The sequence below is a fragment of the Canis lupus genome, chromosome 25 (assembly GCF_048164855.1).
Source record: "Canis lupus baileyi chromosome 25, mCanLup2.hap1, whole genome shotgun sequence".
Classification (NCBI taxonomy): domain Eukaryota; kingdom Metazoa; phylum Chordata; class Mammalia; order Carnivora; family Canidae; genus Canis; species Canis lupus.
The window spans coordinates 7862016-7934104 of NC_132862.1; the positions used below are offsets into that span (position 1 = coordinate 7862016).

The 72089-nt window shown below is 39.5% G+C and overlaps 1 long non-coding RNA gene across 2 annotated transcripts; it reads right to left on the reverse strand.

Annotated features, from left to right (window-relative positions):
• Positions 1–356: 356 nt before the first annotated feature.
• Positions 357–42501, reverse strand: LOC140616813 (uncharacterized). Of its 2 annotated transcripts, XR_012017147.1 has the most exons (6): positions 40856–42501; positions 15791–15886; positions 10437–10539; positions 7360–7440; positions 1544–1739; positions 357–736 (listed from the first exon to the last, which is right to left on the reverse strand). It is a non-coding gene; the product is annotated as an uncharacterized lncRNA (long non-coding RNA). The 2 variants fall into 2 exon arrangements; XR_012017148.1 differs by lacking the exon at positions 15791–15886.
• Between the last annotated feature and the right edge of the window lie 29588 nt (positions 42502–72089).

Consider the following 72089-nt stretch of genomic DNA (forward strand, 5'->3'; position numbering starts at 1 on the left):
GCAATTAAAACTACCATTCGATTAAGTTTATGATACTCCGCTGTCACTCTCCAACATCTAGGGCTTCATAGTCACACAGATGAGTTCAATAGCAGGAAATATGGGCTCATTTTTACTATTTGCTCTGGACAAAGAGCTCCAGGAGATTCTACTTAACCCTCCCTACCATAAAGCTAGGTCTGGAAATTACATGAGAGGTTAGGACTTTCTGTTGAAGTGACTAAATTAAGCCTCCGCTCTCAAGATTTAAAATTCTTTGTTATACAATGATGTATTTCCAATGGAGGACAGTTTTGGGAAGGGAAATGGGCACTGGAAATAAATGCATATATACACACTATCAATAGGTTGGCTTATATTGGTATACATGTACAAGAGTTCTATTCAAAAACTCTTTAAAAAGGAATTCTGCCTTAAGAATATACCTTGGTACATCAGAACAAAACTTGAAAGAAATTGCCTAAACATTAAAAATGAATACAAGCAGGTTGTTGAAAAGAAAACAAGCGAAGTGGAATTGAAAGCTTTAAGATTTCTTTTGAAAATGTTGCAGAACTATCTAAGAGGAGAGACTTGAAGACCAAGATATCATGGAGAAGACAACATCATTGACGTGAGCCCAGTAGGTCTACGCTTTTTCCTGTGGAGCATTTGTCTCACATAGCAGCATGAACTGAGAAGAAAGTATCAGATGATAGTCTGAGAAGAGAAGCAGAGCTTTCAGAAGTTCTATTCGCTGGAAAAAAAAAAAAAAAAAACAGAATTCAGAACCCATCGAAGTAAGAGGTACCTCTTACAAACTTCATGTTTCTAGGTAGGACTCCTACAGAGCTGAACACAGGAGCAAGGGTGAGCCAGAAATAAACAGGTTTCTACAATGCTGAAATCCACCTTCAAGGCATATCTATGCTTAACTGCAGAGAGGCAATCTACCCTATCCTCTCTGCCAGAAGAAAATTAAATGGTCTTGGGAGGAAAAAGACCTCATCCCAATCTTCATGGTTTTTCATATTGTCCAACATTCAATTTAAAAAATTAGCAAGCATGTTAGTAGAAAGGAACAAGAAAAAAAAAAAACCCAGAAACAAACGCACAGATATTATGGTTATCAAGTTCAATTTTAACAAGATGAAGAGTTTCTTCAAATAAGTGAAATCTATTATAAAAAAAAAAGGAAATAGAACTATGAATGACTTAAAAACTCAATAATTCCTTAACCACAGCCAGTCATAGCATTAGACGGGATTAGTAAACTGCAAGATAGATTAAGAGGAAAAATTACTAACTGTAGGGTAGTATTGCAGGTCAGATTCCTTAGGAAGCAGACTCTTAGAGAATAGAATTCAGGAATTTTGGGTGGGGGAGAGAAGAGCTCTTCAGTTAAATATCTGGAGGGAAGTAAAGAAAGTGAAGAGAATAGAATTGGGCAGGGGGAATAATCAGGTCTCAATACAGTCAGCCAACACCACAGGAAACACTCAAGCTGAAATAGCCCTTTATAATTTTACCAAGGGCGGGGAGCAACAGGGCTCATCTTTTATACCTCTGCATTGATCAGTCATTTGAGGCAGGCCATTCCCAGGAAGAGGTCTTGAACTTCAGGGAGGTGGCTAGCTTCAGCTGAATTAAATTTTTGGAAAGGACAAACACTTGAGAGTTGTCAGCACCAACATACCCAGCAGCTGGGAAACTAAGCCTCTCAATCCTAACTGGGGAATATGAGTGATGCAGTACAGCATCTAAAACATAAAGAGAGAGAAACATTTAAACAAACAGAAATACACATATAATTCTAATTATATGTATTCCACTATATATATATTCCAATTATATATATAATTACCTCCCAAAAAATTATATATATACCTCCCAAAATTATATATATATATATATATATATAATGATAGAAGGGCCTACCATACATATAATCGGAACCCAGAAAAAGAATGAGGCAGATGAAATATTTGAGAATTTTCTAAACTGTCCAAAGATATCAAATCACATATTTTAAAATTCTATGAATCCAGGATAAATACAAAGAAACCACACTTAGGCACAACATAATCAAATCACTGAAAAGAAACAAACAAAAAAATGTAAATTCAGCCAGGATAAAAGAGACATTACTTTCAAAAGAAAAACAATAATTCTGAGAGCTGACTTATCAATAGAAATAATAAAATCCAGAAGACAAAGATATAACATTTTCAAAGTGTTGATAATAAGTGACTGCCACACAACCTAAAGAAAATGAAAAGTGAAACAAAGACATTTTTAGTAGGGATGGGGAGACTCTGTTGCCAGTAGACCCTTTATGAAAAGAAAGATTAAGGCACTTTTATTTTATTTTATTTTATTTTTTTAGATTAAGGCACTTTTAAGCAGTAGAAAAATTATCCAAGATGGAAGCATAGAAATGAAGAATGAAGAGAATGAGGAGCAAATCTAAGTGAATGTTATTTCTACAAAACACTGATAGGAATGTATATAGTTAGCATATATGTAGAATTAGAATACAAGAATAACATAAAGGGTAGAAAGGGTGAATAAAGTGTTCTCTGGGTTTTGCATTATCCAAAAAGTAGTAACAGTGACAATTTATTTTTTTATTTATTTATTTATTTTTTATTTTTTTTTTATTGGTGTTCAATTTACTAACATACAGAATAACACCCAGTGCCCGTCACCCATTCACTCCCACCCCCCGCCCTCCTCCCCTTCTACCACCCCTAGTTCGTTTCCCAGAGTTAGCAGTCTTTACGTTCTGTCTCCCTTTCTGATATTTCCCACACATTTCTTCTCCCTTCCCTTATTTTCCCTTTCACTATTATTTATATTAGTCTGCAATAGTCAAGAATGCATGGTATAATCTACAAGGCAAGTGAAATAATAGTATTAGAGTATGTAAGGGGAAGAAGAAGGAGGAGGAGGAAAAATAGACCAAGAAGACTGAAAATGAAGTGGGAGAAGAAGAAATGCAAATGTTATTTAGGATGCCCTCAGCCACCACAACTGGTCCTGCAGACGGGCATGCACATCGACACGACTGCTTAGGCAAACTGTCTAGCAGCATCTTTTTAAGCTAAATCTACGTACACCATGTACATAATTCCAGTAATTCCACTCATAAGACTGTACCCAACAGAAAAGCATACATATATTTATCAAAATAATTATACAAGAATACACTTGTATCATTTACAGCACTATTCCCAAAAGCCCCTAACTGAAAATATCACGAATGTCCATCAACGGAGGAATAGATTTTTTTAAATTGTGAAAAAAAAAAAATTGTGGCATACTTGTAGAATGGAAAAATATAGCAATGAGAATAAACAACCTACCCCTATAGACAAAAACCACGGAGGAACCTCACAAATTGAATACTGAGCATAAGAAGCCAGACACAAAAGAAGGCATCAATAGAATTCAAGAAACAAAATTAATCCACGGTTATTTTAGAATCCAGGCTAGTGTTGCCTTGAGAGGGGTAGGCAGGCACTGGAGGAGGGCTTCTGGGGTCCTGGGTGTGCTCTGTTTCTTGATCTGATTGCTGATTCCAGTTTATGAAAATTCAGTAAACTCTATACGTATTATTCTGCTCTTTTACAAATCTATGTTTTTCATAAATAAAATGAAAAACTGTGTTTCCTTGTAAAAATATATATAATTAATTTTCTACATATTCACAAACTTTAATACGTTTCTTAACATTACCTATCTTCAACATTATGTCTATCTTTTGTAGGATTTACCTTCTTAAATATGTTTTTTTTAAAAAAGTTAATTCCCATAATTTTCTCAAATTTACATTTTATGATTACTAGGTCTTAAATTGGTGATGTTTTTAAATAATCCTGTCTTGTAGATTTTGTCTACCTGAGTAGATCTCTCTCTGTTGAAGTACCCGTTAAGCTCTGAGCAAATGTGCCTAAACTGGGGCCACTGTTAAATTCAATAGTTCTAGACTGAAGTGTGCAAATATGGAAGCCCAGCTATTTTCTCAGAAAATATCCTTTTGTCTGCCTTCAGGATATATTTCTTTGATAAATATGTTTATAGGACAGAACTTATCAATTAAGTTGATGATTCTTTTGAACGTTTTGCCAAATTTAGATACTGAAAACTAATTTTTAAAACATGATTAGTGAATCCCAGATCATTTTTGCTCTCCTGGGTTCTGTCACTGGGGATTGTCCCCTCCCCTCCTTCTCCCTGAGACAGCATCTAAGTGGGGTTCATGCACCATCATGGCACCAGGGGAGAAAGCGAGGACTTAGTCATCTGTCCACAGCCATCTGTCCAGTCATAACCATGGCCATTGTCCCACCTCCCCTTGCTGGCAGCTCCCAAGCAGTCACATTCTTAGTGACTCTTTAGACGTACCGTCCTTTGATGCCGTTTGATCTTACAACTGATACAACTGATATAACGACCTCAGATCTGTCAGTTTTGCTCACAGCTATTTTTTGTGCTTTCTTGGGGTATGGAAAAGTTCTGCTTTCCTTCCAATTCCTTTATCGTATAAAATGGGTTGCAGGAAACCTGCTGGGGCTGCCTCAGACCCCTCCAGCCCTGCTCCCCGTGTTTCTGTCTCTAAGTCTCTGGTCATGGGCTGCTGCTGCTGCTGCTGAATGAAAACTTCCCAGGGTTCTAGAGAGGAAGCAGAGAACCTGTCCCCTCTACTCAAGGCTTCTTACATTTTGAGAATTGTTCTAGGATCCATCCCCTCCCCCACATTGGAGCTAACCACAAGGCAGGGGAGCAGGGCACAGCTCACTTGTTTAAAGATCCTCTAGCGAAAGGGACTATAAGGGAAAGGAGGGAAACTGAGTGGGCTAAAAATCAGAATGGAAGACAAACCATGAGAGACTCCCAACTCTAGGGGAAAAACAAAGAGTTGCAGAAGGGGAGGAGAGTGGGGGGATGCAGTGACTGGGTGAAGGGCACTAAGGAGGGCATTTGATGGGATGAGCACTAGGTGTTATACTATATGTTGGCAAATTGAATTTACATTTTAAAAAGTTAAAAATAAATAAATCAAAATGAATAAAGATCCTCACCATCATCTTGCTCTCGGCTTCTGCTCGAAGTTTTCCCCTAACTCTGTCTAAGACTCCACCCCTGCTGAAGAGCTAATGAACAGACTTGGCCATTTCAATAGGATAGACTTTTTTTGGACACCTAAAAGCCAAGGATTTAAGGTATTTATCCTCTGGTTCTGCTGGGCTGGGACAACAGAAGCTTCTGGTCTAGCCCCAAGAGGGGCAGGTCACAAGATAAACAAATAACCTAAATAACAACAACCACATGCGAGAATACGATCCTGCCAGAGTAGGCAGCCATTCTCTTCACAGTACTTGTTAGGGGACAGCGAAGTCCTCTTAGCTCAACACTTGGTGTAAACTTTGCCTGTGCAGACGCAAAACCTGAAATCTTTCCTCCCAGCAGTAAGAGCCCTGTTACAAGGAAATGCTGGCTTTGGGACAAGAATAGCAGAGTGCACACAGGAAAGATGTTTTAAAATTTTTTTAAAAAAAGAAAGAAAAACAGAATTGGATGATGAACAGGCCATCGGAAGTAGCAGAATTTTTAAGACTTGATTCCTTGATATGGAATAGTGTTTCTCAGCTAGGGTCCCTAGACTCATGGGGGTCTGTAAGTACATTTCCAATGGCCTACATGTTCCCTACAGGAACACTTTAAGTCTATGTATTCTTTTTAATGATGATCTTTAAGAGTATCATCAACATATCAGGAATCATCTGGACAGCCACTTTACCATCCATAGTACCATCATGCAATTTTAACTGCATTTGTAGTAGCCCAGAGGAGTCACTTCAAGTGTCCACATTTAAGGCATCGGAAGCATGTTTGCCTGATGGTAGATCAGCAGCCAGACCTTAGGGGTCCTAATATCAAAACAGAAATGACTTTCCCTTATTCTCAATTACACTCCAGTTGAATTATATTACCAGCTATAAACGTGCAAGTTCTCTTTTGAATGATAGTTTTCAATTAAAAGATTTTCCCACAGCACACAATTTCGATTTCACATATTAGTTAATAAATGAGATTGATTTGACAACTTGAAACAACCTTCTGCCACCAAGTAATATAATGGACTATTCTAATGATTAAGACTAGTGTAAAAACCAGCGGTTGAGGATTTAATGCATAGATGAGGCATTTCAGCTACATGAAGGCCAAATGATGTCACTGTGCACCTTATGAGAAAAGTTTCTCATACTTCAGATGAAGAAAAGGGATGAGACGGTTGAGTCATCCCTTGGCACATTAGGTACAGCAAACTCAGAAGACCCAAACAACATTGCGTCTACATTTCAAAATGCAACTTAGCCAAAGAAAACAACTATCCATCACACTGAAATAATATGGTTACTATTGATTATAATGGTTTTTTACAGCTTTGTTGATTTTTAGCATACAAATTTTGTTCTTACATTTGTATAGGAATTATGGGCCATATGGAGTTTATAACTAGTTTTTTTCATGTGGGGAAACATGAAAATAAAAACAATCTGAGTTCCCATCAATAAGACTTCACATACACACACACACACAAACACACACACATACACAAACACAATCCAGATCCAATGCTCCCACCTGTAAACTCATCCAAGCATTAAAGAAGAAATAACAGTACTTTTACACAAACTCTTCCAGAGAAGAGAAAAAGAGCATGCGTCCCAACTCATTTTCTGAGGCCAGCAGAATCTTGACAACAAACACTGTCCCAAATATTATATTAAAAAAACTACAGATCAGTCTCCCTCATGAACAAAGGTGGAAAACTTTTCCACAAAATATTAGTAAATTGAATAGAAGGATACTTTTTACTGGAGTTTGTGAATCATTGATATGATTAGGCATTGATAATAGTAGGTAGCAATTATTATGAACATAAGTACTTTTAATGAAAAAATTTATTTCAAAAGCCAACAGCAGCACTTTCCCAGTGAACATATCTTTTTTTTTATTTATTTGACAAAACATCCGGAAAGGATGTGGTTCTGGAAGGTGGAGTGTGACCCAAAGGGAAAGTTAATTGCTGTGAACAATAAAGAAAAATAGATGGGCTTCCTCTGGCAGCACAGGAAAGAGAACATGAGGAGACCAGACTAAAAAGGAAGGGACATGAAGAAGGTGAAGCTGAAAGGGAGGAAGGGCCCAGGAACTGGACATGGGAGCAGGGACACGTTCCTGGCGATGGGAATGTCCAGTGGACTTTTGAAAGCAGAGGTGTGTGATGGCCCATATGGCAAGCTGCAGTGCTGTGCTACAAGCTGCCACTCTACTACCCTCAGAGCCTCAGAGAAAATTCTTCTAACTTACTTTGCGATGGAGATACACCAGGGGAATCCAGGACAAGAGGCCGTATTCTACCTTTGGACCAATAGGTAGAAAAAAAGGCACCTGGCGTAGGGGGTGAGGAGAAAGGTGAAAGTTTAGTGAGCAAGAGCTTCTGGAATCTATAGGAATGCACACAAATGGGGAAGCGGGGGCACTGGAGATAGGATCTTTGGCTATGCTCATTTTAACATCAAGAACAAGATGACTCTGGGATGATGGCATTTGGGTTAAGTGGATATGAGAATAATACCAACATTTATTGAGTTCTTAATGTGGACGGGGCAGTTTTTCTGAGCCCTTCACGTGTATTAACCTATTTAATTCTTACAATAACCATATAACTGAAGTGAGATCCATATTGCCACTTTGCAGATGACGATTAGGTAGCTTGTCAAAGACCACACAAGTCTTCCATGTAGAGTTGGGATTTGAACCCAGGGGCTTGATTTAACAGAGCCTGTGCTTTTACCTGCCAAATCATACTATCTCTCAAACATAACACCCCTGTATTTTCTTCCTCTTTTAATACAAACAATTGGGCAAACAAAGAGACTACTTGTGGGGTTTTGGGCTAGCTTTTGTTCAAAGAAAGAAATCCACCTTTCTGTTGGCTTTATAAGGCCCTCAACTAATAACGTCTTAAACCAGAACCTTCTTGTTTCCACAGACCGCTTCCTGGTTGGTCTCCTGTCCTCCTTCCTTAGCTCCTTCGAATCTTTCTCACACTGATGATTCAAAGTATATTTCTTCACACAGCGATTTGTTTAAAACAAAAATTCTGGAGATCAGTATCTGGCCTGAACAGATACCACCTAACTCATCCAAGACTTCGGCAATCCGAGGATGCAAGACCAGAGTATGTCTTTCAGAATGTCACCTTTTTGAAGCTCGTTTCTTGGTCCACTGGTGCCACATTTTGCTCTTTCTCTTCCAACAGCTGGGCAGTCGACACTGCTAGAGAAACTCATACTACTCTGTCCATCTGTGTCCTCCAGGCTCTGCTGAGTCCTTACTTTTGCCCTTTGCTCTTTTTCCCCCACTTTGGTCAACGTCTTCCCTATATTCAGTTACCGCTGTAAATCTTCACCATTCTCAAGGCCCCAACACACTCCTACTCCTTCCGGTATTAGCCGGTGGCAGTGCTACCTACTTCACCCACAACTCTGGAGCAAGCAGGCTTAAGCTGCTACAACCTCTACATCATCTTCTCTTCATACCCCCTGCTGCTCCTACATTCTGCATTTCAGGTGATCACAAACTATCCACCCAGCTGGTCTGCAGAAAGGGGATCATCTTTGCTCCCTCAACCAACCCTCAACCAATAAATTACCCATCCTTTCCCAATACATCCCCAATACTTCTCAGATTTGTTATTCCCTCATCATTCCTTCCAACACTTTCCCAGGGTGTCCTTATTATCTTTTAAAAAATGATTGCAATAGTTTTCTCTTGGTCTCACTGCACCCATTCCTCTTTCCCCCTTGAAACTGATCCCTCCCCCATACAGCCTTTTTAATCGATCTCAAATCCAACCTCTACACATCATACTGCCTTAACTTCCCTGTGTTCTTATGTATTGGATGAAATGGAAGTTAACCTCTTTCTTTTCTTCCTCCAATATTTAATTCGCAATTGTAGCATCAGGTTTATGCCTTTTAGAGTCACTCCAGGTTTCAGCCATCTGGCGTCAGGACAAGATAAAGAGGGCTGGCAGCTTGAAGCTCTTTTGCAGCCCCTGAATGGCAACATCATCATTATGGCTCTCAGCCCTCTGCTTCAGAATGAGAGAGGAAAAGGCCACAGGAATTGAAAAGTATTTTTTGGAGATCAGGATCCAGTTATGGTGGAATAGACATGGTGCCTTGGGCTCCTTATCTAATTACTTACACAGCTGGCACACAACAAACACAGGCTAATTAGACACACTTAAGTAAAAACATGGCATATGATAAAAGAAAATTAACAAATTATTTTCTTTTGCAGACACCATGGAATATCCAACTTAAAATTGCTTTTGTGGTGTTTTCATGTATTATGGCACCTCTGGGGTTAGGATGGCTCTTTGTTCCCGAGCTGGTTTGCACATGCCTGCGTAGTCTCAGGTTGTGCTAGATGCACGCTATTGGAGTTAACACCACATATTTTGGGAATTCGTCATGTCTGAAAGCAAGAGCTTCCTCTTTCTGGTGGACTGAGGCAGGTACTTGCTTGTTTCAGCTCACTTCTTCCTTCCCAAAAGGCTTAGCCACTCAAGGAAACTGACAGCTCGTTATTTCAGAACTTGGAAGAAGTGTTGGGGTTGGCAAGCACGAGCCTGTCATCCCCATGAAGACTGCCTCCCTGATCTTTAATCCAATGTCATTCAACGACACAAACATTCATTAATTGATTTCAGTACAAAGGACCAGGCTGGGCACCCCAAGGAGGAAAAGCAGCATGACACAATTTCTGCTATCAGAAGTCTTAGTGTAGGGATAGTACCCAAATACCTGTACGAGTAGGGATGGCAAAGTGTCCTGAGGGATGCACAAAGTGCTCTGTGGGAGGGACAGGAAAAGAGAGGGCACCCTTGTGCCCATGATGCTGCTCTGCCCTTTACAGGCTGAGCAGGGAACTCGACTCAAAGCTCTTCTCATTATCCTATGTCAGAAAAGTCAGAGTGAGGACTAAACATATTCTACGTGAATTTCCTTAGTACAGTACCCAAAAGATAGTAGGAACTTTAGTGAATGGTGGTTTCTTCTGCTTTGATGGTATCTCTGGGAGGGTCATTCTCCCCTAAATGGGCGTGAGATTGGGGCACGGGGACAGGCATTTTAGGCACAGAAAGGATCATGAAAAAAAAAAAAAGAAAGAAAAGATCATGAGAAGACACAGGGGGTTGGGGAATGACCATTGTAAAGAAAAGGGTGAATGCTCTCCAGTTTTTACTAGTGGGAAGGAAAGACGTGGAAAGGTAAGTTGAGGCCATACTGAAGGAGTGATAAGATCTGGAGGGCCAGGGTGGTGTGCTGGTCTGGCCTGGGCTGGGAAGCCAGATTGTTCTGGCTGTACCATACCTATTCACTCCACGTGCCCCGGAGTAGGCTACCAGCAATCTGTGCCTCCATTCCTTCATCTATAAAATAGAGTTAATTCGAGTGCCTTTGCCATATTTCTGTCCTGTGGATTAAAAGGGTTAAAATGTGTGAAATATTATGTACCTGGCACATAGTTAATACCAAATAAGCACTAACTAGCTCTTATTATTAGTAAGCTGAAATATGCATCATGAAGTGTCATAGCCAGAAGGCATGCTACAAGTGCTAACCATGCGGAGGAAATCTAATCTGTTTTTACAAGATAAATGGGCCTTTCTGATCTGCGAAATGGCTCTGCCTTTTTACCTGATTGAGATGATATGGAGGTTTCTTAACAGATGATAAAGAACGGGAATGAACTGTGCCCTGGACTTCCTATTCGTTAGCTGACACCTGTAGGTCCCTTAACCCCATGAGATTCCTGAATTCTGTCTCAGTAGGGAGATGGACAGCTGCCACCCTGCAACCTCCTGCCAGGAGAACACATTGCCTCTCCTTGTTTGCTGGTGATGGAGGGTCAATCATATTGTGTCCAATGGAAAGATGGACTAAGTGGCCACAGGCCAGCTTGAATAATAATCAGCCAGGTTTGAGGGAACTAGAAGCCTCACCTTCACAGAGAAACTATAGGGAACCCTGGGTTCAGAGATTAGAGACCAGCCTGGACAAACACCAGCTCCTAGTCCCTGTGTGGCTGTGTTCCAGACACTGAATGGAGGAGCCACCCAGAGAGGGATGTTCTGGAGGCCTGGGAGGCCCCTGAACCTCCTTCTCCCAGACCTTATCTTAAGCTGGCAGGCATATTGGTGGGGTAACATTGTGTGCTTTGGGCTAAGAACACGTATTGCCTCTTGAGTAAGAGACAGGTGGTTGGAATTAATACTTTTGCTTTCAGAAAACCCATTAAGTGAACAATTCAATCCACATGGCTTTGAGAAAAGAAATTATATCCAAAAACCAGGACCTAATCCCTCAGCAAAGGGAAGAAATTAGGGGAGTCACGCGTGCACGCCTATGTGTGTGTGTTTGTACACTATAACCCATGGGAAGTGGAGGAGAATGAATTCTAAAAGTTCATTAGAGACATAAAGTACAAGAGTCACTGAGAAATGGGTAATCCAAGGAAGTTTGGAGACCTCTGGTCTCTTTATAGCGCAAGCTTGAAAGTGGACCTATGAGTGAGGGGAGCAAACACTTTTGGGCCCTGGTGCTGAGCCAGCAAGTGCTTGCTGATCAGGGAAGCACTGAAAAATGCTAGCTGCCCAGGACCTGGAAATCTTGAGGGTCCATGGGAATTGGAAAAGAAGCTACTAGTCCAGAGGCCACCATGCCCTTCCCAAGTTGGGTTCAGGCACAACCCTGGCCTGAAATTTGGGTATAATCTCTCTTCTTACAGCCATGTGGATTGAATCTTTCACTTAATGGGTTTTCTGGAAACCAGGAGCCTTTAGTCCCAGCCAATCTAGCATTAACAATCCACAGAGAGTTCCTGGGCCATTGCACAAGCCCCATCCCTAGAGCCCACACACTGGGGAACCTCAAGTTTTTATCAGGAAGAGAGAATCTGAATCATGCTTTCAGCAATGGGAGGGGAGATTGAGGAGGAGAAGCCATGGGCTGTCACGGCAGCATTCAGACAGTCACAAAAGCTGCACTCACTTTGCTCTGGATATTCAAGATGGCGAAGAGTCCAAAAACCACTTCCTTATATCCTCAGAAAACAGTTAAATATACTTTAGAATGTTTGGCTGAGAGGGACTAAACTCAAGTTTAATGGTCACACAGAAGAAAAAGTGGATTTATTTAATGTAATCTTAGATAAGAGACCTGATAATAATGAGTAAATTTGACCTCACAGAGAAGCAAATGAAAACATAATGAGAGCTGCCTGGCAGTGGATGAAGCTGTAGCCTTCAGAAAAGGGAACTACCTAGCACTGGAGGTACTGAAGCTGAGGCTGGGGGCCATCTGTCAGCTATCATGTAGGTGGAAATCTCTGCACTGGGAGATGATTATTAAAGTAAGCAAAAGAGGCTCATGCTTGACCAATGCTCACTAAACCTGTTTTTATTCTTTCAATGACCCAAACTCTTACTTTCCTCTAATTTTGCTTCATAGAAACCCAGAGTAAAAGAGTTTTGCTTTGGTTATTCAAGTTCTACCAAGATATGAATCAACTCTCATTTTACTGTGGGAGAACTTGAAGTGCAATTGCTAGGTGGCATCTAAGGTTACACATTGGTAAGTGGTAGAGTGGGATCCGAACCTATGACCGGGAGTACGACAGTGGTTTCCTAACTGGTCTCCTTCCATCTATTCTCTCCCCTATACTACTTATCCTACACATATCCAGATTGATATTTCTTTTTTTTTTAAGATTTATTTATTTATTTATTTATTTATTTATTTATTTATGATAGACAGAGAGAGAGGCAGAGACACAGGCAGAAGGAAAAGCAGGCTCCATGCAGGGAGCCCGATGTGGGACTCGATCCTGGAACTCCAGGATCGTGCCCTGGGCCAAAGGCAGGTGCCAAACCGCTGAACCACCCAGGGATTCCCCCCAGATTGATATTGCTAAAACACAGCTCTGATTATGTCATTGCTATATTAAACCTCTTCAAAAGCTCCTGTGCTCTTTAAAAATATACTTAGAATTCTTTATCATGGCATTTTAAGATTCAGCCTTCTTGGTTTCATCTCCAATCCCAATCCTTCAACCTAGTTCTTTGTATATACTAAGATGTTAAATGTATATGGATGGCTACTCCATAGCGACCATTTCATCATACATAGAAATGTTGAATTACTATGCTGTTATGTCTGAAACTAGTATAACATTGCATGTCAACTACACTTCAGTTAAAAATAAAAATAAATAAAAATAAAATATTTAAAGACAGCAGCTAGGTTAACTAAACTTTTTAAAACACAACTTTCCTATCTTCAGTTAGCACAGCTTCTGAGACAACTGATTGGCAAAGCGAATAGACTAAACAACTTTTAGACGTATCATTTACCTCTGGGATTTTATAGCCATTTCTAAGTTAGAGGTAGTAGACAGTAACAGGGTTCGCTATCCCAAAATATGGCACTCTGGCACACTGAATATTTTTAAGGTGAAGGAGTTTGAGTAAAAGGTAGAAACTGGAAAGTGTCCCTGACCTTCCCCCTACCCCACTTCCTTGAAGCAGGTCATAAGATCTTCATGTGAGAGGTGCCCTCCCTAAAACCAAAGGAAAGGAACATCCTTATGTCCAAGGCAGGGAAGCTAAGAAGAATCCAAACAAATAGGCTTTGCTAAGCTTCCCCCAGTTTACTACCCTCAGCTCAACTCTTTGGCTTATCATATCTTTCCATTCTTCATCAAACCTAGATTTTTTTTTAAAACAGTGTGTACTGAATATAATTAGCTTTGGGAAAAACAGTTTTATTTCTCAGACTATTTCTTGCCATATGCCTCTTTTGTAGAGTTTACTCATCATCTGATAGTTGACCAGCATGTAATAAAACTCAGAATTTTTTTAAACATGCTGTTTTTCAGGACAATTAGCACAAGATACCATGGAGCTTGTTTTGGCCAATGTTGCACTAAGGGAGCTTCACATGAAAGCCTGTAAAATGTGGCAGGAAAAAAAAAAAAACCTAGTCACAGCCCATTTCCAAGAATTTCTTAATAATTCCTCTTTCACCATAAAAATAAATCAAGCTTTTAAAATGTGCCTTCCAGATACCAGTTTCTCAGAATTCATTCTGCAGTTATGTGAGAGTATGTGCCTTCACAAGATCAACACCAGCATCTTTAGTATTTTAAAAGAAAAGATCAAGCCCCCGGATGCATTTAAAAGCCAAGTAGAAAAAACTCCTCCAGAAATATTTAAGACATCTGTAATTCTGGACTTTAATAAGAATGACACAATAAAATGTATTGAATCACAAATTAATCTGAATTCGTGACCATGATAACTTTGACTCTCAAGCACTTTTACAAGGCAGTGTTTCCATTAATGACTGACAGTCTATAGTCTCTCCATCTTCCATGAGCCAGGGTCCTACTCCTTTGAGAATGAAAACCAGAATGATTTGTGATAGATCTGTTATTTACCAAAGCATGAAAGTTACCTTTTGCTGCTTAACGACTTACTTCCCAAACTTCATGACTTAAAAACATCTACTAGGTTGTCAAAGGATGATAAACCATCACTCAATCAATATCTCAAACAAATAAAAAGACAAAGCTGAATTTTCTGCTGGCTAATCAAGTACAGTCACTGTAAGCAGACTGCTGATCTTATACAGGGGACAGAGGATACATGGAGAAAAAAAGATGGGTGGATTTTCAGGGTCATAAGTGAGTTGACATCATTTGTTGAATCATGGTCACTTGAGCAAGACTTCTGTTGATTGGCTGACACACTCACATGTGTGCTTATTTGAGGGAATTCATTCCTGACTGATTGATCTACACAAGTAAGAGGCTCATACTGATTGGTTGGGCTTACAAAAGTATGTTCAGTGAGGCGAGTTGTAGTTGATCTAGTAAATGGATTTAAAAATTAGTATGGTGGCTATTTGTTTCCATGGTTAGAGAAAAACTGGTCTTTTTATGAGTATGTGAAGTAGGAAACCTCTAAGATGACTTCCAATGATCCCAGCCTCCTGCTATCATGCCTTGTGTAATTCCCTCTTCTGGAATGTGGGCTGACTTTAATAACTCACTTCAAACAAATAGAATGTGGTAGAAGTAATACAATGTCACTATGAAGATTAGGTTATAAAAAGTTGGTATCTTCTGCCTTAGGGGTCTTCTTTCACTTGCTTTCACTCAGATCTTTCACTCTGGGAGAAATAGGCTGCCATCTTGTGAGTGGCTCTGTTGAGAGGCCCATGTGACAAGAAACTGCTATCTCCTGTTAACAGCCCATGAGGACTTGAGGTTTGCCAAAATGCTTGTGAGTAAGCTTGGAAGTGGATTCTTCCCTCACAGAGCTTTGGGCTGACTGCAGTCTCACCAACACCTTAACCTCAGTCTCAACTCAGAGGCACCCAGATAAGCTGTGCCTGGACTCCTGACCAATGGAAACCCGTGAGATAATAGATGTTTATTGTTTTAAGCTGCTAAATTGGGGGATGGTTCATTACATAGCAATAGAAAAGTCATACAGTGTGGGAACTTTTTTTAATCTTCACTATTAAGTCTATACTCTGTGAGTCAGCTGGATAGTTCTTTTGAACTGAGCAAGTTCACCTGACCTTTACTGGGCTTTCTCATGTATCTGGGATAAGCTGGTACATTTAATGGTGACTGGATCATCTTGGAGGGCCTCACTCACATCTGATGGTCAGCAGGCCACTGTGTAGGACTCTTTGGTTCTCTTCCATCTTCTAGCAGGTTAGCTCTGATTTTTCAGAGGGTCTGTCTCAGGGTTCTAAACTGAGCAAGGAAAAAAATTTTTTTAAATAAATAAATAAACAAACAAACTGAGCAAAGAGGCAAGCCCTTCTATGCAAGTAGTTTTCAAGTCTATGTTTGCATTGGGTTTGCTAATATTCCATTGGCCAAAGCAAGTCACATGACTAACCTATAGTTAAAGGTGAGAATAGACACTAGCCCTTTAAAGGGAGGATCTGTAATGTCACATTACAAGGATGTGGCTGCAGAGAAGGGAAAAATGTGTGGCCATTTGAATTAAAAACATGACCAAAATAACAATAAATGGCATTCCTCCTTTTTCTTCTATTTCTCAAAGAAGAAAAGAGGTGGACAGCCCAAGCATTACTAAATACTTATAAATAAACTGGAAAGAGTTCACAGAAGAGAAAGGTAAAGAATTATAGGGCTGCTCTAAAAAGGAAGACTACATGAGCAAAAATATGTCATTTGGATAAGAAACAATAAATCGAGTTCCTGTAAGGGTCTAAACATACAGTGTTCACAAAAATAAGAAAGCATATACAAACATGATCCTGAAATCACAAAGGTAAATATCACTTGAACATCAAGAAACCCATCTTCCAAACAAATTTGTCCCAATTATTACAGAAGTAAAATGATAGAAAGGATTCCAGTATATCACCCTTTAGGATATTTAATCTTGATGATTGGATGTCAGGACAATTAGCACAAGATACCATGTTGATCACATAATTTTAGTGACACTGTAATCTCACAAAGAACTCTGCCCAGGGATCCAGATGCAGAGGCCCATTGTAAATCATAATCTGAGTCATATCCATTTTCTCATTTCTCACTGAGGCTGTCACATGTTTTAGAGGCTTATCTGTTTTTGTTTTCTAGGTTCTTGTCCAATACTGGTTCTTAACAAAACATGTCAACCATGTGCATTTGACCACACCAGCTTCTACTCTAACACAATGGCTTTTTAACATATATTGTATTCATCATTGCAGAGAAAATTGATTCCAACCCCTTCAAAGTCCAACAACTGATCATGAAATTTACTGTAAGAAAAAAGAACAAAATATACAACATTGGATCCACTGCTCCTATTTGATAAAGGCAGTTCTCTACCTTCATGTTTGTTGTACTGGAAAGTTCTTCAAAATTAAAAATGTCATATGGTTTACTATGAGGCTGAATTATTAAATGTAGTTTTATATAACTGATTATTGTAATGCCTCCTTCACAATATTTTCTAAAGAAATATCAATTGACCACTGCGTAGCGTAAAGAAATGTAGTTGATAAGCAAAAATGGAGTCTATGGTTTATTCTATAAAAAGCTGGATGACCAATTTCTTTTCAGAAAAATAACTAAGTCCAGTCCTAGTTCTGTGGGACAACAATCAGATTAAAATGCTTCTGTGAGGGATCCCTGGGTGGCGCAGCGGTTTGGCGCCTGCCTTTGGCCCAGGGCGCGATCCCGGAGACCCGGGATCGAGTCCCACGTCGGGCTCCCGGTGCACGGAGCCTGCTTCTCCCTCTGCCTATGTCTCTGCCTCTCTCTCTCTCTCCCTGTGTGACTATCATAAATAAATAAAAGTTTAAAAAAAAAAAATGCTTCTGTGAAAATCTTTTCTAGAATATAGCATATTGAGGTATGAATGATGACACTTTATAACTTTTAAGTCAGTGTTTATTTTGTCTGAGGATATAGAGAATGTCTTAAATATAGAGAAGGAAGAGGTACAGTGACTATTACTTGGGAATTTTACAGGTTTTTAAGTACTCCCTTTTATTATCTGTGTTACAGTGGAATCATTCCTAAAGGATACCCACTTTATAAGATCAGGAATATAAAAAAACAGATTTATATAAAGTCTACAGTGGACTTTATATAAATTATATATTATGGAGCTGAATTTCACATAATAGTTAAATTTTCTATACAGTATATTATATATTTTATGCACTTATGGTGTATTATATTTTCATGTGCTTTTTAATGCTAATAAGGGCCAAATAAGGTAGTACAGGCTTGTGTGATCAGAATTTTCTGGTGGTTTTTTGCTCATCAATTCAGCATACTTGAGGGGCTTTATCAAAGCCTTCAAATACCTTATCAAAGCCATAAAACTAATATTACTAGAGCAAGTTAGAATTACAAAGGATTATCTCATTTTTTTATTCATAATAGCTACACAATGTTTTATCAAAAAGCCCATTTTATTGAGGAAACATCTGATTTTCAGAGGGTTATTGCTTGCCCACAATCACCCAGCCAGTGACTGGAATCATTAGAACCACACTCCAGCCTTCGGGCTCCAAACATATTCTTTCCATTTTGTCACATATCTGTATCATATCTTTACCCTTCAATCTTCCACAAGCATTCTATTTCCCATGCACAAATTCTATAAAAACAGCAAAAACACAACCTCTATGAGTGCTTTCTGTCCCTCAGCAATTATAGAACCCAGTGGGCCTTCACAATTTAATTACTTGTTAATTAATTATACAAGTAGGCATTTTGAGTATGGGAAATCATAGATACTTACAAAATACGTCAAATTAATTAAACACAAGCTCAAACAATAATCAGGGAATCCCCTTGGTGTGAGAGAAAGAAATTTTGCACACTTTTCTGTCTTAAATTCAGTATAAACACGTGCATACATCTGTTGTTTATATCGTCTTGAATATTCTTAGTAAAATCTCATGTTTTAAAGAATCTTATAATGAAATGAAGGTACTTTTGCATTTGTGTCGTGTCTTATAGTTTGTAAAGCAGCGCATTATTTCATCTTTCCACCAAACTGTGAGGTAAGCAGATGGCAATTGTCCCCATTTTACAGACATAAAACCGAAATTCAGAGAGGATAAGATTTCCGTGAGTTAGAAAACTCTTAAGTGCAGGAGGCAGCTTACCTCAGAACATTAGAGCCTGAAGGGCCTTCCTTAGATACTATATAGGGCAGTATTTCCCAGTATGTGTTCTGTGCCATCTCACTGATCTTGTGAGATGTTCTATAAAAAGTAGCTCAATGCTCCAATAAATTTAAGAAACACTGCATATTATATTCCCTACTTGAGAATCACAATATATTTTGGCATACAAAGCCTCTAGGAAGGATTGCAGTGGTTTTTTTAAGGTTAATTTTGTTCAACTCAGAGTTTCCCAAATTGATTTAATCAAGGAACCTTGTTGGAAAATGTTGACTAGGGTTGATCCCGTTATATGGAGATAAGAGAGCTGATATTCAAAACATAAAATATGTATTTAAGATTACATGATTACTTATATGAGAGTTATGGAAGGAACTCCAAATCCCGATTCAATGTTCTTACTAATTTCCCACATAGAATAAAGGGAAAGGAGAGAAAATGAGTGAAAATATCAGTGAGGGTGACAAAACATGGGAGACACCTAACTCTGGGAAATGAACAAGGGGTAGGGGAAGGGGAGGTGGGCAGGGGGTTGGGGTGACTGGGTGATGGGCACTGAGGGGGGCACTTGGCGGTATGAGCACTGGGTGTTATGCTACATGTTGGCAAATTGAACTCCAATAAAAAAAATTAAAATAATAATAATAATAATTTCCCATATAACTTTTTTATACTTGAATGCTTACTTCTCTATTTTAAGAAAAATAATTTGAATGGTCTTTATAGTCAAAATTAGATACAGATTTTGAATAAAAATCTTGAAAAAAAAGAGACAGAGACCATTCTTGGTGCTTAATTCACCTTTGTGCTCTCAAAATAATCTTGCTAATGATATAGCTGTCATTCTTGGGTTCCAAGATTATGAATAATTTTTAAAACTTTTAATAGACTTGCAAGTTAAATATTTTTACAGATTAAGACACTGAGACTCATAGAAATAAAATAATTTGAGGGAGATTATCCATTTATTAAAAGTCTGAGCCATGATTTAAAGTCCAGTCTGTTGAACTTTAAACTTCTTGAAAAATAATATCCCAAGGGTCTCATTCTTTCAGAAGAGATCCTTGAAGCCTCACCACACTCCTTCTCATATAATATTACTACTACAAGGAATGCTAAAGGGGAGGCAAATTATACAGGCAGAAGAAAAACATTAAAACCTAGACATAGGGATCCCTGGGTGGCACAGCGGTTTAGCACCTGCCTTTGGCCCGGGGCGCGATCCTGGAGACCCGGGATTGAATCCCACGTCGGGCTCCCAGTGCATGGAGCCTGCTTCTCCCTCTGCCTGTGTCCCTGCCTCTCTTTCTCTCTCTCTGTGTGTGACTATCATAAATAAATAAAAATTTAAAAAAAAAAATAAAACCTAGACATAAAGGAACCAGGCTAGGAATAAGCAGTGTCTGAGAAAGAAAAAACTAAGTGGTTATAATTGTGGCAGACACCATGCATTCTCTTTTTAATGCCTCCAATTCTGCAATAAGTATTTTTAAATGTAAGACAAAAATCCAGAAGCAACGACTGGCACATTAGTGAGACTTGTCAGAGGATTAGAATTTCAGATCTAATAGGGCCTTAAACATCTTGGACATTTAATCAGGACTTCTACCCACAGGAATTCTATCTACAACATCCCAACAGCCTCTGCTTGAACACCTCAGTGATTGGAGGACATCTTTCCTCCTTTAGAGGGAGGCCATGTATTTGGCAACTCCAACTGTAGGAAGTTCTCTGACTGTGTATGCTAAGGGCAGGGTGCATTTCTTATCTAGTATCTAGCAAGAGGGAATTCATCATTAAGGTGTGTTTTGTTTCTGTCTTTTTGGAATGATTTAATAGTACTGACATGAACTATTCCTTCTTACAATGTTTACCTTGTTATTCTCTTTTCTCCAGGCAAAAGTGAAATGATTTTCCCAGAAGGTTTATGGGAAGGCAAGGCACTTAGGAAATAAAACAAAATCTAGGTACTTCTTTAAAAAATTGATATGTGATCCAAATGCCATAAATTTACCCTTTTAAAGTGTACAATTCACTAGTTTTGAGCATATTCACAAAGTTGTGAAACCACTACTATTATCTAACTTCAGCATATATTTATCACCTCCCCCCAAACCTCATACTCATTACCAGTTACTCCTCATTCCCTCTTCTTTCTCAAACCCTGGCAACCATTTTCTGTCCTAGGAGTTTGCCTATTTTGGAAATTCCATATAAAAGGAATCATATAATTTGTGGCCTTTTGTGTCTGACTTCTTAGCATATTTTTAAGGCGCATCCGCAAATTGGCATGTATCAATAATTCACTCCCATTTATGGTAAAAATTTCATCACATGGATATACCACATTTTGTTTATCCATTCATCAGTTAATGAGCATTAAGTTTGTTTCTGCTTTTTGGCTATTATGAGTAATGCTAATCTGAACATTCATGTACAAATTTTGTGTGGACATGTTTTCAATTTTCTTGAGAAGGTAATTAGTACTGGACTTGTATGGATATATGGTAACACAATGTTGAACATTTTGAGGGACTGTCCAACTATTTAACAAAGCAGCTGCATCATTTTATGATCCCACCAGCAATGTATAAGGATTCAAATTTCTCCAAATCCTCATCAACATTTGTTGCTTCCCATTCTGGTCTGTTTGGGTTTGTTTTTTGGTTTTTGTTTTGTTTTGTTTTTTGTTTTTGTTTTTGTTTTTTTTTTTTTCAAAAAATATTATAGCCACACCAGTGGGTATAAAGCAGTATCTTATAGGATTTAGATATGCATTTCTCTAGAGAGTGATGATGTTGAACATGTTTTCATGTACTTATTGATGAATTGTATATCTTCTTTGGGGAAATGTTCATTCAAACTCTTTACCTATTGTTAAAAATTGGCTTGTCTTTTTTTCAAGTTGTAAAAGTTCTTTACATATTCTAGACACAAGTCCCCTATGAGATATGTAATTTGCAATTCTATGACTAGTTTTTTTTTTTATTTTCTTGATTATATTCTTTGAAACATAAATGTTTTTAATTTTAATGACGTCCAGTTTATCAAATTTTCTCCCATCCCTCATGCTTTGGATATCATATGTAAGAAACCATTGCCTGATCAAAGCCATGAAAATTCACTCTTATGTGTTTTTTTTCATAATTTTATAATTTTATGCCTTAAATTTCGGTGTATGACCCATTTTGAGTTAAGTTTTATATATGGTATGAGGTAGGGGTTCAACTTCAATCCTTTGCATGTGTGTATTCAATTGTCCCAGCACCATTTGTTAAAATTACCACTTTCCCCACTGAATTTAAAATTCACAGCTTTCAAAACTTTGTTCTTTTTCAAGATTGTTTTGACTCTTCTCGGTCCCTTGCATTTCCATATTAGTTTTACAAGCAAATTGTCAATTTCTACAAAATAAAACAAAAACATGGCTGAGATTTGATGGAAATTGCATTGAATCTGTAGATCAGTTTGAGGAATATTGTTATCTTAAGTATTCTGATTCATGAAGATGGAATGTCTTTCCATTTATTTAGGTCTTCCTTAATCTTTTTCAACACTGTTTTGAGGTTTTCAGTTTGTAAGTCTTATACTTCTTTTGTTAAATTTTAAATATTTTATTCTTTTTGATACTATTGTAAATAGAATTGTTTTACTTCCAGATTGCTTATTGTCACTGTATAGAAAATACAACTGATTTTTTTACATTGATTTGTATTCTGTAAACTTACTGACATTGTTTATTAGCTTTAATAGTTTTCTTGTGGATATACTAGCACTTTATATATACAAGAAAATGTCATCTGTAAATAGAAATAGCTTTATTTCTTCCTTTCTACCTGGATGCCTTTATTTCTTTTTCTTGAATAATTTCCCTCACTAGAACATTTAGCACAATGCTGAATAGGAGTGAGACCAGACATCTTCTCTTGTTCCTGATCTTATGGGAAAGGCTTTTAGTCTTTCCTTAAGTATGTTAGCTGTGGGGATTTTGAACATACCCTTTATCATGTTAAGAAAGTTCTTTTCTCTCCTGGGTGACTCAGTGGTTGAGTGTCTGCCTTTGGCTCAGGGTGTGATCCAGGGTTCCAGGAATGTGGAGCCTGCTTCTCCCTCTTCCTATTTCTCTGCCTCTCTCTGTGTGTCTCTCATGAATAAATAAATAAAATCTTTTTAAAAAAGAAGAAAGGAAGAAGTTCCTTTCTGATGACATCCAGGTGGCCAACAGACCAATGAAAAGAGGCTCAACATTACTGATCATCAGGGAAGTGCAAATCAGAACTACAATGAGATATCACCTCACACCTCTCAGAATGGCTAAAATCAACAACACAAGAAGCAACAGGTGCTGGTGAAGATGTGGAAAAAATGGAACTCTTGCACTGTTGGTGGGAATGTAAACTGCAGCAGCCACTGTGGAAAACAATATGGAGTTTCATTAAAAAGTGAAAATAGAACTAACCTACGATCCAGCAATTGTACTATTAGGTATTTACTCAACAGTATATAGAATACAAAATACTAATTCAAAGGGACATATACATTCCAATGTTTATGGCAGCATTATCTACAATTGACAAGTTATGGAAATGGACCAAGTGTCCATGAACTGACAGAACATGTGGTATTATATATATATAATATATATACATATATATAATAGAATATTAATCAGCCATTAAAAAGAATGAAATCTTGCCATTTGCAACAACATGGATGGATCTAGAGGGTATTATGCTAAGTAAAATGAGTTAGCCAGAGAAAGACAAATACTGTATGATCTCACTCAAATGTGGAATTTAAGAAACAAACAAAAAAAAAGAGCAAAGGGGAAAAAAAAGAGAGGGAGGCAAACCAAGAAACAGACTCTTTAACTACAGAGAACAAACTGATGGTTACCAAAATGGAAATGGGTAGGGGGATGAGTTAAATAAGTTATAGAGATTAAGGAGTGCACTTACAATGATCACCGAGTGTTGCATGGAAGTGTTGAATAACTATATTACGTGACTGAAACTAATATTACACTGTGTGTTAACTAACTGGAATTTAAATGTAAACTTTAAAAAAAAGAAACAACAAAAAAGAAAGTTCCTTTCTATTTCTGGTTTGTTGACTGTTTTTATCATGACTCTTGTATTAGATTTTGTTGAATGCTTTTTCTGCACTTTTTAAGATGATCATGTGTTGTCTTTCCTGTTTTCTATAATATGGTGTATTACATTGATCAATTTTCATATGTTGCACCATTCCTCCTTGCTGGGATCAATTTCACTGGGCCGTAGTGTATAATCCATTTTATACATTTGATTTGCTAGTGTTTTGCTGAGAATTTTAGTGCTGACATTCAAAAGAAATATTGGTCTATTGTTTTCTTTTCTTGGGATATCTTTGTCAAGTTTTGGCATGAGAATAATACTGGCCTCATAGAATGAGTCGAGTTTTCCCTCCTTGTCTAGTTTTTGAAAAATTTGTGGAAGTTTGCTATTAATTTTCTATAGACATTTGGTAGAATTTACTGGGCTTAAGTGTTTCTTTGTGGGAAGGCTTTTACTTACTAATTCACTCTCTTTAATTAATAAAGATCTATTCAGATTTTCTATTTCACTTGAATCAGTTTATGTTTTAGAATTTGTCAGTTTCATCTGTTAACTAATGTATAGGCATATATTTACTCCCTTATAATCATTTTTATCTCCATAAGGTTTGTACGTTCCTGTTTTGATACTGGTTTAAAAGAGTCTTATCTCTTTTTATCTTGGTAAGTTTAGCCAAAGGTTTGTCCATTTGGTTCATCTTTTCAAAAAAGCAACTTTTGGGTTTGTTCAATTTGTTGCCTTTCTCTATTGTTTTTCTATTTCATTTATTTCTGCTCTAAACTTTATTTCTTTCCTTCTGTGGGTTGTGGGTTTAGTTTTCTCTTTTTAGTTTCTTACAGTCTCAGGTTAAGGTATTAGTTTTTTTTTTTTTCTTTTATAATATGGCATCTACAGTTAGACTTTTCCCTCTTCTCACTGTTTTAGCTATACCTCATAAGTTTTAGTACACTGTTTTAATTTTCACTCATCTCAAAGTATGTTCTAATTTTTCTTTTTTTAAAGATTTATTTATTTATTCATGAGAGACACAGAGAGAGAGGCAAAGACATAGGCAGAGGGAGATACAGGCTTCCTGCAGAGAGACTGATGCGGGACTAATTCCCGAGACCCAGGGATCATGCCCTGAGCAAAAGGCAGACCCTCGACAGCTGAGCTACCCAGGCATTCCATGTTCTAATTTTTCTTGTAATATCTTCTCTGACTCATTAGCTGTTTAGTGGTGTGTTATCTAACTTACACATTATTTGTGAATTTCCTAAATTTATTTTTGTTATTAATTTCTAATTTCATTACACTATGGTCAGAGAACATGCTTTGTATAATTTTATTTTATTTGAATTTATTCAGGCTTATTTCCCTTCAGTGAACACCATTCTATTGGATATTACAATATCTTTTTTTTTTTTTTAATATTACAGTAATGTCTTATGTTAAACTCCATATCGGGCAGCCCAGGTGGCTCAGCGGTTTAGCGCCACCTTCAGCCCAGGGTGTGATCCTGGAGACCTGGGATCGAGTCCCATATCGGGCTCCCTGCATGGAGCCTGCTTCTCCCTCTGCCTGTGTCTCTGCCTCTCTCTCTCTTATGAATAAATAAAATCTTTTTAAAAAAGAAAAAAAATAAACTTCCTAGCAGTATAAATGTTTGTTGAAGTCCATAGTTAATAAAATTGTCCCCAGATATCAGGTCTAACATAGTATCTTATATAAATATGGCAACCAAAAAATATCTTGAAAGGTATGAAGACCTATACTATATACTCATGTTATTCAAACTAAACTCATAATCAGAATCTTCTGGGGAATATTTTTGAACTTGTGATCATGCTGGTTAGACCACTAAATCCATTAAATATTAATGGATTCCCCTTTGTGTGACTCTACACACAGACTTGTAGAATTAGAGCTCACTTCTACATATGCCACCAACACAGCAAGCAACTGCCCATTTCCAATAAGAACACATTTTCCTTTTCATAAATATTGTCCTTAAAAGATCTGGAGTTATTTTTATTTCTAAATTGCACCAAATGATTTATTTGTTAAAGGCATAAAACCTATAGAATGTGATTCAAATGTGTCAGTGACACATGCTGGAGGTAGAATTTTCTGGGTTAAAACATATCATTGTAACATTTAAGAAATATTTATGTAGACTTTCAGAAAGTTTTAAACAAATACATAAAATTGTTTCTTCACAACTGAAAAGTAAATGTGTCACCACTGCCTTTTACCATGTTAGTAAACAGAGAAATAATGATGGGAATATGCTGAAGGAACATGAATTCTGTTTGGGACATATTTTTTAAATAAAGTAAACAGAGCACAAATTCGCTAGGCAAATCCTTATTTCAAATATTCTTCCCATTGTCTCCCCATACCTTTGAAATGCCCTCAAGTTCCCAACATTTTAAAGTTTGGCTACATCTCCTAGGCTGTGTGTTAATCAATGGGTTGTCAGGGAATCTCCCCTGCTCCTCTACTTAGAAAACAATGACCACTTTATTCAGACAACCTATTTTCCACCTTGAGAGAAAACATAGATTCTGCTTTCTTTCACTTTTACCCTATATTTCAGAAAAGCCTTAAAATATGTAAATACAATAAAGGAAATAACAGAATATAAAAGAAAACCGCTTAGAGTCACTAGAAACAATTTTGTTTCCTCCACTCCTAGCTCTAAGGTGATAGATATGAAATTATTCCAGAAAAAGAAATATGATGGAAGGCTTATCAATATTGTGAAAAAGCCATCCTCAAGATTTTTCTGTCCTCAACTCTTCATCTATGAGACACTTTCATGAGCATAGATACTGGTGTAATTGCTTCTGAGTCACGTCTGAACACTATGCATAATTCTTCATCACTTGCAGACATCACACTACTGTTAACGTATTTATGTGTCCTAATCCAGTTGAGAACTTCTGCAAAAGAAAGGAAAGGCTGCTAGGATTTACTACAAGCCTAATATGTGGTAGGCTCTTCCACATGTTACTCTAATTAAATTCGAACTTCTATAACCTACAATCACCATTAACCGTAAACGAGCTAAATTAATTTTCATGCTACATTACATCCAGGATAATGTAACATATTTATCCACAATAAGAATAGATGAATGAAGCATGAGTTTTACTTAACAGCTGAGTTCTAAGTTTCACCAAGGGATTCCCTCCTGGTACTATCCTTATAATTTTGTCATGTTTTTGTTGTTTTTACTTTTTAATTTTGAAATAACAGAACTTACAGAAAATCTCACAGAACTATGACAAAGAATTCTTTGATACCCATCACCAAATTTAAGTGTGACTATTTGTCTCACTTGTTTCATCACTCTCTCCTCTTTGCCCCTAAATACTTCAGAGTATATTTTCTAAAATCATGAGAATATTTAACACAATACAATGCTGTTTTCTAAGTTTTAGTCCTAACTCATATTTCTCCAATTGTCCTAATAATTTCCTCTATAGCATTTTTTCTTGGTCCAGGATCTACTTCAGGATCCACTCTGCACTTTTTTTTCATAACCCCTTAGCATCTTTTAATGTGCAATGAATCCTTAACCTACCTAAGGATTCACAACGTTCACAGTTTTCTTTTCTTTTTTTTTTTTTTTTTGAAGAGACAAGGAAGATGAAAATGTTTAGTTCTCCTCATTAACTTTTTAACATTGATTGATTCAACTTCTTTATTAAGTGCTTTATATTCCTAAGACCTCTTATCTACAGTAGAAGACAATACTAAGCAAAACAAACATTTAAAAACTGGTTATACTGATCAATTTTTTTAAAGTCCAGTAGTTTTAAGAATCCGATTTACAAAAAGTTCTGCCTAAGACTACATTGATTAATGTTTTCTTTGTTGCCTGGAGACTAAACATATTGATCCAGTTTTCATTGTTTTATAATTAATGCAGAACAGAGATGAAACTGAGTAGGAAACAAAATATTACAAGAACACAAAGTAACCAGATTTCAAGTTCATTTGTTACTACATACTGATTGGAAAGAAAAGTCGTAGGACTAAGAAGAACCAGAAAAAGAATCATCCTGCCTTATAAAAAAAACTTTAAAGAAGCCAAAAGAAGGTCAAAACATTGAGCTAACTTCTCAGTCTAATAGCACAAGCTCAATATAAATATTTATTGGATGGCTGAAAGAATAGTGAAAACTACTCAGAGAACAACAAGGCTAAGTGCTTTTAAATAAGACAAACAGAAATCTTGTACCTGTGGCAGACACTGTCAGTGTCCCACCCAGTATCCTTGTCCTGGAGGTCACAAGTATCTTTGGGGAACAATTTCTCTACACACTGGTGACTTCCTCCTGAAGACTCTGTGTCTCACTGGGTGAAAGTCTTCTCTGCTTGCATGCAGGGCAAGCCAGAAAAGCAGGGAAGTCAACACCCCTAGGAGCAAGCCCGCGCTAATGGGGGATGGAAGTTGGTGGATAAATATGCCAGCTCCCTTGCTTGCAGTGGGACAATTACAAGGTGCCTTCAACAGAGTCTCTCAGAGTCCTCAGTGGGATCAGCCTCAGTCACCCAGTGATAAGCTCCTCATTAATGCACCTTTTACTGATTTTCCTCCTGTCCCTCTCTCCCTTGTCAAGCTTGGAACCATTCTTCAAATAAACTCTAGCAACCAAATCCTTGTCTCAGGGTCAAAAGTGGTCTGTGGCAGCAGGGGCTAAGATCGGGTTTAAGAACTGCATCATGTGACTACCCACTGGTGAACAATATCCCATTCACATTATGTATTGAGTTCTACAGAGAAAGAGAACCAATAGGAAATATATAAGAGGAGATTTATTGCAGAAATTGGCTCACACAGTTATGGAGCCAAGAAGTCCCATGATCTGTCCTCTGCAAGCAGCAGAGCCAGAAAAGCCAGTACCATAATTTGTCCCAGTTAGAGGGCCTGAGGACCTGGAGAGCAGATGGTATAACTCTGTCCAATACTGAAAGCCTAGGAGGGCGGGTAGGGGACCCAGTATAAGTTCCAGAATCTGTAGGCCAGAAAACCAGGAGTTTTACATGTCCAAAGGCAAGAGAAGATAGATGTCTTAAGAAGAGAGAGAAAGAATTAATCCTTTCTCCACCTTTTTGTTCTATTCCAGCTCAGTAGATTGGATGATGTCCACCCACCTCCACATTAGTGATGGCAGATCTTTACTTAATCTACACATTCAAATACCAATCTCTTCCAGAAACCCTCACAGACATTCCCCAAAACAGTGTTTTACCAACTATCTAGGTATCCTTCAGCCCAGTCAGGTTGACTCACAGAATTAATAATCACAACACAGTTGTGAGTCTCGTGTAGACCCTGGCACAAGGTGATGGATCAGCTGCTAAAAGTTTCATTGAGGGTGACTTGGGGAGAAAGCTTTCACTAGTTCAATAATTATACATTTTCATCATTTGAAAAGTATGTAGAAAATAAAATGTATAAGACAATGAGATTGGCTGGTTACACCAGGATCCATTGATCCTCTATAGGAGCAAAAGGGTAATCATGTGTGTGTGTGTGTGTGTGTGTGTGTGTGTGTGTGTGTGTGGTAGGAAAGCAAACACAGCCTAGGCTCAAACTCTGGATCTACGAGTTAATGTTGCAGAGCTTCAAAGATTGTTCAGCCAAGACATGTCTGTTATACTAATGTTATGGCCCTGGTTGAGAAAACCTGGAACCCTAAACATATAATAAGATATTTGATTGAATATCCCTGCAGATAAAGAAAAGACCTACACTGGCTCTTTAAAGTCTCCTAAACCCTCAGAGTCTGCAGAGGTGTCCTGTCCTTCCTTGTTAAAAGCTGGAAGCATTTCCAAGCAAGAAGATACTGTAGGATTCTCTCCCATACAAGGGAACAGATCCCCCCCAACAGGAGCTACCTCTACTTCCTTTTCTGGCTTCTAGGCCAATAAACAGGGTTAAATTCCAACACAACCCACCTGGAGACATGATGGGCTTGATAAAGAAGAAAACAGTTTACCCACCCAAAAGCTAAGAATTAGCTAGTATGTATCAGCAGGAGCCAGGGGAGTACCCACCGGATTCATTTTTTATGGTACTGATCTAGGGGATCAGAACATAAACTGATTCAACTTAAAAGGACTGTCTTGGGATATAAGATTTACCTCCCTGTCAAAGACACTAGGAGAGACAGAAGACTCAATATTAGGATGATTCTCAGAATTCAGGAGAAAGCAGTAACGTAGATTCCTTGCAAGATAATACTTGTCTTTAAAATTCAAACCCCACCTTTCCTCAATTATTCTAGACCAATAGTTAGTGGCAAGCCTCATCATGATCTGAATGAGAATGTATAGTCCCTGCCATGGGAGGAAAGGGACCTGGCTGACATGGATGAAATGAGCCAGGATAACATACATGGGAATAGACCTTGAGGGTGTTGGACTGGGAGACTGGAGTACATGTGGGACAGAGGAGAACTGACTGATAAAGGGGCATTCTCCCATGACTCAGGATCTAAATCTTGGCAAGGACACCTAGTGTCAGGCCCAATTACACTGCTCACATTCCTTACCAGTAAAATGAGATACAGGTGCCAGAACTTTCTTGGCAGAGCTTGAGAAAGCTGCCAGAAGAATCCAAGAGTGGACATGTAAGAATGGACTTATGTTAGAAGACCAGAGAATTCACTAGCTTATAATACTTCCTAAGAGCACCCAAAACAAGATAGACTGTACCAGGGAAGACCATCACCATTGTTGAGAGGCCCAGAACTTCTGTAGGCCAAGGCTGTTATTATTGCCATCCCCAGTGGCAGCAGGATGAGAAGGTTCTGGAATATTGGAGATCTAGAGGAAGAATATAACCATCAGGGGCAAGGTGTACATAATCTTTATAATGGAAAGCAACATCGGAATGTCAGCTGAGGCCTTGATGTGCAGAGATCTATGGTAATGGCTTTAAAAAGCATGAAAGGAGACAGATGGGTAGCCACTGAGAGTATTGCTTGACTTATGTAACCAAAAGAGATCAAAAGCAGGTGATCAGAAAGCTTATGCAACCTGCAGTAATGGAAAATCATGAACTCTCACCTAGTTTGCAGACCTGAGTCAGTGCTCAGGTCCAGATCCCTTTGTCCCTCTAAGGAATGACTCTGCAATGCCACCATTTAAGTATATACAATAATTATACCCCAATATGCCCAAAGAGACATTTGGAAGGTAGTAGCACCCAGATCTTTCAAGGGCTATTATTTATAAAAACTGATCTGACATGAGAGGGCAAAATGCCATTATGTCTCCCTATTAGACTGAGGCATATGGAAGCCAGGTAACAAAGGCCTAAGTACCTGACAGTGGATCTGGTGAACCCACACGCTCCTCTTGTTCCTGGTCTCTGAATACCTGGTCCCTGAATACATAATCAAAACTGATATCATGCTGGTTCCCTATATTGATGACATTCTGTTAATAGACATGGTGGGCAGGAAATGGTAAATTCTCTTTGTTACTCCTGGCAAAGATAGGTTCATGTTAAAGGGTTGGAGAAGGTTAATAATCCCCAAACACTGAGGGGCCTTTCATATCAGTAAAAGGGGTTTCATAATCTGAGGGCATGTTTGGGAACATCTTCTAAGGTAAAAGATGAGTTATTGCACCTTGTACTTCCTACACTATAAAAGAGGCATGGCCCTTCATAGGCCTGTTTGGATTTTGGAGACAGCATCAGTCATATCTGGAAATACAGCTCCAACCCTTTTGAGAGGATGCCAGTTTTGAGTGGTGCCCAGAGCAATAAAGGGCCCCGCAAAACATTCAGGCTGGAATAGAAACTCTCTTGCCACTCAGGCCACATGACCCAGCAGATCTCATGAGACAGAAGTAAGATAAGGATGCTGTGTGGAGCCTCTGCCAAACCCCGGTGGGAACATCTCAGCACAGACCTTCTCAGAGTTCTGGAGCAAGTCCATACTGTCTGCAGCAGATAAATGCTCTCTATTTAAAAAGCAGCTTTAGGCATGCTATTGGGTAGAATGAGTATCTGGCCATAAGGCATCAAATGACTCTAAACCAGAGCTTTCCAATCAAGACCTCAATATTATCAGATTCATAAAGTCATACATTTAGATATGCACAGAAGAAATCAATTGTCAGATGAGAGAGATATATTTGGAATCAGGTCCACAGAGCACAAATGTGAAACATATACAGTTGTCAATGGCCTTGACTTACATGTTACCTACCCAGTCACATCAATGCTTCTCTCTCAGTTCATACCTATAGCATTGTTAGAGTTTCCTGATGACCAGATAAGAGGAAGAGGAAAATACTCCGGCATAGTTCATAGGCAGGTCAGCTCAATATGCATGATGCTATAAGCAGAAAAGAGATTGATGCTGCATTAAAGTCTCATGCCAGGGTAGCCTTGACAGAGAGGGGTGAAATGAAATCTTCCCAGCATGCAGAGCTTTTAATGGTACATTTGGTCATCAACCTTGGGTGAAAGGAGAAATGGCCTGAGGGAAGGAAAAATTCATGGGCAGTTACAAATGACTTGGTTGATTGGTCAGGGATCTGGAAAAAACAAGATTAGAAAACTGCAGACCAGAAAGTCTGGGGAAGAAGCATGTGGATAGACCATTAGGAGCAGTCACAAAGTGTGCAGATTTTTCTTTCTCATGTCAGTGTCTACTGCCCCATGTCTAGTGCCCATCTGCCTCAGAGAAGGTACAGAACAATCTGATGGACAGGATAACTCACTATCAGCCAGCGTCTTCCTTGGCCACCCCAGTGCTTGCACAATGAATAAGGTCATGAACAGAGCAGCTCTGGTGGCAGGGATAGTGACAATATATATGACCAAATGCATAGACTTCTTCTCACCAAAACTGATCATCTTGTCAGCACCAGAAACTGATGAGGGACCCCCATGAAGAGGACCAACAAGCCAAGGCAAGTTGATTACATCAAATCCTTCCAAACTGAAAGGGACAGAAATTCTTTGTTTTGGGGATTGATTATTTATTCTAGGAATAGGTTTGCCTTCCCAGGACACAGTACCTCTGCCAGTACCATTATCTAAGGGCCCAAAAGAAATGTCCGAGGTACCAACTAAGAAGCCAATATAACATCTCCTTGCATCAAAGAACCCATTTTATGGTGAAGAAGACACAATGGGCATGTACCCACTGATTCTATAATATAGCACTTTACCTGGAAACTGCTGGCCTGATGGATCATTGACATGGCCTCTGGCTTGAAGGTAACACCTTTCTGGATTGGCTGGTATTCATGTTTGATGAATGTAATATCTATGTTGAGCCAAAGGCCATTATGTTGTACTGTCCTGAGCAGCTAGAAGTTAGGTGTGGAAATGAAGGAAAAAAAATTGTTTCCTTAACCATCTACTCCAGGGACCTACTTGGGAAATAATGTGTTTCTGGTCCCTGAAACACAACAGCCTCATGAATTAGAGGTCCTGGTTCCTCAAGAAGGTGGGAATGAGAGGCCTCAATCAAAGCACATTGTAAAGTTTCCATCAAACCTAAAATTACATTTACCATTTGGTTAATTTGGGTTCCTCATACTGGTAGACCAGTAGTAGAAAATACGGAGTTAATATATTAAAAAGAGTAATTGACTCCAATCATCATGAAACACTAAGACTGCTACTACCAAAAAAAAAAAAAAAGAGAGAGTGTCCGGGGGCAGCTAGGAGTATTCACTGGAATGAATGAATTCCAATGCTTCCTTGCACGGTGATATCTATAGCAACGATAGCCTAACAAAGTACAGAAACCCCAAGGAATCATACCCCCCAGGGATGAATATCTGACTCACTCCATTGGGCAAGTTCCCTAGGCCAGCAAAACTGGCGAAAGGTGAATAACTGTAAAATGGTGGTAGAGGAGGGTGATAATGATTATCAGTACAGTCTTGGGGACAAACTGCAGCTTATAGAATCAAAATGAATTTAATGTGGAACACAAGCAGATCTAGAAGATGCAGTGGATGCTACACTCCTCCCACCTCAAAGTGAGATGAAGCTTCTGTGGAACAATCCCTGCACAGGCCAAAGACATCCTATATCCAACATCTGGATCTCTCTGGGGCAGGACCATCTTTCTGTGGCCCTGGGAGTAGACTCTGCCCATACACAGCACAGGCTGAAAGTGCCAGGGAGTTCATGTTCCCAGGAGCAGTCATCATCTGATCAGGAGTGGGTGTTTCTGGATAAATACCCCAGCTTCCTTGGCCTTTGATGAGACAACTGTAAGGTATGTTCTACACATTGAGCTTGAGTCCTGGCTGTCCATGGTGGGGACTCACTCATTAATATACCTTCTAGGTTTTTCTCTCTTCCCTCTCTCACTCCCTCACTATGCTTCCTGGTATCACCCCTCAAACTGTTGGTGCCCAAATGCTTGCCTCAGGGTCTACTTTTGGTGGAAACTAAACCAAGATAGTACTTGCATAAAATGAAGCAACAGATTTTGTAGAGTCGGTAATTAAGATCAGAAATAACTAGTATACTCTAGTTGAAAGTTTTACTGAAACTACTCCCAGGTTTTAAATGTACTCATTTATAAAACATAAAATTAGGAGAAAAAGAGCTATCCTGGAGTTTCTCTTTAGGAGACAATAAATTTGAAAAACAATGAAATCCTTGAAATAGTGGATAAAATATTAACACTATTCTTTTAAATACATACTTAAATTCACAAGAAAATTCGACAAAGACACAGAAACTGAACACAGAATGAAATCTGAAAACCTGAATGATAAGGAGTTAAAAGTGGCTCTGGGATGATCAAACGCAAGAGGCTGAGAGCAGAAACAAATGCAAAACTTCTCTGAAGGGAGCAATTCACAATCCTGGCCATACAAGCCCCACAGATACAGCCTTGTCAAAAATGAACTCACAAGCCAATATTTAAAAACCTCAAGCATAAAAAGTCATCATGAAGAGTCAGACCTCAGGAAAGTTCAGGTATTGTCAGATAAAGACTATAAAATATCTACATTTAAAAGAAATAGGAGACGAATCAAAATCAAAGCATGGTCCAAGATACCATAATAATATTAGACATTTGATATAGAACTTAGAGAAATAAGCAATGTAGGAATGGATAAAATATTCAGAGGTTGGATTAAACAATAGACTAGCTATGGCTGACAAGAGGATTCATGACCTAGAATATAAATCTAAGGACATTAAGAAAGAAGTCACTAGAGAGAAATAAAAAGTTGGAAAAGAGAAAAGAGAACTTAAGTGATATAAAAGTGATCATAAGAAGATATAAGATAGGTCCAGGAACAGTTCCAGGAAGATAGGGCAGGGAGGTTTGAGAAGAAATATTGTGAAATGTTTTCAGAAAGTAATAAAGACAAAAGTCTGCAGATTCAGAAGGCGTCATGAATACAAAATAAAATAAATCCAAACCTAGGCAATTGCCTAAAATTCACAAAGGATCAAAAAGCCAACCAGAGGGGAATAAAGTGGAAAAACAGAAATTAGACTGACAACAAACTTCTCAAAGCAGAAGTAGAAAGTAGAATAAGGAGCAGTAATTTTACCCATACACTGAAAGAAGTTGTCAACATGGATCTTTACGCTCCACTAAATTATTGATCAAGAACAAGAGCTTTTTCGATAAAAGAACCTGAGCTTACCACCAACGGACCCTCATTTCTAAAGGAGACAATTCAGGAAAAAAGAGACTGAACACAAAAGGGAGGAATGAAGCTTTATAAGAAAGAAAGATAAGCAGAGAAACTGGTAAACATGTGGGAAAATATAAAAAACCTTGGTCATACACATCATGATTGTAACATGATGATCACTAATCTACAGATATGAACAAGAGAGCAAAAACACTAGACAGGGGCGCCTGGGTGGCTCAGTCAGTTAAACCACTGACTCTTGATTTTGGCTGAGGTGATGATCTCAAGGTCATGGGATGGAGCCCAGCATGGGCTCGGGGGAGTCTGCTGGAGATCCTCTCTTCCTCTGTCCCTCCACCCACTCGCTCTCTTGCTCTGTCTCAAATAAATAAATAAATCTTTAAAGAAAAACACTAAATGACAAAAACAAGCATAATTAGGTGTAGATAATGAAAACAAAACTATTCTAAAATCCATGTCACATTCAGCATAATGTAAAGATCCCCATCAACTCAATAAGAAAAATCCTGCAACCCATTAAAAAAAAAAAAAAATGGGCTTAATAGAAAAGACACAAGCTGACATTTCACAAAAGAAGAGATCCAAAAGGCCAGTTAATTTATGAAAAGGTGTGGCACTTTATTATCTACCAGTAAAATGCAAATTAAAGCCACAACATAACCACCGAGAAATTTAAGTGACTATCGAGCATTAATGAGGATGTGGAAACCTGAGAGCTTTCATAGACTGCTTGCGGCAGTATGAATTAGTACCACCAATTTCCAAACCACTTTGGGAAACCACTTGGTACTATCTACTATGGTTGTACACACTCAAACCCTCTGATTCAGCGGTTCCACTTGTAGGTACCCACTCAGCAGAATTGTGTACATATGTCACCAAAAGATACATGCAAGAGGTTCATAGACTCAATCGTCACAGTCATACCAAACTGGAAACAGCCCAGGAGTCCATAAACAATCGAATGCATAAATAAATTGTGGCACACCCATATTGTGGAATGCTATCCAACGATCAGAACAGAGGGGACAAGGCTCGCAAACATGGCATTGACTGAAAAGAGTGGGGCACAAATAACTACCTGCTGGATGATTCCTTTAATACGAAGTTCAAAAGCAGGCAAAAGTTACTCTCTACTTTTAGAAGTTATGTTAGTTATTATGACTGGATAAGAGGGTGGTAGGAGGTATAAGGGAGCACATAGTGGGCTTTGGGGGTTTTGGTAATGTTCAGAGTAATTCACCCAGGTGCTAAACAGTTTGTGAATATTCACTGAGGCATCTGCTTATAAGTTGTGGGATTTTATGCATGTCTACTGCAATAAAAACTTATTTTTTAAATTGCCTTAATAAACACCAGCAACAAAAAGTCAGAAAAGGTAATTTTTAAAAAGGTGCCATTTGCAAGTATAAGTTTCCTAGGAATGTATCTATCCAAAATGTTAAGACCTTTAGGGAGAAAAAAATAAATTTTTATTGAGAAATGTCAATAATGACAGGAAAAATGGAGAGAAAAAAAGTATCATGAATAAGAAGACTAAACTCATAAGGATATTGCTTTTTTTCCTAAAGTTATATATAGTTAACGCATAATACTAATAAAAATCCCAAATTTGTTGGGGACAGTAGAGGTCCTGAAAAGCTGATTTTAAAATTTAGGTAGATGGGGTGCCCGGGTGGCTCAGTCGGTTAAGCATCTGCCTTCAGCTCCAGTCATGATCCCAGGACCTTGGGACTGAGCGGTGGATCCTCTCGCTCCCTGCTTCTCCCTCTCCCTCTGCCTGCCCCTCCCCCTGCTGGTGCTCTCTCTCTCTCTCTCTCTCTCTCTCTCTCTCTCTCTCTCAATTTCTCTGTGTGTGTGTGTGTCAAATAAATAAATAAATAAAATCTTTAAAATGAAATGAAATAAAATAAAATAATAAAATTTAAGCAGAAAGTCAAAGAGCCAAAAATGGCCATATCAATTTTGAAGAACAAAGTGGGAGGGGCTTTTCATATCAGCTACTAAACTTTATATAAAGCTGTGATAGCAGCTTTATAACATGGTATCAACACAGGGTGACAAAGAGACCGATGGGCCTATACCTAGGAAAAGGCCCTGGCACCGCATTAAAAGATCAATCACGAGTCTGTTCTAAATTAAAGATTCAAGGAATATATACATCAAATGTTACAATTCCTTGCTTTAATAAAAATTTTCAATTAGCTAACCAACCATCTCAAGCAAGAGGGCCTCTGTACCATACTTCTTGTCTGGCCTGTAAATGTCAATGGAAAACAACATATTCTGGAGCTCCTGGGTGGTTCAATGAGTCAAGCATATGCCTTGGGCTCAGGTCATGATCCCAGGGTCCTGGGATGAGCCCAGCTTGGAGCCCTGAGTGGAGCACTCTCTCCTCTCCCCACGCCCACTCTGCTTGCTCACAAGCATGCATGTGCTCTCTGTCTCTCTCTGGCTTAAATAAATACATAAAATCTTTTTAAAAAGAAAATAGCACATTTTGAACCTGTCTGTTGAATACCTCTTGTGAGCCAGGATTTGTAGAAAACACAAGGAACAAAAAGAAACTTCCAATATGGTCCTTACCCTTTGGGGAGCCCATGCAACAGTATACCACCTTACATCCTCATGACTAACGAAAGACATTCTCTTTCTGCTCATATAGACTGACCACTTCAGGAAATCAAGTAATTAAAAGAGCAATTAAAAGAGTGATTAAAAGGGGAAGTAGACCCATTTTGTAAACAAATTGCTTTCTCCATTCTACTTCTAATTTGCAAGGAAAAGTATTGCGCCCCTTTAGGGAGGATCTTTCTAAACCCCCTAGGCATCCCCACTTCTCCCTCAGATACCTTTAACCATAGATAACTTGGAACCTCTGATGCCCATTTTTCTTATCAACGTCCTCTCTAGATGGCTGCTCTGGATGCTGGCGATTTTTCCACCTGTGAATGGCTCATCCTGCAGTTTTAGCCATCTTCCTCCTCCAACATCCCAGATATCCTGTGAACCTTTCCCAACAATCTACCCCATAGGGCCAAAAGCACTTCATGGAGTGCTTCTCTCTCTGCCTCTCTCTGTCTCTCATGAATAAATAAATAAATAAAAATCTTTAAAAAAAATTATGAGAAAGGGAAGAGGGGGAGAGCGTGCCTGCAAATACAGTATGTTTGAAATAAAAACATTGGCCACTGGTAATCAGTTGGCAAAAGCAAATTCATTCCATCAGTGCCAAATAAAGACATTTTGATAAGCACTGTTGCCATCTGTTGAGCCGTCTTTATTCAAATTGTTTTTCATTATGCAGAAGGGTGACCTTAGAGAAACAGAGCCCTAGACACACCACTTCAGTCATTTCAATCCCTTCCCCCTCTGGCGCTCCCACAGCCCCCATTCTTCAGCACCTGTACACGAACACACTGCTTCAGGAAGAGCTGCTATGCTAGAGAGGTTTCTCCACATTATGCTATCATTTCAGCTAAAATAAAAATGAAATGACCTAGGATCTCGATTCATTTGGTAAAACACTAGCTGTACAAAAATTATATCTAAAGGGGATTATGAACAAATTCAGAGAAGTAAAAGAAAACATCAGAGCTTTTCCTCTATTTGGATTTTACTTCCTATGACTAAAGGCCCAATATTGCACCACTTTTAATTCTTTTTGATGCTTTAAAGATATTCTTTTTACATCATCTCCAGTGAGTATGTGTGTGCATGTGTGTGTGTGTGTGTGTGTGTGTGTGTGTTTGTAACTGGTCCATGATTAACTATTTAGACAAGTATGCTCATATTTTATGATTTTATGGTCTTTTAATGAGAATACACAGGTCTATTGAAATCCCAAGAGTCAAACAATAATAACAGCTAGATTATTTCCACAGTGCATTGTTAGCTGGTGAAATACACAGAAAGAAGGAATTCTAATTGTTGGATACTTCCTGGCAAAATCAAGAAAGTGCCAGTATCAAAACTTGAAGAATGAGTATCAACAGCCTAGGAAGAAAATTCTGGAGCCTGTAAAGGACTATTAAGACACACTGAATTCTTACAAACTGCTGGTGGGCATGTAAACTGATACATTCATTTCATAAGCTGTTGGCACTATATGTTAAAATATACAGCATTTCCACTCCTAGATCTATGCCACAATATACGTGAGCATGTGCACCAAAAGATGTGTACAAGACTGTTCATTGCAGCATTATCTGCAATGAAATAAAATGGAAATGATTCAGTTGTCCATCAACTGGAGAATGCATAAACAAAACAAATAAAATGAGGTGTAGTCATACAATGAATCTTAGGAATAAAAGTGAACAAACCCTGTTACATAATACAAGGATGTAAACCATAGCATAATATTGGACAAAGAAAGTTAGAAACGGAGGAATAGGGACCCCTGGGTGACTCAGTGGTTGAGCTTCTGTCTTTGGCTCAGGTCGTGATCCTGGGATCTCAGGATCAAGTCCCACATCGGGAGCCTGCTTCTCCCTCTGCCTGTGTCTCTGCCTCTCTCCCTGGGTCTCTCATGAATAAATAAATAAAATCTTTAAACAAAAAAAAGAAATGGAGGAACACATACTGAATGTTTCCATTTATATAAATACCACCAATAGGAAAAACGAATCAATCGTGATAAACTAATGAAATTAGTAGTGGTGGAGCTGGGACAGTGCCTGGGAGGAAGCACCTGGTGCTTCTTGGGTGCTTGACGATGTTCTCTTTTTTGACTGACTAGTGGTTTAATGGATGTTTGCTCCGAGATAATCCATTCAGCTGTACATTTATGTAATAGGCATCGCTTCTTCAATAAAACATTTTAAAAGAACTGATGATACATCCCCAGTACTTTTGATGTGCAAAGGAGACATTACGTGAAAAATGTCAACAATTCTGAGTTGAAAAGTGATTCAGAAGAGTTGGACTCTGAATGTGAAGTTTTCAGAATATCTCAGGCAATTTATTTGGCTTATATGTTCCTTTTTTATATAAGCACAAGAGAGATGTATGATTAAATTCTCTATATAAATAATGCTTAAAGAGCTCTTTAAATAAATGTGAATTTAAAATGCGAAGTAATAAGAAAGCATAGTGGCACAGTTTAATTGACGGTCTTTTTTCCCTAGAAGTACGTAAAATAATGATGCATTTTACAATCAGTGGCTATGTAGATAGGATGAAATATATTATAAAGGCAATTGTCAAGAAATTTAATTTATCCAATCAGGATTTGAACACAGTGAAATTAAGTAGTTGGCACAAGCATAAGGAAACGTCTAAGAAGCGGCCACGTACCTGTGAAGTTGAGTCAATATTCGCCATAAATATTGTAACCCCAGCACGTCTTCACTTGTATGGTGATTAAGCAAAGTGACAGTTAAGCATAAAGTCCATGCAGAGAAAATAGAAGAAGGATTGAATGAGAGCTGCATATCTGCCCTTGGTTTTTTTCATTTCAAGTTAGCCTAGGGGAATTATTCACCTCAAGTCTGCCAGTTTGGACTAATTGCAAGTACTAGTTATGAGTATCAACCAAATATCGAATTCCCACTATTATTTTGTTTCTAAGTTATCTGTGCCTGTATTATCTCCCCGACTTGGCCATACACAGGGATGGTCATATTTCTCTTGCATCTTCTATGGCACCCAGCAAGGGCTGAAAATATAACAGGCAGTCAATAAACATCCCCCGAGGAAACACTTCTGTATTGCAACCTCTAAATTCAAATGAGTATGATCCAAATGGTTTTTGCCAAAGATGTCAAGAGGAAGCTGAAGAGCTCCTATTTTTAATTCACCTTCATTGAGGCTAAACACCGTAATTATATTCGTGTAACACCCAGCTGAAACCTATCTTCCCAGTTTATAGGAAAAGTATGGCTGGGGTGAAGGCGTAGCCTCAAGTGCTAAGGTAGGATAGGACTCCCAGTCTCTCAACGAAGTCCCTACTACCCTACCAGTATTTCTGGGCATTTCCAGCAGGTGGCTCACCTACACTCAGTAACAAATCCAGCCTCCCTGACTGCTACTGCCTCTCTTTGTTCTACCCCCAAGGCATCTTTCAGCCAACTGGTGGCTCACTGGGTGCTCCCCCTCCTCCCATAGAGGGGATACCTATGTTTCAAAGTGTTCTCTTGGAAAGGAGGCCGATCATCTCTGTCTCCTTTGGGGTCACATTCTGTCAAAAAAACTACACAGGCCAAGCTGACAGTGCACTAAAGTCTCCGAATTTAGAGAAACAGCTCCTTCAATCTTCCTCTGCTCCACACTCCCACAATAGTATCTGGGTATCCTTCCTCTGGACTTAAAGACGATCCCAAGAATGCACTCAGAGATGTTATGAAAATTGCCTTTCTCTTTGGACTGGATGGAGTCCCTGGGGGGAAAAAAAAGTCTCATTGGAACTTCTTAACAAAGTTTTTTTTTTTTTTTCGGTGTCACCAAACTGTCACCTAAATTATGTAGAGGCCATATTTAGGCAATAGGCTTGAGCCATGGAAACCTGAGTAAGGTAAAGAGGCCCACCACGGTGACCATCAGCCTCATCAGGGGACCCACCTCAAAATAGCAATAAAGCCCTAGCTGACCAATGGGCGGCTTACACCTGGGCACAGGTAGCAAGGAAGGAAAATTCTATACGTTCCCATACCTCCTCACATCCCCCCTCATCTACAGCCCCCCACCACCGCGTCTGGTAGACAGTCTCTCCTTTGCTGCCCTGCCTGCTGCTCCCCTGCAGTGTTTTCAATAAATTTCTATTTCCTTTGTTCTGCTTTGGGTGAATTCCTTCACCACCGGCAACGCTGGCCTCCACCCCAGTGGGTGGCCCCACAAAGTAGTTGAGTCAGCAATCCTTAAAGATATAGCTGGATGGGGCAACCTGATTTTAAATTAGCAATTTCAATTTGAGTGTTTTGCTTGCAATACCAAAATGACTTTTATTTTTATTTTTATTTTTTATTTCAAGGGCTGGCAGGTTATCTGTGGCAGGGTGGCCCAGCCTGTGAATGCCTGGCTATTCAAGTTGAGTAGGAACTAGCCCCTGATTAGAGAACCTGAAGGCCATTTTCCTGGATAGCTGGGAGCATCGGGACTGGGCTGCTACTATCGCTCTTGCTGAGTCACTTGGGAGTCTTTTGCTGGAGTTTGCCTTGTACTTTCTAAGTTTGTGCTTTCTGTGTAAAAGCCCACTCATTTGGATCTGCATGTAGTTTATTTTCTTCAACCAAAAAGTCAGTCCTTATTCAGAGTTACACACCATTCCTTACTGGATCACTCTTCTTTCCCTGACCTTTCCAGGAGGCTCCTCAACCCCCATAGCAACAGACTTAGTTCAGTAAGCCATCCCATAGTTTGGCAGGCACGCCCGGGCACAACAGAATTCAGGAGTGGACATGATTTATACCAAAGCTATGATCCTTTCCTCAGTGAGTCAAGACACCATATAGACGGGCATACACGAGTTATTTCAAATAGCTGATTTCCTATTGACTATTACATTCAAAATTACACTTCACCAACATCGTTCTGTGTTAGAAATGCATTAAGAAGTCAAAGCTATCACAAACATCAGAGAAGTAAGTATTATAAATAGGACAGTTTTTCTGACAGGCTAGGTATTATTCTACGACGATATCATTTTCTGCCTCATTTTTGGCAGAGCATATTTTTTAGGTAAATAAATTAATATCTGCTGTTGGCAATATTCCATGGTAGAAACTTGCAATGGATAAAACACTATTATTTATGTGGCTTTGAAGTCACTCATAGTTATACAGATATCTACGTTGTGAGTTAAATGTGGTTTTTGAATTGGGGCACATAATGACTTAGATGAATGTAGACTGTGTTGAAATAATGAAAAGCTCAAGAAGGCTGACTGAAGCAGTGTTCACAGAGTTGTGTACATGAAGCTGGATGCACCATCCTTACGTTTACTACTCTTTACTGTTCTAGAATGATCCTTGATGGCCATGTTTCAGTGGGTTAAAGCATTATAGCAGATTATACAATAAGTCTACTGGCAGCATCAGTCAAGAAATTAAGCAAGAATTAGATACGGTAACTATACAAAGGAGGGCTGTTCTGAAAGTTTGCCCTAAGACACTGGAGGTTTTTTTGTTTTTCAATTGGATTTTCAAATGAGTTGACCCTCTACTCCCCTCTACTGGAAGTGATTGGTACTTTTAGACCAATAGTGGCCTGAAAGATGGATTAAAAAAAAATCCCCTTGCTGAGGTACGATAATTATTTTGAGAATTCCAATATTCTCCTCTTGCTTTCAACTATAATTTGCTAACACTTGCTATCTTGATTTCATAATTTCTTCATAAACCTGGAAAAACATTGAATAATTCATCTCCGACGTACAATTCTTATTAAAACTACACATCCAAGAGAAAGATAAAAATTTTTAACTCTGATTATATGAGTACACTATTAATTCACTTACTTTTCTCAGCTACGGTACTAGCTCAACAAGATATCATGTCATGATCCATTCACTTGTTTTAGCCGACTTCACCTAAGGAACTCAAACAGCTTTGTAGATGTATCTAACTAAGCATGCCATGTCCCTTTTTCCCTTCATATCCTCTGCTTCCCACTTCCCCATTCTGCCTTCATCCCCCATCCTACCTCTGCCACCCTCAAGGTCACTTTCTACGCACCTTTCCAGCCAGTGACCCCCACTCTAAATCACTTCTAAATCAAGTGGAAAACACAAGATAATATCTCTACCGAATTCATTAGAAAGCAGAGAAAACCTCAACATCAAACCATAAACAGGTTGGTTGGGTTTACAAATTGTCACCTTCTCGGGGCATTTCAGGTAATTCCCTGAAAACATTATATAAAGAAAAGGAGATCCAGGACTCCATTTTTATAACTTATTTTCAAACAAGCCCTTTGTAGTTGTCCATGGCCTACAACTGCCACTCCAGACCTATGAATAAGGACTAACATAGAGCTATGCTGAATCAAAGCAAAACCTCTTTTATGGTACTTTTGGCATCTTCTTGACCTTGTGCTGCACACAGCCAGCCTCCTTCCTTCAAATTAGCTGGGGTGTGAGCATGAGGCCTAGCAGTGCAGATACAGAAGCCTACACACTGAGTTGCTCCTTTAGCCAGCCTATCCAGCAGGATATCTATTCAAAAGTATGCCTCTCTAATCCCTCTCAGATCACTGCCAAGTACTCTGGCTTTGACTAGTTGTCGTATACACAGCATCTTCATTTCTAAAACTTTTTTTAAAATATTAAGTTATATGATATAGAATTAAACTGAGATTAACCTACCCAGGTGGCTTGGTGGAATTAGCTCTATTACTTAATAGTCACATATGTTTTTGACTGATCTTATATTATCTAGTTTATACACTGCTTTAGATGAGCGAGGTGGCTCAAGGACTTTAAAGTGTTCCCTATAAAATACAATCAGGATTCTGGAAAAGAGCTATGCATGCTACATTCATACTTAAAATGTCCCAGGGAAAAAGCAATAAGCAGTTTAATGCGTATATTCAGCTTAAAGCAACTCTGAAAATTTCAAGATTTTATAACTATTACTTGCCCCTAGTTAGAAAGATTAATTTTTGATGATTCCTATTAGAAGCTAGAATAAGAGATTTTTTAAAAATGGAGACCTCATCTATTTATCTCATGCCAAAAATCCATGTCTGGTACATGGCAAAGCCTTTATATAATAAAAAAAATTGTTCCTTTCTGGGCACCACTGGCATCTCTTGGCAGCCCCTCCTGAGCAGTAAGCACCTAAAGATCACCTATTCCTCTGAAGAACTGGCTCCTAAACTCTAAATCACTTCACTGAAACTCATTCTCCACATGACAGTCAGAACCACCTTTCTGAAATGCAATTTGGTCTTGTCAGTTCCTGTTTAATTCCTTCAGTGACTATCTCTTGTCCTAATCTACCCTGTTCACCTAAATTTTTAGCACCTTCTGGTGTTTCTCACACATAATAACGTTGAATGGATGCAGGGATGGGAAGATGGATGGAAGGATGGATGGAAGGACAGGAGGATGGATGGACAAGAGGATGGACGGAGAGGTGAAACAGATGTGCAACTAGCAGACCTCTAGCTTCACACAGGATTTGGCTACACCAGTTGTGGAGCCTCTCCTAACCCCCCACTAAAAGAAGTGTAAAGAAAGAAAAAGATGAAAACTCACAACACCATAAACTAATATTTAAAAGCAATATAATTGTGTTCAGAAAAACATACCCAAGCTTTCTTCCTAGCAGAATTAGACTTCATCTCTTAAAGGGTCCACTTGAGACAAGCAAACACATACTTACCAAATGAAAGTCAGTGAACAGGGTATTCAACTCAAGTTCTGTGGAAAGAATTGCAGGGAAGAGGAGGAATAAATTATTGAAGATAAGAGCAGGGGATCCTTGGGTTGCTCATGGTTTGGCACCTGCGTTTCGGCCCAGGGAGTGATCCTGGAGTCCCGGGATCGAGTCCCACATCAGGTTCCCAGCATGGAGCTTGCTTCTCCCTCTGCCTGTGTCTCTGCCTGTCTTTCTGATATACATAAATAAAATCTTTTTTAAAAAAAATAAAGATAAGAGCAGATTTTAGTTAACCTAAAGCCCACAGACTAACTGAACTGTATATTAATAAATATAAGAGTTGGTTCTCAAGAAGACTGCTAAAATAATAATAACTTGATGGTACTGATCATGAAATTGGAAACAAACTAAATGTCCATCAACATCAGCATAAACAAATAAACCATGTTCTCTGCATACAGTTGAATACTATGTAGCGATAAACCTGAAAAGGCTATAGCTGCATGCAGCAACACATTTAAATCTCAAAAATACAATTTTAGGCCAAGGACTCCAGACAGAAAAAAAAAAAAAAGTATATTATAAGCGTCCATATACAAACCCCTCAAAAACAGGCAAATAATCCGTGGTTGATAATCAGAACACTGGTTACATACATTTGGAGAGAATGGTTAACTTTCATTGCTGTGTGTATCTCTATGGGGGGTTCTTGAGTTGCTGGTAATATTCTATGTCTTGATCTAGGTGCTTCCATGGGTGTGTTCAATTTGCTTTAATTCATCAAGTGATACACTTTGATTTATGTACTTCTTAATGTGTATATTTCAATTAAAAATTTTAATGTAATCAGTAACATAGAACCCTTTAAGGACAGCATATACTTAATGAAGAGAAAAATGTCAAAATATTAGTAATGTAAATAGTTTGCATACTTACTATACTCACAGCATTACACTAAGCACCTTCTAATTTATTTATCACACCAGAGACCTATAAGATACCCACTTATTGGGCCAGTTCAACAAGTGAGGAAATGATGCTTGGATAAGTAACTGCTGGAAGTCCTATAGCTCAAAGCCCATGTCCTCAAACACTGTTTTACTCAGCTTCAGAATAATCCAATTCCCAAACACAAATAAATTCATTGTTACCACATGCTGTGAAAATTGTTCTAGATAATGGTTTTCAAACTTTTGGATTTCACAAACCATGAAAGCTAAAGGAAAAGTTGGAGAAACCAACATGGAGTTACCAGCTTTCTGTTTTTCCTAGGAGAAACATTCTTTTTTATTACCACTATTGCAAGCATTTATTAAGAGAATAAAAATTCTGGCATTGATAATATAATATTGTATTCAATTACACTGCAATTTAAAAAACTTTTTTAAGAAGAGAACATAAGAAATACGTAATCTTTGGATTAAGGACTATCCTTTAAATGAAATCAAGCTAGGTTTTTAAATCCATTACATTTTCCTTATTTTTCTCATGCCAGGTACTTACGAGAACTTCTCTATGGATCAGCATTTGGAATATACTATTGCTTATTGGGGTTGGGAATAGGGGGATATCCCGACACATTTTATGATAACCTAATATCCTAATCTGAGAAAGGTAAAACAGACCAATACAACAAATGAATGCAGGCACAAAAGTTCTAAATGAACAATTAAGCAGATAGAATCCAGACCTATGTTAAAATAATAATAAACATTTATTATTTCAGGAATTTCAGGTTTATTTCAAGAATGTAAGATAGTTTCATCCCAGAAATTCAATCAATATAATTAGCCAATATGTTTGCATCAGCCAACCATTGCTACAATAATGCTGAATAATGGAACATTACAAAGTGTCAGCAGCACGCAGTAATAAGCTTTGTTCAGGTGTCAGTGGGATGTCTCGAGGTTGGCTGACTAGGCTAGCCTCAGCTAGAGGAGCTCTGCTCCTGTATCTCTAATCTTCTTTGGACCAGCAGACTAGCAAAGGCATATTCTTCTTAATAAAATCATTTCAATAATTACAATATATACGTTTTAAGGAAAAAGTCCATCTCTTAGCAAACTAACTTAAGAAAGATATTTTTTTCCATTATGATAAAGCTTACCTTGATTTTAGTCATTATCATACTCATTTCTAGATACCAGATCATTACACTTTCATTAAGGTCAAAAACCAAAAAAAATACAAGTTATCCCTTACTCAACACTGAAAATACCGGCCAACTCAATAAATAAAAGAAAAAGAGATATAAATATATCTCTGGGTTAGATGTGTTCCACTATTTAGAAGTTTTCATATTTTTAGAAAAGTTAATTTACTACCTATCATGTAATAACAGAAGCAGATGCCGACGTCTATAATCAACAATATTTCTATATTAAAATGTGTGAATATTAACACAAGATGTAAACATAGAGACTACAAGCTGCCTCACATCCCTGCCAGTCAGATTTTAGTTCCAAACTTACAAACTTGCCATTTTTAAAGTAAATTGCAGATAAGGGATTATGAACTATTATTAAAGAAGAAATCAAATTTTGATTACCAGCAGATTGCCTGCCTACAAAATCTCAGAGGATTAACTAGAAAACTATAATAGGAACTTATAAAGGTGATCACTTATTAAAGGCATAAAGTGCTTTTGTTTATGCCAACAAAACTCAGAAAACATAAGGCAAAAGATAGTTTTTGTGATAGAAACAAGACCTTACACAGCAATGAGCTCAACAAAAGAGGATAGTTATTTTTTTTGAAGCAGACTTTAAGACTTTACCAAGGAACATTAAATAAATTAAAAATAATTGTAAGCAAATCCAATTTAATTTGATGGGAAGATATTATGTGGTGGAGTCATCAACTCTTTCAGATTAAAATCATTAAAATGTGTATGTTTAATGATATTCTCAATTTCCTATTAAAGATTTTTTTGGAATTTCATAAAAGTAATAACAATTTCATCTGGAAAATAAACAAGAATAAATAACTAGATTTTAAAAAGAATGGAATAATGGAAGGACTTCCATCAACATATAATATTAGTTCACTAGAATATTTACTACAAAACTATAATAATAAGAACAATAGTAATAATGTAGAAATAAAATGATAGAAATATATATTTCCCTGTAGCTTGTGATAAAGTCACTTTTGGAATGCTCAAAAATCCACTACAAATGTAATGGGTGAACTTGATAATAGCTTTAATTTTGTGACTTTTGGGGATCCCTGGGTGGCTCAGTGGTTTGGTGCCTGCCTTTGGCCCAGGGCGTGATCCTGGAGTCCCAGGATCAAGTCCCACGTAGGGCTCCCGGCATGGAGCCTGCTTCTCCCTCTGCCTGTGTCTCTGCCTTTCTCTCTCTATCATAAGTAAATAAGTAAATCTTAAAAAAAAAAAAAAATTTGTGACTTTTTCCAAGAATATTTCAGTTCGTAGATCTAAGCTACTACAGGTTGTTAGACCTTTCAACCTTTAATTTTTATCTTCCTTTAGTGTACCTCAAACACCCTCACCACCAAATTTCCTTTTAATTTTTCTCCTGAGAAATTTTCAATTTAATGATATTTTCAGAAAGTATTGGAACCAATGTCTTGATAACAAAATGGTAACCTTGTGTCATGTTTTGCACTTTAATTCTAGACTTGTCTACCTAAAATGTTGCTGACAATAATAGAGCATGCAGAAAAGAAAATATCTCCTTATACAAGATTTTTTGTGTGCGAAACATTCCCTTCAAGAGTAAAAATTGAGATATTATGAATATCTATTCCAGATTTTGGAAAAATCAATTGGACCTAAGGTCATGACCACTTGCCTGCCCTGCGGCCTTGGTCACTGCTACATTTGTCAATGGTTAAACCTCAGTTATAAGTAAGGTTTGTTATCTATTCTCAGTCTACCTTTTAAGGATTTCTCTCTTGATATAAAGTCACAATTAGCTGCTAGAGGAACCTTGCCATTTTGTGTCACAGATTGACAAAGCTCCATTTCCATCTTTGTCCAAATAGTTGAAAAGTTAGAGAAACCCCATAATGGGGTGGGACATTAGCAAAGTTTTAAGTATTTCACATCTCCTTTGAGATCCCAAGTTCTACACTCAACTTTTTGCGTCAGGCAAAGTAACAAACTGCTGCAGGTGGCTCTGTCAGGAAATAGCCTCTCCTAGACCCCTAGGTGTAGTCCACTCACCAAAATAAGTGGAGATGGTCCTGCATTTCCCACAACTTTAAAAACAATACATACACGATTCTCCATCTATGCTACAAAACATTATTTGTATAATGAAAACAAGTGACATCATGCAAAAGGAATAAAATGTGTGAAGCAAGATGGTTTTCTTTTAAGTGGAGTTTGTGTTGGAATTGGAATTCAACATATCCCGATAATGTTGGGTAATGGACTGAGTAATGGAAGAAACTGAATAAAGATAAATTCTGGCAAGCAGAATAGAAACTGAGCTAGTGTAGGATGAGGAAGATGTGTTTTATGAACGGTAACGTGGGTAAAATAGATGGCTGGGTTTGAGTCAGTGGTCACCTCAGCATGAGTCAACAGCAACACGACCTCATAAGGTGGCAGACACATGGTCTGACCCCAGTAAGGAAATGGTTTGGAGCCCTGGATCACCCTCATTATAAGGAATAAAGACCAATTCAAATGACTGCAGAAGAAATTAAACAGGATGGAAACCTGACCTCAAACTATATCATCTGAGAAAAATCAAGCAAACAAGTGATCTAGTAGAGAAGTCCAAATGGGAATGTGAACATTGCCCTCTGATACATAGCCGGCTCTGTTCTGCGTGCTGCAGAGACTGACAGGGAGACTGATGGGTGACTTGGTATAAGGAAGTACTTCATAATTTTCAAAATAGCCCAATGATGGAAATGTTGTTGCCTTAGGAGTTTCAATATCACCAGAGAAGCACAAACATAGCCAGGGAAAAATATCTCTTGACAAGGCTTTTGCAGAAATCAATGGGGAGTTTGGACTAAATGACCTTTAAGGTCTCTCCCAACCCAGATTCGTGATTCCTGTACTCTAAAACAAGTAGTTAAAAGCAGCAGAGGGATGCTCAGTGTCTCAGAGAGTTAAGCATCCAACTCTTGATCTCAGCTCAGGTCTTGATCTCAGGGTCTTGAGTTCAAGCCCCATGTTGGGCTCCACACTGGGCATGGAGCCTACTTTAAAAAAAAAAAAAAAGCAGCAGAACACAAGGGATGTCTGATATCTTAACTCCATTAAGTCACCCTAGTTAATGGAAATTCTCCATTACTCATGGCATAACATGGCATAGACAGAAAAGCAAGCCAGCAGTGAAGACAGACAGTGTTCAAATATTGGCTCTACTACTTGCTGCCTGAGTAGACATGGATTAATTCTCTGGGAGCCTCAGTTTCCTATAAAATGGGGATAAAATCGTGTACATCGCAGGTAGTGTACACAAGGAGTCTAGCGCCAAAGAGATTCTCAATCCACAGCAGATATTGTCAGTATTACCATGGAGATCCTGAAAACAATACTCCAGTTACAATGACACAATACTGATTTAGCACAGCCTGATAAACTTTACTGCCTTAAATAAAACCACTGACCAAATTAAATAAAGGGTGAAAAAGAATTAAAATAATAACCTCATCTTTAAGGAATTATACCCAACTTCTTTCTTTACAAGTGTGAAGATCCTTCTAACTTTTGCATCTTTCAAAATTGCTTAAACACCTGTTTGTTTAAATCCTACAGAGGAGAGTGTAAATTGATATCCCCTGGCTGGAAACAAACACAGCTTGACCAGTGATGTGCACAACCACAAGGGATGGGTGGGCTGAGAAATGACAAAATGGTCTCAGAGGGCAGCTTCTTTTTCCATTCATTTCAGTTCCAACTAAGGGGAGGCCTGATTTCTCAGCAGGAGGCCCATTGTTTTACTTTCTGTAAGTACTTTTTTTTTTTTTATCATGAAGTTCCTGGTGAAGAAATGTTTAAGAAAATCAAAATGTTGTCCCAATAGTTTAATTTTGCTTTTATTTCCCTTGCCAGAGGAGACATATCTAGAATTACCATATGACCTACTACTAAGTCCCCTCCTGGGTATTTACCCAAAGAAAATGAAAACATGAATTCTTAAAAGATATACATACTTGTATATTTATTGTGGCATTATCCACAATAACCAAGGTATGGAAGCACCCAAGTGTCCATCAATAGATGAAAGGATAAAGAAGAAGTGGTATATATGTGATGGAATACTACTCAGCCATAAAAAAGAATGAAATCTTGCCATTTGTAACAACATGGATGGAGCTAGAGAGTGTAATAATACTAAGTGAAATAAGTCAGAGACAGACAAATGCCATATTTCATCCATATGTGGAATTTAAGAAAGAAAACAAAGAAAAAAAGAGACAAAAAGATAGACTTTTAAATACAGAGAACAGATTGTTGGTTACCAGAGGGGAAGGGGATGGAGAAAGTGGGTGAAATACGTGAAGGGGATTAAGAGTACACTTCCCAAAAAAAAAAAAAAAAAAAAAAGAGTACACTTACCGTGATGAGCCTTACTGCATAGAATTGAATCTTCATTTTGTACACCTGAAACTAATACAACACTATGTTAATTATACTTGAATAAAACAATTTTTAACAAAAAATAAAAGTTTTTTTCAATTAAAATTCTAAGGGTTGCTATTTTCCTGTCAGTGAGATAAGAAAAAGAGAAGGTATAAGCATAATTTTTATTATTTGTGTTTACCACGTTCTGGTTGAAAAAACCCGTCTATGTAATATTGTCTGTAAATACAGAGATTTCCTAAAAATTTTCCAAGAACTGTTCTCTAGGTTCAACTGCAAGAATACAGAGCTACGTGGCATAATGGGAGGACCTATGGGCTCTACCTTCAAGAGATGTAGGTCCCGGCTGATCTTGATTTGGGAGTCATCCTTCTCAAACATAAATAAATCACGTCACTCTTCTATTCAAAACCCTCCTAAGCCTAAAGCCCAGAATTGTTACCAGGCGACTCTTCCCTTGCTACTATCGGATCACATTCCCTGCCATTCTTCCCTCCCTCTATCCATTTCAGCCACATTGACTTTTGAGTGTGGATCCACCCCAGGGCCTTTGCACTTGCTTCTCTCTGCCTGGAATGCTCCTTCCCCAGATATCCACACGGTTCATTCCCTCACCTCATTCAGGACTCTGCTTGAATGTCATCTCCACTGAACATTCTGTCCAAAAGAACACTCTCACTGAGGGGGGCACTTGGCGGGATGAGCACTGGGTGTTATCCTAAATGCTGGCAAATTGAACTCCAATTAAAAAAAAATTTTTTTTAAAAAAAGGAGTGCATTTGCCAAAATGAGCAACAGGTGTTATATGGAAGTGTTGAATCACAAAATTGTACAACTGAAAGTCATATTACACTGTATGTTAGCTAATATGAATTTAAATTGAAGTTTAAAAATAAAGAGTAACAAATAAATGAAAGCCAAAAAAAAAAAAAAAAGAGAGAGACTACTCTCCTTCATTACCCTTTATCCCTTACCTCGCTTAATGATATTTTCTGAATGTTTACCATTATCCACTATATATTTATTTGTGTGGTTTTTACTGAATGTTCCCTTCCCATTAGAACATACATCTGTGAAAGCAGTGACCACATCGGTTTTGCTCACTGCTGTAACTCCAACAAGTAGAATGGTACCAGGCATACAACGGACACACAATAAATATTCATTGAGTGAATAAATTAAAGAATGACCTCGTACAAGACACGTAATCCCACTTGTGTTCCAATTTGTACATTTTTTAGAAAATCTTTAACTTCTCCTCATGCTCTCACATTCTATGATTTTTCAGTTTCCTAAGCCAGTGTTCGCAATCATTATATTAGGAAAAGGAAAGAAAAAGTTCCTATCGTTAACTGGGTGGCTTATAAACAGAAATTTACTTCGCACAGTTCTAGAAGCTGGGAAGTCCAAGATCGAGGCACCAGCAGATTCTGTGTCCAGTGATGTCCTCTTCTCAGCGCATAGATGACATATTTTTGCTGTAACCTCACATGGCAGAGAGGGTGAGGAAGCTCTCTAGGGCCTCTCTTACAAGGTCATTCATCCCATTCATGAGGGCTCTAAAAAGGGGGAAGGATTTCAACATATGAATTTTCAGGGGACCCAGACATTCAGTCTCTACAAAGTAGGGCAAGAGGCAGCTCATTCCTTTCATGTCGCAAAGAGAATTCAGGACTTATTAAATATGTGATAACATATACCCTTGTATCTGCAGCCAGCCAGCCCAAAAGAGGGCTCTCAAAGTGTTGGACCAATCAGATTGTCCTCAGCTTGCGAAACCTGCTTTACACTGGGTCACTCTTTCATCATTTGTCCTCGATTACAACATACCCTATTTCCCTAATATGTTGAATAACTTTACACATTTCCCTTCTACAAATGCTGAGAGGTACACCCACCCCTATCTCAGAGATGACAAGCCAAGGGTCAGCTAGAATTAAAACATTTGACCAAGAATATTTTTCTCCCGTGCACAAAACCACAGTTCTAGGACCCAGAACACAGTAGCACATAAAATATTTATTGTGCAGTGGTGGAGCCGGGGTTGAAAGCCGTGTGATATTCTGGGTTCAAAGGCAGTTCTTTTCTGACTCTGCCCTGTGGCCTCTCAGTACACACTGGGTCAGGAAGGTCAGAGGCAATTGGAGTGAAGCAGGATAGACGCAGACTTGTGATGGCTCCTTCATCGATTGCCTCTTAGGGTTCATTTGGAGCCAGAAAAGGTTTCTCTTCTTGGACTCATGAAACGATAGAGCACAGTTAAAAAAACATACCAGGATGAGCGCTTAGGAATTCTAGGTTCAAGTCTTGCCTCCGACTCAGGACAGACCACTTGGGCTCCCGGAAGGTCAGTTTTCTAATCTGCAGAATGGTGTGCTCGGTCTCCTACTCAGAGGGTTCCTGAGAGCCGGGGTGGGGGGAACGTACTGCCTGGCACTTCGTAGGCCTGCAGTTTGGGGTATTCATGATTAAATGCCAAAGAAGTGGCCTGATCTCTGCGGATCTCTGTGGATCCACCTGCTGTGCCACCGTGCTCACTCGGGAGGCCAGTTGCCGCTAGAGGACACTGAGCTAGCAGGAAACTGAAGCCAGAAGGAGCCAGAAGGAAACCCAGGCGCCTGCTTGAGCTGATGGCCTCTCCCTACTGGCTGAGCTGTTGAACTGCATGTGCGATTGAGCATCACCATTCAGGCCGGAGAGCCTTCCAGAGAACAGTGCTCTGAGGACCACAAAGCAGACCCAGGCTGCAAGGAAAGAATTCTCTTTCAATGCTGTGATTAGATGGCGGCATCAGTAATCACAGGGGCATCTGCACATCTTGCACCGGCCACGGAGAGACAACCATCTCCCCCTGAAGTTTCTAACAACACTGGGTTCTAGGCTTGAATCACAATGATCAGAGATCTCTCTCAGTCTTCTTACTAATCCACTCAGATGGACACTTCTGGCAACCTCACTGCATTAGTTTAGCAGGAAAATAAAAGTAAGTTTTATTCCCCTGGCTCATGTAAAAGATATTTTTTTTAAGATTTATTTATTTATTTGAGCAGGGAGGGCCAGAGGGAGAGAGAGAGAGAGTCTCAAGCAGACTCTGAGCCCCCGAGAGCATGACCTGAGTCAGACACTCAACCGACTGCGCCATCCAGGCACCCCAAAGATATTTATGTGCATATGTCATATACAGGCTCGTCCTCTGTTCCCTTCCTGACCCTTGTCTAAAGGAAGGTGAACTCTCTTAGAGACATCCGGACAGGCATTACCAGGAAAGGAAGCCAGAAATGAGAACTTGAGGTCATCCCCTGTGTATGTCCTTAACATAAGACAGAAGTATTTGCTCTCCCTCCATCCTGAATACTATTTCTAGAATTTTCTGTTTTAGGTTGCAAAATCTTCAACAGCAAAGATAGAATTCTATGATCTAATGCTTAATTCAATAAAGCTCTCAGTTCCAAAGGTTGGTCTCAATTGGCATCAGCATGACCACGTTACTTATGACACAAACAGGCATTTTTGAGAGTGAGATGGGGTGTTAATAATTATGATAGACAACAGACATAAACCGATGAGTCTGTGGTCACTTTGTGCTTAATTATGCTTCGAACCCATCCCACTAAAACATTTACTATCTTAACATTTTTACCTCAAAAACACCTTGCCTTAGAAAATTTCTTCACTTAAAAATTATGTGGGCTTTTTCTTTTTTTTTTTTTTTTTTCTTTTTTTTTTTTTCTTGTGGGCTTTTTCTATACAAACAGGACTGGCTTCATTCCCAGGACAAGTTGGTATCTGCCTCCCTCCTTCATCTATTAGCTGTAGAGCCTCTCTGGTGACTACATTCTTCTAGACTTCCTCCTTTGACCTCCCAGGCAGGAGCTACACAACTACATTTGTCTTTTCACTGTGACTGCTTTAAAATGCCTCTATGTAACTGTCATTTCAAAAATAAATTAATTAATTAATTAAAAGTTTCCTATTCTAAACAACACCTGCAATCCATTTTTACAAGAATGAAAATGACCTATCAAATACTCAATTAGTGGCCCCTAAAAAGTAAAATGTTGCTTCTTTAATATGAATCCAGAAATAGGGACAGAGATAGAATATTGAATCAGTAGATCTGGTTGCTACGGACAAGAAGCAGATGCCCCGGGTTGTTGATGTAGGTCAAGTGACAAGAGTGCCCACCTCCACTTGGCTAGTTTCCTACAAACCATATAGTGGGTGTATTTGCTGGAAAGTCCCACTGAAAAGAAGGGAGAATTATGAACATGCTTAAATGTTACACATTAAAATTCACACTAAACGAGGAAGTAGAAAGGAAGTAATGGACAAAGAGAAGCCCAATGACAAGGGCCATAATTTATTGTTCTCTCTGCCTCCTGGACACACAATTTTTAAAAATAAGAATATCTGTTACTTAAAAAATCCTCTTCATTCTTCAAACCCCTCCCTGATTACTTCCAGGTGGGAGGTAATCTAGATGTGTAACAGCAAAGTAGAAAATAAAAATAAAACGTTTCTGTATTGAAAAAAAAATAAAGTGCTTTAAAGTTTCCTGGGCCAGGTCTTCTCTTTTTTGAGCAAAAAGCATTTCTACTTTTATTCTCACTTGCCCATTTGTTCAAAATAGAAGGTTCTAACACAACAACAACTTAAAAAAAAAAAAAAATTTCCTCCGGGGTCACTAGCTCAGAGACAAAAAGAGCTTCAATTAGGTGGTAGCTGTGTTATGAGCAGCTTCCATCCAGCATTCCAGGAGGAGTCCGGCAGTCTGCAAGGCATTTTTAAAAACAGCTCTAGATTTCCCTTAGCAGCCCACCCCAATCAGCCACAAATATATTTATTACATGATTTCACCAGTTATTCTAATAACAGCCTCTACATACCATTCTTTAAAAAAAAAAAAAAAATGCCTAACAATCAGGTTGGTCGAAACATCACTCTGACTTATACACACACTTGGTCCCTTTCTTTCCCTTTTCTACGGCCTGCCCTGAAGCACAAAATGTTCAGTGAACAGGACCCGTCATTATTTCTCTAGGGACCCTGAACACTGGACTTCTGTTTAGAAGTTCAGTTCCCAAATACTTCCCCAGAACACTCAACCCACAGTTAAACCCTATTAGTTAATTTGGTCTCCATGAATACACCATACACGAGTTCCCTTATTTTCTGGTAAAAACAAAGTTAAACAAAAAATAAAAGATTTGCAAATGTTTTTCTCATAAATAAAAAGGTGTTACCCCAAAGAGCCTCTTGTTTAGAGGCACAGAGGTGGTCAAAAAATTTTTAAAAATGAAACTTTCTGAGCACTAAAATACAATTTGCACCCAAGTAAGGAGGAAGGTTTGATGCCAGTGCACATAGGCATTATAATTATAAATTAGCTGATTTCTCCTGGGTCCTGCTGGGCACGAAGAACATTTGGCCACGTTTGTGTCAATTTACCTGAAGTCATTACTCAGGAAACAGGCTTATGTTCCTCACTTAGCATGTTCTTTTTAAAGCACTGGGAGTGGTTCACTAAAAGAGCCTTTTGTGAAGCAATGAAACTCTTGCTAGGAGTGTGAATTTTACCCCACTAATTGCGAAATTCCTTTTTTTAATGTATAGGATTTCCTCAAAGGGAAATACCCTCATTCAGTGATTTGATACCAACGACATACCATGTTAAATTTCCCGTAAAATCTAATAAATTGAGGAGGGAAGTAAAATCCACAACTGAGTCTTTCCCTCCTTATGACGGGAGAGGAAAATTGCTCCCTCTCTTGTAGTGTGTTTAACCCTTGATTCACCAATGTCATCTCACCTTGCAGACTCCCATCCCAGGGAATGGCTGAAAGCATAGCCAGGTTCCCTTTATACTATGAAATACACTGCAGTACTTAAAATGAATTCTTTTCCACTTTTAAATCATGTTTATCATGCTGAAAAAATAAACCTGAAATCGTACAAAATGTCTTAGTGTCCAGTTTAAGCCCTCGTGTGGAAATGTCCATGTGACTGGGTTGTTTCCTTACCTGTAGATCACCTGAGTGTTGCCCACTCTAACTGGAGTACCTGAGCATGTTGGGGGGACAAAGCGGGTATGAAGGTAATTCTGATCTAGGACTGATGGAATAACCCCAATGACTAAGGCACTCAGCCCCCTATTCAACATCCCTTGAATGACAATTCCACTTGATTGCATTTTTCTGTTTATCACGTTTTCTGTTCATTTTATTCTCCAACGTGTATGCAACTGTTAATGGCCCTAATGGTGTCTCTGGCTGTCAAGAGATAGTAAGTGTAACTGGCCATCACTTAACAGCCATGCCTATCTGCTAAGGGACAGCATTTGTAAATACGGGTCCTAATATAAATGGTATTTTATGACCGTTATGCCTCAAAAGTGGGTTCTTCCTCCCCATCACCCCAAAAAATTAAGACTTCCTGGAAAAACCTTTCTCCCTGTATCCAATACTGCACACACCCCTCCTCTGAAAAGGAAAACAACTCAAATAGGACAACTTCCCAAACTTGTTGATGAAGCTCTGGTTTTGCTTAAGAAAAAAGAAATACATGAACATTTCTGATTGTCTCCAGCATAGAATTTCCTTTTAAGCCCCAAGACAATATATGTGTTGGCTTACATGGCATGGGCTTTCCCAAGGGAGAACATATCCCAATTCTGATGAAAATATTAGCTTTCCCTTATAAGAACTGGGAGAGCCAAAAAACAATCTCTTTGTCTGGAGCCAGTGCCCTTCACCCAAGCATATTATTATTGTAGTAATCTATTTCATTAAAAAAAAAAAAAAACAACAACAACATTTGATCAAAATTAAGTTAGGGTGTCTCATCGTCTGGAGCCTCTACTGCTTGGTTTCATTCTTCACAAGTCCATATTTGACCCAAAGTTCTAGGAGATTAAGATACCTGAATGAAAACACATCCTTGATTATTTTGCAAGCTTTCCAGCTATGTAGACCCAGAAACTAATCTCATAGAGTTAAAAGGATTTTTTTTTAAGATTTTATTTATTTATTCATGAGAGAGAGAGAGAGAGAAAGAGAGGCAGAAACACAGGCAGAGGGAGAAACAGGCCCCATGCAGGGAGCCCAACGTGGGACTTGATCCCGGGTCTCCAGGATCAGGTCCTGGGCTAAAGGCAGCACTAAACCGCTGAGCCACCCAGGCTGCCTGAGTTAAAAGGATTCTTAATGTTTATCTAGTCTTATGGAGAAACTGAGGCTAAGAGAGGTCAACACCTTGCCAAAGGATTCAACTAAGCAGTACCAAGAACCAGTCTCTCCTGTCTCCTCATCCAGGACTCTTCCCATTGCGCGGTATCACCATAATTTAGGTCAGCATTCAATTTACGAACCATGGCAATGTGCACCCACTCTTTATTTTCACAAGTATCCTAACATTCAACAAACTTATATAAAACATATTTAATAACTAACTAGCACTTAGGGAACTATCATCTTACAAAAAATTAGTATTTGGTAAATCAAACCACCCAGTTTTCTGATATATTATATCCCTTCAATCAAAGCTCTAAATCTAGAAGAAATTCAAGCACAAAGCCGGAAAAATAAATTAGCAGGGTGGGCCCCACTAAATATGGCAGGCCTCAAGGCAACTGTTCCAAGGGGTGGGTGAGAGAGCAGCCAATCAAGAGCACCCATTGAGGGGCAAAGAAGCAGTGCAAGAATGGGGCAGAGGTGGATATTCAGAGCCAGAGACCCACCCCTGTGCTCAGGTTAACTGCCCAGCCTGCACAAGGCTAACAACCCTCAAAATAGCTCAGCCAAAAGCTAGCAACAAACACAATAATGCCCAAGAACATTTTTGTTTTGACAGTCTTCAAATTACTAGAAATTTCTTAACAATGTACCCCTCCAGCCCCTACCTTCAGGCATTATATAATTCACACTTACATAACCACCCTGTGACATTTCAATAGCCCTTTTATATTTCACCAAAACCTATTTTTCCCATTTTTCAAGGAGGATTATGAAAGCATCTTAAGGCACATGACTCAAACACTGAAAGTCATATTATCGCTGAAGATACTGCAGAAGCCAACTCCCACCACCTTTTGTACCCAGGGACACACACACACACATACATCATTCCCTAAAATATAGGGAACTTTATACACAACTGGAAAAAAAAAAAACCCTAGAAAAAAAAGGGGAAGGTAGTTTGTGTCCATCCAATATAGAATCTCCCAGGCAGATCAGACTCTGAATCCATCACCAGGGTTTACAGAATATCAGCTGAGGCCAAAGTATCACTGTGGTATCTATATTCCTTAGAGCGTTTGAGTTCTCTTTTTAAAAACAGATCCTACTGAGCATTAAACCCAAATACCACACTGGTTCCTTTAGAGAGACAGAAAAAAAAAAAAAAAAGAGCCAATTACTAGATGTTCAAGGGAGTCCCTCAATTATCCTGGAAAACAGAGCCCTAGACCAAACCACAAGGTTTATATTACCTGCTTCTCCGAAACTCTGGACGTTAATGCCCCTACTGTGGGTTCTTCACTCCCTCTGCTTTTCCCATGACACAACGTACCCAACTGTGTTTTAATTGCCTTTATCTGAAATTCCCATTAGACCATAAGCCCCATGAGGGCAGGGCACCCTGCCCAATGTTGTCTCATTCACCATTGTATCTCTAGAACTATCACTCATTCATATACAGTTCAACAAGTATATGAATTTGTTCAACAAATACTTGAAGACCTACTATGTACCAGGCTCTCTCTGTTCTGAGTGTTAGAGGTACAGTATGAAAACAACAACAACAACAACAAAAATCAAGTTACCAGATCTCATGGATAATACTGTGGTGAGGTGTGTAGGAGGTCATTCAGTTGCCTATCTCAGATTCCCTTCATCCAGTCAGCACATCCTCTCCCTGTTTCTGTGTATTGGCTCCCAGCTCCCAATGGCTCCCATTCCCAAGAGAGCTGTCCTCAGCTGAGGGGTGCTGCCTCAGCCAGGAAGTCACAGTGCCCTCTCCCTAAGTCCACAACCAATGACTAATTTACAGGGCACAAAAGGTCAGCCCCTTGTCTCCAGGTACCATTCAGGCACCACAAATTCTTTCCCAAGACTAGACTATGCCTGACACCATCCCCTCGCCTGACTGCTTTCCCTTATGCTCTCCAGCTTCCCTCCCTCCCTCAAAGTTTTTTCCTGCACAGCATTCATGCAGTTTGCATTTGAATCCTACCCTCAATCTCTGCTTCTAGGAAACCCAACCTAATGCAAGATGGGAAGACAGTAATCAGCAAGTAAATATGCAAGCGTACACTACGTCTGATGGTGATCACTGATTTGGAGACTCATACAGCAAGGGAAAGATAGAGGGGTAAACTGGGAGAGAGGAGTCCCATTTCAGCTAAAACAGTTAGTGAAAGTCCAATAAGATGACACTGGCAGAGACCTAGAGGAACTGAAGACGTGAGAAGTGTGAAAGCCTGGGCATGAACATTCCAGGCAGGGAGAAGCATGCTTGCTTCTCACAGCCGAAGAGCTAGAAGGAGGCTGGAATAAAGCAGCCAGGGGGAAGAGTGGGGGAAGGAGGAGTGTGGCCATAACCAGATGAGGAGACGCTGGCATCCTTAAGAGGACTATCACGGGTTCTCATTGCAAAGTCATGGAAGTACCAGAACATTGAAATAGGAGCAGGACCTGAATACGAACAAAGTCACCTCGTGAGACTGAGTATCTTGTCAAAATGGTATGGATGAGAAAATGTATGGATGAGCTTTAGTGTGGCATGATGGAAATGCAAGATGACAGATACCTTAGTAAAAATGAGCAAATAAAGAAGAGTCGGGTTCTCGATTCCATATTTTTCCATGAGGGTTTTTTTCCCCCTCTTCTTTTATGCTTACCCTCTTCCCACCTATATTCCGTTCATCCTAACCTGGAATGTGACTTCCTCTTATCAATTCTGAATTATTATACTACTATTATTTCACTACTTCGGTGATAGTAATGTAAAATACGTCACAGCCATATTTATGGGAAGGAACTGAATCGTAATTTTTTTTTGGTCTCTTCTCCTTCCTTCCCTTCTCTTCCTCTTTCTTCTCTTTTGCCTTTTCTCTTCTTTTCCATATTCTCTCCTTCTCTTGCACTTGGGAAATAGTTGCAGTAGTAAACAAATACGGATTGCTGCCATACTTACTCAAGGATTGTTCTTCCCTCTGTTGCCTGATACCAATCAGGATGGTAATGTCCACTCAATGAACACAAACTCTTATTAGCAAAAAGCAAAGTAGAACCTACAGAGTGATCCTCAAAAAAAAAAAAAAAAAAAAAAGGATATTAGTACAGTCTGGGGTTTGCTCTGCTTATCATCATCGTTCCACCACATGGACAAATTTCTTTTCTACCTTTTTGTGGATAATAGTACTCACATGAAGAGTGATTCCACAGCATATATATCATAACAGTTGCTAAAAAGTAAGACTTTTAGCCAGTTTTCTGCATGCTCGACACTGTGCTATTCAATTTACATGTATCATCTCACTGAAAATTTTACCACAACACTGGGAGGTGGTTATTGTTATTATCCTCATTTCACCCGTGAGAAAATGAGGCATCAGAGTAATGTAACTTCCCCCAGGGTCACTCATCTAGTCCTGGGCACATCTGGGAATGCAGCCAAGGTTGAATGAGTCCAGAATGGGAGCTCTTGAATTCCACTCTACACTGCGTGCCCCCCACCCTGCCTCATTACATCAATTCACAACTTTTTTGTTTCCAGTTCCACCTATCTCTACCTCTCCCCATGCTCTGTGAGCTTCCTGAGAGTAGGGACTAAATTTTATTCATCTTTGCTCATCAGGCACAGTAAGAGGGTCCCGATAAAGTATATCTTTGTTTTCTCCACTGAGTTCCAAACTAAATGAGAGATAAGACAAAAAACTAAGGCAGACATAGATAAAAATATTAGCTTCGTTACTGAGAAGGACCAGGCTGGAGGAGGTGGGTTTCCTGGTGCCAAGTCCCAGAATTAGCCATACTAATCCTCCCAGTCAAGGACAGTACCAGGAAAACCACAGGCTTCCACTCTAAAATGTAGCACATGGTAGAGCAGCCCATAGTGTATGTGGAGAGAGGAAAAGGAGCAGAGCCATCCACACCTTATCTCAGTACTATCAAGTGAAGAGCCCCTAGTGGCTGTCCTTCCACAGAAAAATAAGGAGCCCAGACCGAGGAGGTTCCAACTGCCTCCACTGACCTCAGTACCTGGAACTCAATGTTCTTGAATTAGTTAGACAGGAGGGTTGTATTAAGGATAAAAAACAGGGCAGCCCCGATGGCCCAGCGGTTTGGCGCCACCTTCGGCCTGGGGTATGATCCTGGAGACCCAGGATCGAGTCCCATGTCGGGCTCCCCGCATGGAGCCTGTGTCTCTGTCTCTTCTCCCTCTGCCTGTGTCTCTGCCTCTCTCTCGCTCTGTGTCTCTCATGAATAAATAAAATAAAATCTTTAAAAAATTTTTAAGAAAAAAAAAAAGGATAAAGAACAGCTTCATAAAAAGCCCAAGCAATATGACACATAATTAATCGGCACTCGGAAACCAGAGAGTCCAAATCCAGAGCAGATTTGGGGAGAGAACTCAGGTTTCTTAATTCCTATATCAAGTGTACAGTCTGCTAGTTCACACCCAGATGCCCCCCCTTTTAAGCTCAGGTTTTTACTGGGGGTTGAAGTGGCCTGGATCGAGGCCAGGACATCATGGCATGTCTTCTGGTCCTGGGGGTAGGGTACACACAGAAGTCCCAGTAAGTCCGAAGCCATCACTGAGAACAGGAGCCCCATGAGAACCAGAACACGGCGGGCCAGGAGGTAAGCACGCATGTGACACTTTGTGGTGAGGTAGCAGTGGCACCACCTAGAGCTTTCAGAGAAGGGGAGAAGCTAACAGAGCAGAACAAGAGTGGAGAGTTGCATTAGCTACCCAGGATGCTTTCCTTTCCCACTAGAAGACCTTAGTTGTGCCCAAGACCTCTCCGAGCAGTGGGATGTTTATAAAATCGCAGACTCTGCTCCCTACCATCCTATCCACCCCCTTTCCTTAATCATCTCATTGAATTCATATGTGTCAATATTTTTACTTTGGGCGGGGGAGAGCTGTTGAAACCAGAACCTATAAGTCAGCCAGTCAAAGCAAAATAGCATAGCCATGCACAGAATTTGAGTCTTCTTGGACAGACAGTCTATACTCAAAGAAAATAATCTTTTGCTTAAATTGTCAAAATTGGCTCTTCTAGCTCTAAATATATTAAATTTTGACCTTCCAAATTGCTCTGGCTCTATTGACCCAGGGGAGTTGTTCTCTGCTGCCAAATAAGAAGTGGGAAATAAACACCATCTCAAGAATGAAACGTTGGCACCCTCTCACCGGGAACCCAAGTGTCACGGCCTAACCCTTACCACTAGATTTTGTCCAGAAATCTGGGTAAAAGAACCAGCCAAAACTGTTTTATCAATCAGCTATTTATTTCTGTGGACATTACTTTAGAGATTTTATCCTATCCAAATAACATTGAAGGTAATCATGTAATCAGAATCAAATTAAATGCCAACAAACCCCGTCATACCTCCCATACGTTTGTCACCCTAATAGCCTGCCTAAGCCTGTGCTCTCCAGCATGGCGGTGAAGAAGAGGTTCTGTAAACACTTCATCCTTATCTATTGTGGTCTGCTTTGCACAGATAAAATCAGTGGCCAGGAACCAGATATTTCACTGGTGGCCCCAGCTCTATCACAAATAACCCAGAGAGGATCAGGGAAAACCAGACCAAGGATGACTCAGTAAAATCCATTGTCTATGGGAGAGACATCAGAATAGGTCCAAATGGCAGTAACATTTGTGTAGAAGGAGCATGGGTCTATAAAATGTTATCTCTGGAGCTAAGCTGTTCAAACAAAAAGATAAAATCTTGAAATAATGGTTAAATTGATGTAATCTACTGTGAAAGGTTCCAACCCTGTCTGTGATATCATCCAAGGCCAAGTTAAATCAGGCGCGGTGGGAATGATGCTATCTCTGCCTGGCTCTGTCTAGACAAACACAACCACCTAAAAAAAGCATTAGGGTCCAGGTCAGTTGTCGACCAGAGATAATCTCTAAAATCATGGAGGCAACAGCAAAGCTGTTTCTCTGCTCACCTTTCAGCAAGACAATAAATGTCAGAAGGCTGTGTGTGTAGCCCCTGGGGTTAAATTTCACATACCTGATAAATTCAGGTAAATAAAGGTAACTGCTGGCATTCTGATTGGGCTTTAAAGACGGGAGATTAAGTTATTTTCCCTGGACAAACTGCAGACCCCAGAAATTATTATTTTGAAGATACAAAGAAAGAATTGATATAAAGGAAAGTGCTAGGTAATCAGAAAACAACATAGGTACTGGAAAATAATTTAATATTTTAAATATTAAACTCTCCATATTGGATTTCACTTGCCCCCTTGACTCATGCGGTTTTTGGAGTTAACGCAGTTATCAGAATCACTCAACTGTCATGATAGTTAATCTTGCACCATTATCCAGGTTAACTAGCGGTGTTGGTTTGGTTTGCGACCCTTTAGAAATAGTTAACAATGGAGTGGAAATCAAAATCACAACTAAAAAATGTCTGAGAGAGTTATCTATTTTCCTCAAGAATATTTACATAAGAGACCCCTGGGAGGCTCAGCAGTTGAACTTCTGCCTTCGGCTCAGGATGTGATCCCAAATCAGGGGATTAAGTCCCACATCAGGCTCCCTGCGAGAAGCCTGCTTCTCCCTCTGCCTGTGTCTCTGCCTCTCTCTGTCTCTCATGAATACATAAATAAAATCTTTAAAAAAAAAAAAAAAAAGCCTATGTCTTTATAAAAAAAAAATTACACAAAATTACCTATCTTCTGAAATAAAAAGCCTATTTTTAAAATAAAAAGATTAAAATTTTATTTTAAAAATCTAGCACCTTAAAATGATACAAAATAATTTCTTTAAAGAAAACCCTTTTAAGATTTATTTATTGATTTATTTATTGATTTGTTGATTTGAGGGGGGCACGCACAAGTGGAGGGAGGGACAGAGGGAGAAGGAGCGAGAAGCTTAAAGCAGAATGCCCGTTGAGCATGGAGCTCAACATGGGGCTCAATCTCACAACCCAGGAGCTCATGACCTGAGCCAAAATCAAGAGCTGGATGCTTAACTGACTGAGCCACTCAGGTGGCCCAAAATGATACAAAATAATTTCTAAAGACACCGTCAACATTATTAAAAATATTAAAACTAGTGAAGGTAGTAAAAAAATAAAAAGCATCCACATTGGATACCTGTAAAGACAATTAAATAAAGCTCAGAGAACACATTTAAGCTTTAAGGTAAAGTATAGGATCCTAGTCTCTGGTACCTCCCTCGTTTCTTACTCCCTTCCATGAAAGACACTTAAAGCACCTCCTAATAGCCAAGGTTAGACAAATTATAATCCACTTTATACTGTTTATTTTAAAAAGCAAACAAATAGGCTAATACAAACATAGCGACTTTATCACACAAATATAAGAAACATCCATGACTTGAGGTGGTAACGCATGCCTCATAACTTCTCTCCTTCCAGATGATCCCAGGATTCATTTCTGCAGGATGCATGCTTCTGCTCCCATCTCAGCCCAAGAGAAAGTTTAAGCACCTTTCTCAACACTGTGTCTAACAACTAGCTGCTTTTTAGCCTCCTGGCTCCACTGGGAATTGGCTTAAAGGCAGAAATGTGCTGCTCAGTCTGGGTGATATGGATTTAAAAAAAAAAAAAAAAGTAAAAGCAAACTTTTAGGGAATTGACACTTACCCTGTGAACCATTTCTTGTGTAAACTGCCTCACACCTATCGGGCGAATGGCCACAAACAATCTTGCCGCTCACTTTTATGGGAAACAGCATTTCCTGAGTCACTTCTGAAGCGTCCCCACTCACAAAGGAGGGTGGCAAGGCCTCTCCTAAACTTTAATTTGCACATCGAAGATGTTTGTCACTTGAGCATGCTTACTGCCACCAACCTCACTTCTAGAGAGCAACGTCCATGACATTTTGGCTTTAGCCCTGACAACCCTGAACCCCACGTCCCTTCACTAACATTATCCTTGCACTGAATGACCAATGCCTCTCCTGTCTCTGTACAAGCTTTCCCAGTCACACCCGCCACCTCCCCCGCCACACTCCAAAGATGGCAGAAGGCCAGCTCCTCTTGGTTGACCTTAACCCCAGCAGATGTGCAGCACTGGTAGGTCGAAAGGACCACAGCTGCCTTCTGTAAGCTACCAACTGGCACCTCCATTCATCCCCAAACTCCACCTTTGAATGGTTTGAGGAGGGTACAAGAGAAGGGGGGGAACGAAGCCATCTTAAAGCCTGGCCAGGGTGACGGCCTCTCCATTCTTTCACACACGTGAGTTCTGAGGTGTGATGCTCCCTCCGAGACATGAGGTCTGTGGGAGTTGACAGACAGTCAGTGTGGGAATGAGAAGGGTTTCGAGACCAGCCTCAGCGTAGTTGTCCTACAGTGACTTCACACAGAGCCAAAGCATTGCCTTCCCTGACTCCAGAACAGATGGCCCTTCTCTCAGCCACACTTGAAGCTTCATCCTCCCCCTCCTTCCCTGAACATCCCTCCAGATCTCCACAACCAGATGAAACGCTCCCTCTGCGTGGCCTCTGTTGCACTGTTGCCTTTCGTATTGCTCATGATATTTTAAATGTTTAATTTGCATTATAAACATGTGTGATTGTTTAATATCCCTATTGTATGGTAATAAAGAAAGAGGGTTTTTTTTTTTTTACCTCCACAGCACCCAATGCTATGCCCTGATCTGATAGGAACCCAATAAGTATTTGTTATAGGGAACAGAGACAATGCACTTGGTCTGCCAGCATCACTGGTATGTTGCCAAGATTAATGTTTCTGTCTCTCACTCTAAAATATCTGAAAGCCTCAAAAAGGGATCTCCTAATAGAACTCAGTGAAAAAAATTCTAAGTCAGGATTCAATTTGAGCTTTTATGCATGTTTTTTCCTAAAGGAAGGATTATTTAGACCAAAAACCCAGTGCTTAATGATTTCCTTATGTATGTAGGTCACTAGATGTGGGCAGAAATATGTAATATGATAAGGCAATATTTAAATCGTTAATAACAATTAACCATGACAGAACAGAGTGATTTTCTTTTTCTGCCACTGACATGCGCACGCTGTCCCTCTAGAGGGTGATTATGTACCATGCCATTGAAATTCCACTTGCCCCACCTCAAAAATTAAGTGTTTTATGATATGGAGGCTGCTCACCAACCTGAAGTATCTTAAATTTCTCCCTCTTTCTTATTGTAAGAATTGCTCTGTCATTTTCAACAGACTTTGGATCCAGGGACTCGTCCGGCCCAGCACTGCAGACAGGTGCAGCCAGCAAGCTCGCCAAATGGCAGGAGCCAGATCCTGGAAATTTGAGTTAGAGAATGACACACAAACCCATCATACCCGGGCTGACTGCAGTTCCCGGAACCACTGAGTTGCCAAAATAGGTCATCTTGCATTCATTCTCCAGCTTAACGAGTGAGGGCTTTGGTTTGTGATCCTTTAGTTAGCACTAAGAGGCAAAACCGAGGGGCGCCTGGGTGGCTCAGGTGGTTAAGCATCTGCCTTCAGCTCAGGTCATGATCCCAGGGTCAAGCCCCGCATCAGCTCCCTGCTCAGAGGGGAGTCTGCTTCTCCCTCTCCCTCTGCCCATCCTCCCCACCCCACCCCCTTGTTCATGCTTGCTCTGTCACTCTCTCAAATAAATAAATAAAATCTTAAAAAAAAAAAAAGAGGCAAAACTGAAATCACAAATGAAAAATATCAGAGAGAGTTACCTGTTTTCTCCAGAAACAAAGAGCTGTGGGTACTTCAGTGAGTGATTCCAGTGAGGGTGATAGAGAAATCATGTAAATCAGCATCCAGTGTCCTCGCCTCTCCCATCAGAGTGGTCCACCCACGCTTCCTCTGCCCCAGACGGAGTGTGATGGTGCTTCCATGACTGCCCGAGATGACACAGACATAGTATGGTTCAAAGCATACTAGGTCTGCATTCAAATCCCTCTCCAGCACACTGACTGTATAAGGATATGGATATTTATTTTTTTAGTTAAGTAGTATATGAATACGGGCTCATTTTAAGCAGCTCAAACAACAAGGAATAATATTAGGAAAGACTAAGTCCCTTATTCCCACTGATCTCATACTCCTCTCCAGAGACATAGTCCCAGTAGAACTTTTTTTTTTAAGGGAGGGAGAGAGAGAGAATCTTAAGCAGGCTCCACACCCAGGGCTCGATCTCATGACCCTGAGATCACGACCTGAGCCAAAATCAAGAGTCAGAGCTTAACTGACGGAGACACCCAGGTGACCTTACTAGTGGAACCTTTGGTACATGCCCATCTGGGTCTTCTTCCTGTGTGGGTATGTATACACATTTATATGACCATTAAATATATATATATATATATATATATATAATATCAAACCTATCATGTAACTATTGTAGCTATCAAATCATTTTGTAAATACTCCTCTGATTTACTATAATTCACCAACAACATGCTTTAGCATTCCCTGTGTGCAGGAACTATGTGTGTTTCCAGTATTTATGTATTCCCTTAGTAAGTTATTTAATCTCTGAGCTTCAATTCGGGTCTTTTCTTGGTAAAGTGAGGATATTACATGATACCCCCTCCCAGGCTTAGAGTAGGTAAGAAAGAAGCCATATTCAAGGCAGAGATTCACAGATTCCCTCCTGGTGAGCACAGCCTGAAATCCTCACCTTTAGCTGTTGTTTATATATTTCTTTTCTTTTCTTTTCTTTTTACATATTTCTTTTCCGTCTTCAACCCCACGGGCAAATATTTTCCTTGAAGGCGGGTTCGGTGCCTTTTTAGTGCTGTGTCACCAGTGCCTGGACCAGAGCTGGCGGATAGTATGAGCACAGTAAATGCTCGCTAGTTGGCTGGCTTGCCAGCTTCTCAGCCGTACTCACCTGTACTGGTCCTGCCCCAAACTGCCAGCTGAGCAGCTGAGCAGGAATCACCAGGTGGGGGAGGTTTGCTAGCCTACTGACAGAGTGTATGTGGTCAGGCCCGGGGTTGCCTATTAGAAAAGAGTACATGGCCAAGGGCAGAGGCAGATGGAGCAGGTCAGGCAAACGTACTACGACGTGCCAAAGAGATGGGGCATGAGCAGAAAGGTGGTGTCGGAACTGGGGCTGAAAGAGGATGCCTACCAGTGAGACTCTAGGTGAGTCGGCTGATTATCTTCCACCTCCTGGGTGGGAAAGGCCTAGGCCACAGATACAGGCTGGGTCAAACGCAGAAGCACTCTGCCAGGGAGCTCCAGCTCTCGTTTTCAGGAGGCAGCACCTAGTCTCAGAGGTAGCAGGAGAGCTGCCCGTGCAGGGAGTCTGCAATCCTGCATGCCAGGGCTGAAAGGGGTATTGGCAATATCTAGTTCTATTAAAATGCAAGTTCCTAGACCCCACCCACAGAAGTTCCGAATTCTGATTCTGTAGGCTCAGGGACATGGTCCAAACTCTTAGATATATAGATGAAGAAAAGATCCAAGCAGTGTGCACGCACTAGAGTGGAGCCAGCGCATCTGACATAGGGAGAGAATCCAGAGGGTTGCTCGGCAAGAGGGCCTGGGAGGCAGCAGGAAGCCAGGAATGCTGTGTTTCGTTCACTCGCTCCAGTGCAAGGCAGCAGAGCACCCAGGAGGGCAAGGGTTCTCCGAGTCTGGACCCCAGACCAGCAGCATCAGGACCCCCTGGAACTTGCTGAAAAAGCAAAGCCTTACACCCCACCCCAGATCTACTGAATCACAGATTCTAAAACTGGGATCCTGCAAGCTGGTTTAAGAGACTCCAGGTGATTCTCATGCACAATCAGTGTTGGAGAACCTTGCCACAGGGGGTAGTCAGGTAACCATTTGTATTGCCTCTTGGAAAAGCTCAACTGGCTTCTGGACACGGGTGTACCTAATGTTCTGGAAACTCACTGGAAACCTCACTGCCAGGAGACTGTCAAGGTCACACCCAGGAGAATCTGAGAAAAGTGGAGTCATTTCTATCCAGCAGGACTGATCGGTTCCAACAATGTCCAGAAATCCATGACGTACCAGGACTCGATGATACAGTGTCAACTCCAGCTGAGATGCCACCGATGGGACCTGCTGTGGGACACAACTGCCGTCATCGTCATCCCCATAATCTCCACCACCCTCCTCATTGTCAACATTTACATAATGCGCCCTGTGTGTTTAGCACGGTTATTAGAACTTCATAAGTAGTTCTCTACTTAATCTTCACAAACACAAATCATACAGTTGGTGCTTATTTGTATTCTCCCATTTTATAGATCAGAAAACTGAGGCAAAGAGAGATTAAGTGACCTGCCGATAATCCCACTGCTCCGAAGAGTTGAAGCAGGGTTTTAAACCTGAGTACGTGGCCTCCGGAACCTCCACTCCTTAACTCTGGGCAAGCCAGGCAGCCTGTCAGTGGTGGTGGCCAAGAGCACTCATTTGGAGACAGGTCACCTGGATTTGGACTCTGGCTCTG